This window comes from Carcharodon carcharias, chromosome 25, assembly GCF_017639515.1.
Source record: "Carcharodon carcharias isolate sCarCar2 chromosome 25, sCarCar2.pri, whole genome shotgun sequence".
Lineage (NCBI taxonomy): Eukaryota > Metazoa > Chordata > Chondrichthyes > Lamniformes > Lamnidae > Carcharodon > Carcharodon carcharias.
This window is the reverse complement of record NC_054491.1, coordinates 29,292,890-29,364,978: the sequence shown is the minus strand read 5'-3', so window position 1 is coordinate 29,364,978 and position 72,089 is coordinate 29,292,890.

The following is a 72,089-nucleotide window of genomic DNA, read 5'->3' as shown; positions in this document are numbered from 1 at the left end:
CCTCTCGCAATAAATGATAACATTCTGTTAGCTTTCCTAATTACTTGCTGTACCTGCAAACTAGCCTTTTGTGATTCATGTACTAGGACACCCAGATCCCTCTGAATCTCAGAGCTCTGCAATCACTCACCATTTAGATAATATGCTTTTTTTTTATGCTTCTGCCAAAATGGACATTTTCACATTTTCCCACATTACATTCCATTTGCTAGATGTTCACAGAGTCCTGACTGTTGTAGGGTGTTGATTACCTTTCAATGGGTCTTAATGACATCTTTGTAATCTTAATTGTAGGTTAATTGTATGCATTTATTAATTACAAGAACTATGTACATATATATATATATATAGTAAAGGGTTCAAGCTAGGAACTGTCTCCATGCTTGCTTGTACACACCGCTCTGTCCAACATGATACTGACCCCTTGGTGTGGGTCATGTGTTCTCTTAAATCACTGTGTGTGGTACTATACTGGTTCCCACATTAATCCTGTGTATGGTAGACCCTTCTACTACACCTCCCCCAAGTCCTTATCCATTGTATTTGAGTTATTCCAGTTTACTCCATGTATTTACATCGTTATTACTACCCCATCTCCCCCTTTCAAGTCTCTGAGTTCCGGAGAATCAGGCTGTTTGGAGACCTTATACCCTTCCATATCTTGTTCACACTACTGTCAGAGGAGTGGTGGGCTTTGTCATTGCAGAGAAAGTTCATTTGGAGATTGTTCTGACATCTGAATTTCTTTTCACCCTCTTTTTCCATATCCCTTGGTATCGAGCCACCTCTTTGCTGACTTGGCAGTTGTGGTGATCAGTGGTAGCTGTTCCATTCCGTTTCTTGCAGTTTGGACAAACGTTGTGCTCATCTCTCTGTCATTTTTCCCTCTTCTTCCTTCGCCGTGTGAATCATCGCGATGTCCTCTGTGATAGAAGGTGCCCATTCCTGTTATGAAGATGTGTTTTTTTTTAGTAAGCTGACCTTTGCATTTGACTGCGTGGTGTGCTGTCGGCAATGGACGGCTGCTACTTGGCTCCAGTATTGTCCACTATCATGCTGGCTGGGAGATGCAGTGTTTGCTCAGTGGTCGCAGTGTTGACCTCATCTACAGTTGTCGGAGTTGGAGGTTGAGGCTCTTCTAGTTGTTGGTTGCTTTCTTGTCTATCCTGCACTGGAGGTGTCATGGTAACCATCTGAGTGTTTGACTGGTCTGACCAATGAGTGCTTTCTGGCATCTGTAATGAAAATGGAAAAAGAGAAGACAGTTCAGATCTGAAGTCCCAGTCAGGATACTCTTTCTTGTTTCAGCTCTCGGGAACTTGCAGTTCTATGTAATTTACAACAGTGGTTGTCTTGACATTTCTCCCATTTTGGTCACATATACCACCTGCTGCAGGATTTGGCTCCACGGGTACTTGGAGGGCACCCACTGCCAGTAGCCATGAAAGTGAATGTAGTGTTCAATTTTGATGCCAGTGGCTCCTTCCTGGGCTCCACAGGTGACCTGTGAGAGATTTCATAAGCCTCAACGCACAAATGTATCCAATAGGTCGTGGATACCATCCTCGCAAAGGCACAGAATTTTGTGCATTATGCCCAGAATCAGGAAGCAAGAGTGCTGGGATTTCCACACATCTCCGGTTTTCCACAGTATCAGGGTGCAATCAACAGTACTGACATGGCGCTTAGATTTCCATGGCGACAAGCAGTCCACTACATCAACACATGGGCTTCCACTCATTGAATGTTCAGCTGGTGTGCTACCACCACAAACACATCCTACAGGCCTGCGCACGATTCCCAGGGAGCGTCCACGACTCCTACATCCTTTAGCAGGTCTCAGATCCCTGACGTCTTCCAGGATCCAGAGAGGCTGCAGGGCTGGCATCTCGGGAACAAAGGCTACCCACACAGAGGACGTGGCTGATGACGCCTGTGTGGCGGCCACAGGCTGCAGCAGAGCGACAGTTTAATGAAGCTCATGCCATAACCCAGAATTTGATGCAGCAAATGATAGGCATCTTGAAAATGATGTTCCACTGCCTCAACAGGTCTGATGAAGCACAGCAATACAGGCCCCAGAGGGTGTCGTGTATCATCATCATTTGCTGCGCATTCCAAAAGCTGACGCTGCCGAGGGGTGAGGACCTTGCTGAGCAGGAGATGGAGAGGTTCCATGTAACTTCCAATGAGGAGACCTCAAAAGGGATGCCAATGATGAGGTCTTCGAAGGTGATGATGCTGGCGATGAGGCCCTCACGCTGGCCAGACGAGGCAGGCGTACTTGGGGGGCGCTCATAGCCGCAACATCTATGGAGGATGATGACGAGCTGCAGCAAGGACAGTCCTGACATCCTCACCTTGTAACTGTGATTGTTTGACTCCTGTGAGACTGTTGGCAGCGCACATACCCTCAGCGCTCAGGCTCATGTCATGGAAACGCAGCGGAAGCCCTAATAGTCACTTGATTCCAAGAGGATGATAATGACATGCAGTGAGGGACACTCCATAGATCTTCACATAGCCTCTGTGAATTTCTGACTCATGTCTGGCCTAAGCAGCTCAGTTGTGCACTGTGATCAAGGTCGTTTCATGGAGACGCAGCTGTGAAACTTTAAATGCACCTGATCCTTTGTCAGCCTTCAGCACCTGAGCCCTTCAGGAGCACAGCATCACTGGACATAGATGCTGAGGAGATGGGGGCCAGCCCCACCTCATTGCTGCTGAGAGCACACAGAGAGAATGACGGAACTCTGTGATGACTGCCCACGACATTCTGGCAGCAGTGACAAGCACCATCGAGGTACAGGCAACACTATTGTGTCCAGTGAGTGTGAAGCCAAACCACCACTTTAGTCTGAATATTACACACTGCAAAGGGAAGAGGCCTTGGACTGAGATACCTGTCTTTATCTTGTGCAGGAACCAAGGTTTCTTATCTGAGTGACACAAACTCTGCTTATCAGAACAAGGAGCCATTGGCAAGGAGCCATTATTGGGAGTTTATTTACAATAGTGAACATTAAGTACGTGTGATTCACAGCCATGCCCAGGCTGTGCAATTACATCTTCTTAACTTTCCTAACCCTGCCACTACTTCTTGGTGCTCCCCGGACATCCCCAGCAGAGGTGGGGGCAGCCTGTTGACTGCTATGCCCTGTCTGTGATGATCTTGGTGGGCTTGCTTTAGAGGGCCAAGACCTGGAAGGCCCCGGCCTGCTTTCGGGGTCCTGCTGTGTGGCATTGGCACCCTCTTTGGCCTGTGGAGCTGGAGTCACTGGAGGAGGGGATTTGGATGTGCCACACACTCCCAGAGTCACCTTGGAGAGTGGTCCTGGGATGTGCATTTGCTGATCCCCCTCTCTGTAGGTGATCGAAGGCACCTGGCTGACTCCTTGAGGAGAAGGAGAAGGAGAAGGAGAAGCTGAAGTGAGATCAAGCTGCCCTGCACCACTCTCTCATTGACACTGTTGGAGGCCAACTCTGGTGTCAACAATGGAATTCAGCCTGTGCAGCAGTGCAGGAACAATGTCCTGGACCAAGGTCTCCAAGGTGGCCGCCATCCTACCAGTCTTGACCTCAGTGCATTGCTATGCCGGCACTATCACCTCAGGCTGAAGGCATGCGGCCTCATCAATTGTGCCCTGTAATCTGAGGAGTACAGCGGACAATCTGAGGAATGCAAATGGTGGAGGAATACCTGACATCAAGGCACTCCTTCCTGATATTGCCAAACATGCCTTTGCAGCTCCAGCAATTGAGGTGTGTCTGATCCAGAGGCTCCTCATCTGACTCTCACTCAGCAGATTTCTTGTCTCCAGTAGTCCCTCCAGTGCCAGAAACCTGGGAAGTCCCTGCTGCCGCTTGCTGTGGATCAGACAGTGTGATGTGCTCACCAGATTGTTACCCGAGGCTTCTCTAGAACTGAGTCCCACCAAGGTGTGTGTTTCTGCACTGGTAGAGGGTGTGGGTGAATGCTGTGAGAGGTCTTTAATTAGGGTGTCATCAGATATTTCTTCCGAGGTGTTTCCAGGGCTTGAGTTGAGGGTCTAGCTCATGGGGTCATGGACCCCCTTGGCTGCTTCCCAGGTGTACCTGCAAAAGCAAGAAAAGATAATTAGTGCATGGCAGGGGACTGCGGAACAGGGGAACTGACTCACAGCATGGTGGTCCTATGGATGTTGCACTTCTGGATCCTCACTTGGTTAAACACCGCCGACCTCACCATCAGCACAGGAACGATCCAGATCATCACCGGCCAGCTGGATGACTCTAATTTGAAAATTTGTGAGGACCTTGATGTCAGGCATTCCTCCACCAGTCTGCAACCTCTCCCTTTTGTTGTGTGCCAGTTTGCATGAATAGCGTGTAAAGCAGGGTGTCTGCCAGGCCAGATGAGAAAGATGCTTGGCATGTGTGGGTGGTGAGAAGTGCCATGGATGGGATGAAGATACAATCCGCAGGGCAAATGAAGATGTGTGAGAGAGTGAATGGTGATGTCTCTTGAACTGGCCGTGAATGAGATCCTTGTGTACATTTGGTGGGTTTGTGAGTGTGAGAGTCGAGAGTGATGAGAAGAGTGACTTACCCTGTCAGAACAGAAGAGATCATTCATCCTTTTTTGTCACTGGGTGGCTGACTGCTTTTGCAGGGTATTGGCAATGACCACCGCTGCCATCACCTCCCATGCTGGATTGGTGACCTTGCTGGCTGGTCTTCGCCCAGAATGGGAGTAGAGGAATTCCCAGTGGGCGTCCACTGCATCCAGTAGGCGCCCGAGGGAGGCATTGCTTAATTTGGGGGCAGCATGTTTCATCCCTTTGGCAGCCATTAATTTGCAGCAGTTTCCTATCCCTTAGAGAGAGCTAACTCTGTGCAAAGGCACCCTTGAAATGCGGCGCTCAAACTACAGAAGGCCTGAGATGACAGCAAACCAGAGGCTGGTGTGTTTCCCAGGAATGCATTATTAATGAGGCAGGATGCACTGGGAAAAGGACGATGCAGTGCGAAAACCCACCTTTCTGGCCATGGGTAAAATGTCCTTTTTTCCGTCCACTAATGCACTTTGTGCAAATCTGGGATGATTATAATTAAGACCTACCGGTCTTGGAGGGCTCCCATGGTAATGGCGCTTTAGGGTCGCAAAAGCATTGAATCCTGGTCTTTGCTGCTCTTTAAAGCCAATTTTGTGGTCGTGATTTTGCAAGTTAATTAATTAATTGTTTTTGTTTACCTTTCTGGAGCGAGCATAGGCACTAATTCTGGGACCTGGTTTCTTGGACTGACTTTTTAAACGGCAGTTTCTGACCACTGAACTATTTAAGTTTCTCAGACTTGCTTTATCTTGGAATTTAAAAGTTTTAACTCACCCCCCCTCCTCGGACAGCTGACTCTGCACTCTGGGAATTGAAGCTGGCCAAGAAATCCCATGGAGTCTTCTGGTGCATTGAGGATTTTTTAATGCCTGCCTTCAGCTTCCATGCCTTTCTTTAGAATTTTTCCCTGGCAATTTTTCTTTATGCATCTGCTTCTTGGGCTTTTTTGCAGGTCAGAATGCTTCTTCGAATTTTTCTTTTGCAGGATTTTAGTTTTGCTGTGCATTTTTTGCAAGGTTTTGAGTTTTCCCATTAGCTACCGCTATGTTATAGAGTCTTGGATACCATGGTTAGTCTTAATGAAGTCATCATTTTCTTAATTAGGTTAAATGTAGGTATTTATTAATGACAAGAACTATGTACGTACAGTAAAATGTTCCAACTTGGAGCCGTCTCCATGCTTGCTCGTACACATGGCTCTGCCCAGCACTACAGTGATCCTTAGGTGTGGGTCATGTGTTCTCTTACATCACTCTGTGGGTGGTACTGTACTCAGTCCCATTATAACCCTATATGTGCCAGACTACACTTGACAACCTTGGCCCCGGGTTTTCTCAATTATTGCTTCCCAGAGCCAGCATCCAGCTAGGTGGGTGGGCACATGGGGCTGAGGGGGTAGGGGGGTGGGGGTTTGGGGGGGGGTGGGGGTGCAGTGTGGATGTAAATGGGGTCTGCAATCACATTGAACTGTCCCTAATTTCCCCACTAATTGAGTCAAAAGGAATATTTATCTGTGGATAGACTAAGTAGAAGGAGCCTACACTGACAAGAGGTCTGAGCAGAAAAAGAGCATCCTTTTTCTTAGAAAAAGACTGTAAAGAGTGCAGTTTATGAAAGGAAGCACTGTATTAGTACAACCCTCAAAGGGTTAATACCCTGAAGGAGCGCTTTTAATGTGATTCAGATCCAATAAACCAATGCCCCTAATAGTAATTGAAATCTGCAGAATGGGGATGCTGGCAAGAAATTGCAATTTGGTAAATTCAGACAAGTTAAATACCACCTAGAAATGTTAAAATAAAATACCTTCTTCGTATGGAATAATAAGCTACTGGGATGTTTCTCAAAGCTGTAACACTTCGAAGGAATTTGGGTAATATCTTGAACCTGAGCAATTCATGAGTCATTCAGAAGTGCTGAGACATGGAATAACCCTCCTTACCCCTGACTATTCATGGTACATGCACATTCTTATGTTATCTTTTCCCCGGAGCTTTCCTTTTCAAATTCCATCAGTCACTTTAGATTTGCCACCTTTAGCCACTAATGATATTGCTCTAGAATTTTGTCATGCATCTTCCCATAGCTCAAAGGCAAAGGAGGGTTGATAAAGTGACCTTACTATGGTCAGCAGATAGGATTTGATGATTTTTCTAGGTTATAATCCTGTTCATCTGTCAATGTGTCATACTGGGTGAAATATTGGATTTTCAAAATCTGATTCCTTTGTCATTTCTTGCAAGAAGAATACAAAGAATCTGCAAGTTATGAGGAGGATGCAGAAAGTCTGCAAAGGGATATCAATGGATTAAGTGAGCGGGCAAAAAATTGGCAGATGGAGTATAATGTGGGAAAATGTGAGGTTGTTCACTTTTGGCAGGAAGAGTAGAAAAGTAAAATTTTGGCTCAGATCTCCTGATCATCGGAAACTGGATGTAGCCCCCGAGATGCGCTGCAGGACCCCTTAGAGGTGCCAACGCACTGACTCCATGGGAATTGCCCGGGAATTTTCCGATGGGCAACTCCCCTCATTCCTGGGACCCATCAAAAAAAGTTTCCAACTCTGAGTTACGAGTTGGAGACTGGATGGTTCCAACTTACTGACCTGAGTAGTCACCCAGGAAATACGAGACAGAAAAATCCTAGTCGAATCTTGGGTAACCTTACAACTAGCCCACCTGACACCCACCTTGACTCCCCTGACTAGCCCCCTGACCCTCTGACTCCTCATAATCTGACTTGACTACCCCCACCTCCCAAGTACCCCCTCCACAGCCCCCCAACTCCTCTCAAACTGATCTGGCTAACCCCCACCACCCGACTCCACCCAAGTCATGTCTCGCCGTCAGTGCCCGACTCCCCCCTGACCTGGCCTGACCTCACCATCCTACCCAGCTGCCACCCTACCCAGACGAGGTCCTCAATTTGCTACAACCGGAATGGGCCCCCAGTTTTGTTATGGTCCCGGGTGAGGAGGAATAATCTGACTCCCTCTTTATTCAGCCCCCTTGGTTGGCTGCAACGAGGTTAGTTTAAAAATGTTTTCCCCTGGGATGTATTTACTTTTTACAAAGAACCAATTTAACTGGGCTTTCTTGAGTCAAAGGAAGAATAAGTTTATTAGTTATTAAAACCTGAGGAACAATAAAAAAAAGATGCAACACACATAAACACACTGATCAGAAATGAGAACTTAAGAGTCCAAGTAAAAGTTTTTTAAAATATACTAATCAGTCCTTGGCTTGTCTGTGAAGTGGTACATTGCTACCGTTAACTTGGGTGATTTTGGCAGGTTTACAGTCTGTTGGAGACACATGTTGGCTTATCCCAGGGGAGGAATCCTGTTTTTCTCTGCAGGGTAACTGAAGAGGCTGTCTTGTTTCTTTTTCCGTGTGGTCTCTGCTGGAACACACTTGTCCCCAGCAAAAGAGGGAGAGAGAAATCACCTGTTTGGCTTTCCAGGGGTGACTGACTAATGCTTCTTCTTGTCTCTGTCACTCACATACTAGTCAGCAGCCAGCTTTTTATCCATTTTTCTTGTGTATTCCCGGAAGGAGAACTAGTCATGTCTTGCGCCTGAGTTCATTTTTCTCTCATCTCAGTTATTTTCCAAATTGTGAGATATAAGTCAACAGGAGGTGAGTTTTTGGATGACTACTGTGATGTGGGAATCAGTCTCCATTGTCTCCGCAAACACAGAAGATTAGAAGTCCAGTCTTTTGCATTTTCTATGTCTTCCTTTCAAGTATCAAATATCTGTCGAAGGGTCATGAGGACTCGAAACGTCAACTCTTTTCTTCTCCGCCGATGCTGCCGGACCTGCTGAGTTTTTCCAGGTAATTCTGTTTTTGTTTTGGATTTCCAGCATCCGCAGTTTTTTTGTTTTTATCAAATATCTCTGTTTGAAGTAAACCTTGATACTCTTCAGGTGCAACATTCCATGTTCTCTCAGGTCAGGTCTGTCAGTATAATCCACAGAGGAATTTTGCAGAATGTGGCCACTTTACATTATCAGCCATCTTTTGATCAGTCTTTACTTGTACTTCTTTTAAAATACAGGTCTTCCTTAAAAAAAAATTCAATATGCCTGTAGGTAGTTGGTAGCTGCAGTTTACAGTCGTGACACTTACCTCACACCCAATAACATTCTTTCACTAACACACTGAAAAGTTGTTTAAATACCCCAAAGCTCTTCAGTGTGTTAGTAAACACTTACCAGTATACGGCAGCTAGTGCCATAAAAAAGGAGCATGGCTTCTGTGCAGATTCCTTTCACTAATGTCTCTGAGGTTTCCTGCGCTGACTAAGCTCTGCAGGATCCTCCATTAGAAAATTGCCCAGAAAAATCGGAGGAAGGTAAGTGGGTACCTTTTTGTCTGTTCAAGATCAGAAATAGGGGCTTCAACCCTGATCAGAAGATTTGGGCCATGATTTAATTGGAGAGCGATGGCAGAACACTGCACAGAGGGATCTGGGTGTTCTTATACGTGAATTTCCACAGTCCATGTGGTGTAGGTATGCCCAGAGTGCTGTTATGGAAGGAGTTGCAGGATTTTTACCCAGTGATAGTGAAGGAACATCAATATAGTCCAAGTCAGGATGGTGTGTGGCTTGGAGGGGAACTTGCAGGTGGCGGTGTTCCTACGCATCTGCTGTCCTTGTCGGTAGAGTTTGCATTGCAAGCAATGGATAACTTCAGAGTCTGCTGTTAAAATGGAGCCCTATTCCTTTAAGACCACTAAGTTTAATTGGTAAACATACCAATACCTCAATTGATTCAAGGATAAATAAATTGGGGAAGTGCCTTACTTTCTCATAATATCCAATTGCATAACATCTAACAAGCAAACATGGACAAATGCATTAATAACATACGCAAAGTATAGTCTGTGTGAAATAATTTATATATTAAGTCTGCAAATGTCTTAAAATTTATTCCCTTCTTTCCCAACTCATTCATTCATAACAATCTTAAGACAATTCCTCTTACTTACATCTTTTTGGGGCCTGACTGATCAATTGTATTTTATATTGTTCTGTGATAAACAGGGACATCATATACTCTCTTAAGACCCCAAATTTGACCCTTATTCTCTGCTGTTGTCAGCTGATCTTTACTAAGGCAGTGTTGAAAACATTTCAAATTGTCCTTCAGGTGGGGTAGTTGGAGGGGAATAAAAGCATTTCTGCTTTTCTATGCTAGAAGAATTTGTGTGAATATCCGGTAAGGACAGGACCAGGACTGGCTTTGATGCTCCTTGTGGCTCAGTTAATGATGCTCTCAACTCTGATTCACAAGATTCCATGTTCAAGGAGCTGAACACAAACATGAAAACCGACACTACAGTGCAGTACTGAGGGAATACGGCACTACTGGAGGTGCCTTCTTTCAGATGAAGAATAAAAATAAGGTCCCATCTGCTCTGAAATGGACATAAAAGATCCCATGGCACTAATTCAAAGAAAAGCAGGGGGGTTATCCCTCAATCACTACGATTAAAACCAATTACCTGTTATTATTACACTACTGCTCATGGATGTTCCTGTGCACAAATTGGCTGCTGTGTTTCCTACACTACCACAGTGACTACACTTCAGAAGGTACCTCATTGGCTGTAAAGAATGGTCATGAAAAGCACTACATAAATACAAGTCTTTGGCCGGGATTTTACATGCCCGCTGGCATCGGGCATGTTTGGTGGCGTGAGCGGACAATATGGCGCGATCGGTTTCACAACAGCGTGAAACCAGTTCGCGATTGGCCGCTTAGCCCACCAATGGCAGGCCGCGTTGTCCACCATTGGACATCGGGAATCTCATTGTTATACATAAATATATCATTATTAGACCAGCCCACCAGAATATACCACCCCCCCCACCCCCCCAAAATGGGTAATCCGCCTAGGTTGGCGGGAAAGCACGCCGATGTGTTTCACAACAGCACATAAGTGACAAGCACCTGATGAGCTGCACTTTGCTCGGGACTTCAAGGTTTGTTTGTCTACCTTGCTTCAGTCAGGACTCAGTCATCAGTGCCAGGCTTCACAGGCAGCACCACATCACTTTTAGGGGGGCTCACGGCAGGTCCCTACCTACCAGATCAGTTGTATGTGATATATGGGCGGCTTTTCAATGGCTGCCGGGCTAGGGCTTACTTGATGAAGCGGGAAAAGTGGCCTCAGGCAAGGGAAGAAGCTGCAAGGCAAGGGCTGCACTGGGCAAGGAAACTATCCGAGGGTATATTTGGGGGCACCTGTTGATTTGTGCAAGTGGCCTCAAGATGGGGAAGACTGAGGGCTGAGGAGGCAGTGGCCATATGGACATGTGAGGATGTGTGTGCAAGAATGGGTGCTGATGTCCCTTGAGCTGGCAGTGAGTGAGATGCCAGTGAATGGGTTTGAGTATGTGAGCTTTGAGTAATGAGGTGTTTGCCATACCCTGGCTGAACGGATGAGATCATTCATCCTTCATCCGCATTGGTCGGACAACCTTTTCTGTGCAGCATTGGCACTGATCACCACTGCCACTACCTCCCAAGCCTGGTTGGTCACGCCATTGCCCAGAGCGGTGGTAGAGGACATCGCGGTAGCCCTCCAAGGCGTGAAAAAGGCATTCCAGTGATGCATCACTAAACCTGGGGACTGCAGTCTTTTTGCATTTCATGGACATCTTCCTTGCAGTATCTGTGGGCTAGAAGTGCTGGGATGTGTACACATGGCTAGACTTTAAATATGGTGCCCAGCGTAATGAAGCGGCGAGATGATGACCTGGCGGGCGAATGAGAACCCGCCCACCAACGTGTTTCCCTAATGGTTTGGGACACTACAGTGTGAAAAGCCGCCATTGCGGCCGGTGGGTAAGATGTTGTTTTACCCGCCCACTACCGCACTTAGTGCAAACCTGGGACAATTCCGCCCTTTCTTTCTTACACATGAAAGAAGGCTGATTGAAGGCTGTACAGTACAAGGGAGCTGTATAACTACAAGTGGCAAAACTAACTTATTGAAAGGGTATGGAATACTTTCACAATATTATATGCGTGATACGTGCATATAAATGTGTGTGTGTGTACAGTACATATGATAGATAAATGTATACATCATGCACATTTTTTAAAGCAAGCATTCGCAATTGTGATGCAGCTGGAGGGCGGATTGACTAAGACAGAGCTTAGTGTTTAAACTGTGGATATGCTGCCCTCCAGTGTATCAGTGCTATAGTTACCAGACCTCACAACTGCTTAAATTTTTAACTCTGCTTGAGACATTGACATTCATACAATTGTTTAATTTCTTTGGGACATTTGAATTTTTCTGAGTTAGCATGCTGAAATATATATGGTAAATCTTTGTGCAGACATGACATGAAATATAATCTAGCTCAAGCTTCTGCATGTTTTTGCTCAAAGCTATTTTTCCAGAACGCTTCTTTCATTTGCTGATATATTTTGGCACAGGATTTTTTTTTACAATTATTACATGGGATATAACCATATTTTTAAAAAGAGAATGCTGGAAATGCTCAGCAGATCAGGCAGAATCTGTGAAGAGAGGAACAGATTTAACGTTTTGGGTTGATGAACTTGTTCGAAACTGGCTGAGGTTAAGAGATGTAACAAAGCTTTAAGCAATTACTGAGGCAAGGAGAGGGATTGGCAGGGGGTTGCAGTGAGGTAGGGGAAGACCAAAAGACAAGGTCTGAGATGGGATGGTAAGCAGGAGTTATTAAATGTCAAGAACGGGACAAGTATGAGTGTAAATAGGAACAACAGAACCAGGTTTAGCAGAAGCCATTTTCCAAACATATGAATTGGGATCAGGAATAGGCCATTTGGACCCTTGATCCTGCTCTGCCATTTGATAAGATCATGACTGATCTAACTGTGGCCTCAAATTTTCTGTCTCCCCCTCTATCCTATGACTCCCTTGTCTGTGAAGACTTTATTTAACTCAGCCTTAAACATATTTAATGACCCTGTCTGCCCTGCTCTCTGGGAAGAGAATTCCACAGACTAATGACCCCCTGAGAGAAAAAATTTCTTCTCATCTCCATCTTAAATGGGAGACCCCTTATTTTTAATCTGTGTCCCCTTGCTTCTAGTCTCTCCCAGAAGAGGAAACATCCTTTCAGCACCCACCCTGTCAATTCCCCTCAGGATATTGTATCTTTCAATTAGATCACTTTTCATTCTTCTAGGCCAGGATTTTTAGGATGGTGTGGTTGTTTCATCGTGTGTATGGGGTCTGGATGTGGTTCCTCAGGGTTTATCTATTTTCCCTAAGTAAGCTACTCAAGACTGTAGTTTCTTAAAACCATTCTTATTTATTTACAGCTCTATGTGCATCTTAGATTGAGCATGAGGATGGACTTCTCCTCCATTCAGATCTCTGTTACATAGTCACGTGTCATTACATCATAGTTACGTCATCAGGTACTTCTGACGTTAGCCCTTTACTCACCTGAGGAGTTGATGGCCAACACATCGCTGCTGATACTAGCAGCCCCACAGCCATTTAACATTCCAAAGAGAGTTAATTGGCTGAAGGTGGGACTTCTGCCCCTCAACCGGTAGAAATTCCCACCTCCGAGACCTGTCAGCTAAGCTAATAGGCAGGCAGTACTCTAGTCCCAGCAGCACTTGAAGCTGCAGTGGACAGGACTGGTACTACAAGCAGTCCCCAGGGTGTAAGCCCTGGAAGTCCAGGACCAGATAAGTTTAAGGGTCTCAGGGTAGGGAGTGGAGGTAAGACCTGGGGTTGCAGGTGGGGGGGGTGGTTGTCATTGTGGATTGGAAGGCAGGGGAGGTGGGGGTGTTGGTGGTGAGGCCGGTGGGGGAGAGCAACCACAGAGGCCAAACCTTATGGAGGAAGTGGTGGTGGGGTGGGGTGGGGTTGGTTGCTACTGCCCAGCATTGACAGGTGGCTTTTGATGGAGGTGCCCCCCCCGCCCTTTCCTTTCCTGCCAGAGGCCTGAGGCATGAATACGGTCACTCTCTGGGCTATGCTCCTTCCCCGAACACCCCCTGCCAGCCGGAAAATTGAGGCTGGGTCGGAAACGGCCCTTATTTGGTCACTAATTGGCCGTTTAAGGGCCTCAATTGGGGTAAGGATGGGCAGGCCAGCCTAGGCCTCACATGCCCCAGCATAAAATTGTGGCACAGTCAGGAGGGGTGGAAACCCAATGGAAAGGTCATCCGAAGAATTTTACAGACTCCCACCACCTGAAAACCTTCTGGTGGAGCAACGTAAAATTCTGCCCTTAACGGATACAAGCCCAACCTGTCCTACCTTTCCTCGAAAGACAGCCCCTTAATTCCAGGAATCACTTAAATAAACCTTCTTTGCACTGCTTTTGAGCACAGTATTAACGCTGCCTTCCTGCAATTGTATAGTGCCTTGGTGAGATCACATCTGAAGTATTCCATATCGTTTTGGTCTCCTTGCCTAAGGAAGGATATAATTGCCATAGAGGGAGTGCAGCCTGATTCCTGGGATGGCAGGTTCGAGGAGGGATTGAGGATACCGGGCCTATATTCTGTAGCATTAGAAGAATGAAAGGCGATCTAATTGAAACATACAAACTTCTTACAGGTCTCGACAGGTAGATGAAGGAAGGATGTTTCTCCTGGCTGGGGAGTCTAGAACTGGGGGACACAGTCTCAGAATAAGAGGTAGGCCATTTAGTACGGAGATGAGGAGGAATTAGTTCACTCAGAGGGTTGTAAATCTTTGGAATTCTTTACCCCAGAGGCCTGTGGAGGCTCAGTTGTTATGTTCAAGACAGGATAATGCAGACAAAATTGCATTGAGGTAGAAGATTAGCCATGATCTAATTGAATGGTAGAGTAGGCCTGATAGGCCAAATGGCCTACTCCTGCTCCTATTTCCTCTGTTCCTATACTCCTATGCAACTATATCCTTTCTTAAATTCAGGGACTAAAACTGAACATTACTCCAGATGTATTCTCACAACTATAGCAAAACTTCCTTTCTTTTTATATTTCATTCCCTTGCAATAACAACAGCATTCTACTTGCCTTCCTAATCACTTGCTGTACCTGCATATTAACTTTTTGCGATTCATGTACCGGGACACCAATTCCCTCTGTACCACAGAGTTGTGCAATCTCTCCCCATTTAAGTAATATGCTGCTTTTCTATTCTTCCTGCCAAAGTGGACAAGTTCAAATTTTCCCACATTATATTCCATCTGCCAAACCTTTGCCCATTCTTAATCTATCTATGTTCTTTTGCAGACTCCTTATGTTCTTCACAATGTTATCTCCTACCTATCTTTGTGTCATCAGCAAATTTAGCAACCATACATTCGGTCCTTTCATCCAAGTCATTGATAGAGATTATAATTGTCAAGACCCAGCACTGATTCATGTGGCATTCCACTGGTTGCACCTTGCCAACCTGAAAATGACTCATTTGTCCCTATTCTTTGTTTCCTGTTGGCTTTGTTAATATGTTACCCTCTACACCATGAGCTCATATTTTGCTTAGTAACCTTTAATGTGACATATTGTCAAATGCCTTTTGGAAATCCAAGTGCACCACACCTAGAGGTTCCCCCTTTGTCCACATTGCTTGTTACTTACTCAAAGAACTCTGTAATAAGTTAGTCAAACACATTTTCCATTTCAAAAAAACCATGTTGACTCTGCCAAATTGCATTAAGATTTTTCAAGTGCCCTGCTATACCTCTTTAATATTAGATTCTAGCATGTTCCCTGTGAGAGATGTTAGGTTAACTGGCCTGTCCTTTCCTGCTTTCCATCCCCTCCCCCTTCTTGAATAGAGGAGTTACATTTATTACTTTCCAATCCGATGGAACCTATCCAGAATATAGGGAATCTTGGAAAATTAAAGCCAATGCATCTACTATCTCAGTAGTCACTTCTAAGACCATAGGGTGAAATGTATCAGGACCTGGGGACCTGTCAGTCTTTAAACCTAATCATTTTCTCAGTACCTTTTCCCTGGTGATTGTAATTATTTTAAATTCCTCCTTCCCTTCACCTCTTGATTTACAATTACTTCTGTGATGTCATTTGTAATTTTTACAGTGAAGACAGACACAAAATATCTGTTCAATGCCTCTGCGATTTCCTTTTTTCCCATTATTAATTCCCCAGACTCATTCTTAGAGGACCAATTCACTCACTCTAGTTACTCTTTTCCCCTTTAAAGTACGTGTAGAAACTCTTACTGCCTGTGTTTTTTAAAAAAAATTCTAGCTAGGTTTCTCTCTTACCCGAATTCCCCCCTCCTTATTTTCTTAGTCATTCTTTGCTGGCTTTTATATTCTGTCCAATATTCTGGCCTGCAATTAATCTTTGTGGAACTATACACTTTTTCTTTCAATTTGATATTATCTTTAACTTCTTTAGTTAACAATGAATGATGCATCCTTTTCCTAGAGTCTTTTGGTCCTTCTATTTTAATAAGGAACATTTCCTCCAATATGATAATCAGCATTGACATTACTTTAGTTTCCTGTTGGATCCTGAGCTGAACTACAAACTCTACATTGGCTCATCACCAAGACCACCTACTTCCTCCATAATATTGCCTGTCCTTGCTTAGAACATAAGGACATAAGGAGTAGGAGTAGGTTATTTGACCCTTCGACATTTTCCCCATCATTCAATAAGATTATTGCTGATCTTCTCCCTCAACTCCACCTTTCTGTACTACCCCAAAACCCCTGTTCCCTTAGTGTCCAAAAATCTGTCGATCTCTGATTGAACATGCTCAATGACTAATGTTCTATAGTTGTCTGGTAGAGAATTCCAAAGAATCACAGCCATGTTTCTGCTTCTGTGTCATTCCCAAGTTTACTAAAATCCTTAACTATGCCTTTCTTCAGCACTTCCAACCTTAGTACTCAACAATGGCCTGCTGAGCTCTACTTCACATAAGCCCCAGTTCAACTCAAAAAGCAATGTCCATCTTATTATTCCATAGTAAGTCCTGCTCTTCTGTGCCCCTGTCATTGACAACCTCCTCGAATGCCCTCATCACCTCATCTGCTGATTTGAATATCCTCATCCATGCTTAGTAAACACTCCATGGCCATACTGCCCCTCCTTTTGCAATTTCTCCAGTGCTAACTCCCAGCTCATATCTTTCTATATTCTGATCTTTAATGTATCATACTCTTTACCTCATGAGTGGCCTTAAGTGATTTCTCTTCTGCACTCTGGAATTCCTTTCCTAAACCTCTCTATTTCCCTCACTTTCAAAATTCTCCTAAAACCCTCTCCAACCACATCTTTGGTCAATTAGCTTGATCCTCCTGCTTGTTTGGTGTTGGCTACTCCCTTTTGAAGAACAGCTTGGGAGATATTGCTACTGTACCTTGCTCGTCCTGCTTTCTACCCTTAATGTCACCAATTATCACATTCCTTAGATAATATCACCACCTTCAACACCTCTTTGTTCTTTTGTCTGTGACATCTTTTGGTTATCTCCACCTATCACTGACCCTCTATCCAGCTCTATTGTCCCACCGCCCCCCCTTAAACCAGCTTATATTTCACCTCTTCTATTTTTCCTTAGTTCTGTTGAAGAGTCATACGGACTCGAAACGTTAACTGCTGAGTTTTTCCAGTTATTTTTGTTTTTGTTTTGGATTTCCAGCATCCACAGTTTTTTGCTTTTATCTGAGATATTGCTACTTATTGGTTTTGATGAAATAGTATTGAGTTATCAACAGCAGATATCAAAAGAACCCCCAATTCTAATCTAATACATGCTGCAGCAGCTGGCAGCTGTACTTAAATAAGTTAATTAAACAATGTAATCCTGCTAAAACTGTTGAATAAATTGAAACTCAAAAAACATAGGCATGGTAGGCAAATGGGACATGGGATGAGTTAGGATACAGGTGACAAGATAAAAACAAAAAAACTGCGGATGCTGGAAATCCAAAACAAAAACAGAATTACCTGGAAAAACTCAGCTGGTCTGGCAGCATCGGCGGAGAAGAAAAGAGTTGACATTTCGAGTCCTCATGACCCTTCAACAGACTCGAAACATCAACTCTTTTCTTCTCCGCTGATGCTGCCAGACCCGCTGAGTTTTTCCAGGTAATTCTGTTTTTGTTACAGGTGACAAGAGTTTGGGATGAAATTCAGTTTGCAAACAGTGCAAGGTGGGCGACCAGCCAGGAAACTGAAAAGATGATTATGTTGATTGAGTAAGGCAGTAAGCGCCTGGGGTCAATTGAGAGAACCATATTAACATATTCTGCCTCATGTAATTATTTAAGGACAGACAAAGTTAAAGGATTTTTTGCAACTTAATCATTATCTGCATTGTCTTACCACTCATTTAAACAAATATAAAAATGTTCTGCAACCAATGTATGGAGCAGGTTTTCACCAAGTAATTAACATTTGCTCATTTGACAGAACTTTGCATCTGCCTTCTTAACGTATTGTCAGCAAATAAGGGATTCTTTGAAACAAGATGCATTGCACATATTAATTGAAAGTATATCAAAGGAGTGTACTTTGAGAATGAAAGCTATAACAGATGGTGTTTTTGACAGAAAAAGATCAGAGGCAGAGAAAGAGAAGAGACAACAGCACAATCAAATGATTAGAAGCTTCTTGATAGGGAAGACATGGTCGTTAAGAAAGAGTTCAAACTTAAGGACAGTGCTGAACAGAGAGAGGCAAGTCACTCAGTGCATCACATGTATGTAAGGGTTAGGATCTTGAGAGCAGAAGGAACATTATTTCTGAAGAGAACATTCATTAGGAAAGAAAGCCGAAATACTGCAGCAGCCAAGATTCATCATCTAGACATCCTAGAGGCAGATCTGAGTTTCCCAGAGGGAAGCAGAGCCACCACTGAGGAGAACAAGGGTTGCATAAGCTCTAGAAATCTCATCAGCAATGAACTGAACTAACTAGACTTTTAATATATCGATTATCCTAACCATTTAAAGCTTTTAACTTGTCAGAGGTCTTAATCTAAATTAACCTTGTTGAGCTAATCTTATAGTAAGTAAACCTCAGCTGGTGCTCAGTTATTTTATGACTCTGAATGATCTTTATCATCTCCAATATTAATTCTGTCAGTCAGTAACATCTGTTGAAAGATATTGAGTACACTTACTGTTATTTATTATTGACTGCTAATTGTTAACAATGAAATGTCAATTAATGATATCATACTGAGACTTCCTGTTTGAAGATTATGACAACATGAGGTAAACTCATGCATTCAGTAATTTTTATTATCCTAGCAAATGGTTGGTATTATGAATATCCCTGTAATTAGAATTACTTGCCCTAAAATGGTTCAAGGAAGCCAATTTTAGGCATCTTGTACTTCCCTAGATGTGGAGAGAAAATTCCCAGATGGTTCTTTGAAGAATTAAAGTACAGGAATTCAACTCAATCATGGAATCATTCAGTCCTCTGGTTAATTCCTCACAAGGTTTATTGGTTTCCAATCTTCGCGATCTTGCATTTCTCTCTATTTCCCTCTTCAAACAGAACAAATTCACATTGCAGAGGAAGCTGGGAAAACCATGGCTGCAACAGTAAGAGCAGACATTCAGTAGCCAAGACATGACAATCACACAAGACAATCAAACAGGAGAGACAGAAGGAAAAAAGAATATTCTGCTCAACTCATATCTATTTAATTTTTCCAATTTTATTTCTTGATTTTGGGATCAAAATTTGCATGGCATAAAGTAATGTAAGTCATATCAGTCAATAATACCATGACAAATTGATACCCTGACAGTGTATCACCCATTAGTGCACTATCTTGTCATGACCTGTTAAGATTCTGTTCATTTCATCTGGATTTTCAGGCACTTTAATCTAAAAAAAACAAGAACTTGCATTCATATCATGACTTTCATGACCACAGAACATTCCAAAGAATTTTATAGCCAAGGTACTTCTGAAGTAAAGTTGCTGTTGTAATGTATAGATAATATTTCTGATTTGAATATCAAATACTCCTCATGATGCATGAGACGTTGTGTGGTGCTGAGTAAACAGTTTTTCAAATATTAATGACTCAGTGAACGGGTGGTGGATTGTGTCAGTGTCTTTCCGCCCATGGAGATTAAGTGCAATACCAGACTAAACAGCTGGGAATGTAATGTCTGACAGTTTTAAAGGTGTTTTATGAAATATATGAGCTGAGTTATGAATTGGCAGAACATGGATTTGCATTTACGTTGCTCCTTTAAAATATCACAACATTCCAATGTTTACACTAAGCTTTCAAATCCATGCTGGAATGGGGGTAAGGGAGGTGAACAAAAGTGCAAAGAAGCAGGTTTTCGGAATATTTTTGGATGCAAGAAAAGATGTAAGAAAACAAATTGTGTGCAAGATGACTGAAAGTTTTGCACAAATGTTAGACATTGAGGAGTTTGGGTGGGTGGGGAGGTTCTCTAGGAATGAACGCTGGAAGAGTAAAGGTAAAGAGAGGGTCAAAAAGACTGCAGGAGCCTCCAAAAGGGAGGAAGGTCTCAATAGTTAACCCATGCTACTTGTGATCTGAAAGTAGTCACGGTTTCCACTAGACGATGGAAAGCGTGTTCAAATTTCCAGTGGTAACATAGCTTTCACCCAAAAAAAGAACGATGATAGCAGCAGGTTCGAATTTGAAAAAGTATCGAATGAATGTATTTCATACAATAGGTGGTAATGAGCTAGTGGCTGCAATTCAGCCTCGAGGTTCAAACACATTTATTGCGATGCAAACAGAACTCATCAATAACCAGTATCTCTTTATTTGCATCAATTCATCAAATATCAAATAGCTCTGAATCAGTAATAATTCATAAAGCTTCAGTTAGGACTGCCACAGTTATGAGTGGTTTCAGTCAGCTTTATCAAAAACCTATCTTGAACAGATTAGAATTCAGACACGCTCCTGTAAGTTCTGTTTGTGCATATTGAATAAAATACACACCTCGACAGAAAGTTCATTGTAACTCTAGCAGGTATACTTCAGGAACTTTCTGTAACCCTACAAACATCAGTAGGGTCAGTGCCAGAGATTCTCAGCACACTTAAGCTGAGATGCAATCCTTGCGGATTTATGGTTCAATTTCAGTGCCAAACTACATCAGACCATCATAAGCCGTTGGAGCTATTTTTTTTCATTGATTTCATGAGCCAAACAATGCATTGTAGCGATGTTCCATGGACATCAGTATTAGATGTCTTTGATAAAGGTGGACATTTCTCACGGTACTTCAAAGGTTGATCCTTACTCAACAAATTTGTGACTACATTATGATTGTTGAACCTCTGTGGAGAATATTAATGGAATTTACTGCCCTCCCCTGGGGTGCATTTGGGAACAGGGAGCCATTTGATTGGGCAGAAGAGTGGTGGTGAGGACCCCACAACCTTCCCACCTCCATCCCAATTAAGTCCAAAGCGTGAAGGCTCACGTTCGGCCTGCAGTGCCCAATTAAGGGCATCATCCTGTCACTGCTGGGGTTACAGGAGGGGTTCCAGGTGTGGGATGGAGGGGGTCCTGAATTCAAAGGCACACTGTGCCTGATTGAGGCACCCAGCAAAGGGATGGGCCCACTGAGAACCACTACCACCTCACCCTTGCTGCCAACTGCAACCCCACAACCCGAATTTCACCATCCCCCACCGGTGGCCTGGGTCCATCAGCGATCTTTGGCCTCTGGTGGGTGGGTTACCAGCAGCTGTCGCTCCCTCAGTGGCGCTGCTGAGCTGGCTGCTATTGGGAGGTCGGGATTTCTGCCCCCAGGGTCCTTGATCCCAGGGAACATCCGCTGCTGCCCACTTCAGTGCCTGATTGGCACTTAATTTGGTTGGCCTTCCTGAAAGGAGATGACACGGGGCTCTCACTGGATCTCCAGCCAGCTTGTGGGACCCTCATCACCTCCATTAGATACCACCCAATGCATCAGTACCACAAGGAACACTGCCCATGATGTCCAAAATGACAGTTATCATCAGCAAACAAAAACAGAAACAAAATGAAATTAATCTGTGACAGTGACATTGTATAATATTATTTACCATGTCGTGTACCACAAGAACACAAGAATTAGGAGCAGGAGTAGGCCATTCAGCCCCTGGAGAAGTTATAAAGCTGTGATCTCATTTTTAAGGGTTCAGATCATTTTAGAAATCATGTCAGCAGGGTTCTCTTAAAGGCTTATTGAGTAAATACTATATAATGTGCCATGCCATCCAGGAATGTGCCAGATTCTATCCATGGACTGTAGAGAGCAAGCTGAGTTGAGACAGTGGCTGATGGCACCATAGTTAGCCTCAGCATCTCAGAGCTATTCAGAAGAACGGGGAGGAAATCAGCAAGAATTCCTGCTCTTGAGTCTAATTTAGTGACCATTGCAAGAAAACACAAGTTGGTATGTCAAACCGGCCAGTTCAGAGTCAACTGTGATACCTCCTTTAGCGGAATAATCTGCCATTATTTCTTCTCTAGGCTCACGTGAAGAATGGCTCATTGGACAAGTAATTAGAGAGCTGCTGGCGCCCCCTTAGAACTGTATCCTAACAAGAAGTCTTTGCCTCAGGAGTGGAAGAGTGAAGAAAATACCACTTATACTGCATATACTGTAGCTAAAAATTGCTCCAATGTACTTATTTAATTGAAGTGAAAGGGAGAGACTTTTAACTGTAATTAAGAGACCAGTTAAGTTTGATGGGAAATTTGAACCACTGAATGGTGCTTCTGATTGTCTTGAAGGCAGCCCAAAATTGTAAACACTTGCATGTTAGGCCCTCTATGAGTTTCCTCAATTACTTCTCTTTTTCTTATTAGGACAGGACATCAGATAAGTTATTTACTTCTCTTGCATGAAATCTATTTATCTCAGTAGACTGATGGGTCTACTAGCAGTCAGCCCAGCATTTTGCAAATTGCCCGTTGCTTGGGCCTCAGCTTTCGAAATTGATGTGAAATTGACTCCCAGGTCCATTAGAAAGTGACTATTGTTTCAATGGATCATGATATTTATCTAAATGGCCAGAATTTTTCTATGTTGATGGCTTTCACATTTGAATGCAAATCAAATTACAGGCCGGCAGCATACTTCCATAATCCGCTCAAGTCTCACACAGTGAGAACTACAGGGAAGTTGTCTGTGTGCAAATCAGTGCTTCAAGGGTTTTCTTTCTCACATTGTGATTTCACTTTGGTGAGATGTAGCATTTGAAAGGGAAAGTGCTGACATGGTAGATACAATTTGAGAGCAAGATTTGATTATTCCAGCTTTGATTAAAGTAAAGATATGCATTAGTTAGTGTTACAAAGAAACTGCAGTAAACTCCATGCCACTAAGCAAGATTGTTGTACAACATTAAGCACTAGATGTCTCTTAATGATTCCAGTGTATTTGTTCCGAGGCAGAGTGTTGATTTATGTGGTATTGGCAAGACCGAGACCTCTCTGTGCTTTGAAGGACATAACCAAGGAGGTAAGATATTAAGGTGATTGAGACAAGTTTGGTCTTTTACAGGTTGTTTTTATAATCCATTAGTTCTTCTGCTTAGAAATTCTGGTTGTTTTAAGTTCTAGTGGCACTGCATACTGAGCAGAAGCAAATGAAATGCTTCTGGCCTTATTGATAGTGAGTCACATTTAAGTTATAGGCCTCAATGTCATCGTGCACTACAGGGAGCAGTCCTGCTGACATGTTCCTGCTTTGCTGCTGTTTTCTGGCATCCTGTATCCACATAGAATGTTTAGAATTGTTATAAATTCATGAAGAAATCCAAAGAGCGGATGTGCAAAACACTTGGGGAGCAATGAAGGAGAACTGAGGAATATCATCTTTAACAGTCTATGTTGTGCACAAACGTATTGATGCAGATACAGCTCATGGCTCTGTTGTAGGCCGTATTTCACTAAAAGCACCTCTTCATTCCTGCCTCAGAATGTTCCATTGGAAACAATGGGAAGGCTAAAAATTCAGTCCACTGATCCAGGATAGAAAGTGAATGTTTGGCTTTGGATAAGGAAAAGCCTCAATTTGTGCCCCATGATTAAACGAACTGCCTGTTCAAGGCTCACACGTGATGAATGGGCACTTGGTGTGTAGCCAGTGGAAGGCCAAATTAGCCATGCAATCACACACTTGAATGAGCTAGTGCCAACAGAAAAAGAGGGACAAATATTGACAGGAAATGTAATTCAAAGAATAAAGGGTAGCGTGGTCAATCGCTCACATAATCTGAGATGCAATACACCTTTAAGAGAATGTGAGCAGATTGACCTCAAGTATGTATATTTTATAAGAATAAAAATGCTGTGATACCAATCATTTCTCATGGATATGTACACAGATGAATATCTTTTCTTCTTCACTCTCCTCTTGTCTCTGCGCCTCTTCCCCATTCCCCTTTCTTTCTCCCTTAGATCCATTTACTCCCCTCCTCACCTCTCCATCTTTCCCCTTCATTGCTCCACCCTTCATTGACATGGTGCAGTCCAATATTAATTTGAAATTGAGATGAAAATGTTGTCAACTGTTCATCATTAACATGTACTGATTTTCAGACTGCTGCAATGTGCAGTGACACCTCCTCTTGACACAAAAATAAAACTGAGCAAAACTGTTTTTTTCAGTGATTGGGTTTTTTTGAGAGGCTTGGCTTTCAGGAGCCTGGAGTTTTTGAGTGGCTAGGTTTTGAAGGCTCCATAGCAACATTTTTATGGAAATGATATTAGCTCTGGGTTCAAGTGAATATCTGAAGGTTAAGAAGCAGCAGTGATGTCCTACCCATTCAACATCCTCCCTACCTCCAGTGCAACATTTGCAGCAGTTGCCTTATTCCCCAGTGCAACACTTGCCAACAACCTCCATATCCCCCAGTGCAATATTTGAAACATCCTCCATATCTCCCAGTGCAACAGTTAAAACATCCTCCATATCTCCCAGTGCAACAGTTGAAACATCCTCCATATCTCCCAGTGCAACAGTTGAAACATCCTCCCATATCCCCAGTGCAACAGTTGAAACATCCTCCATATCCCCTAGTGCAACATTTGTAGCATTCAACCCGTCCCTTCCCTTGGTAGAACATCTGTTCGTTATCACTTTTTCTACAGTGTTGCAATAATTATCCAGGGCACTGGGTATAATTTGTGGATAAACAATTGAAATGCTCCATTTTACTTAGGGACTCAGATCTCAAATACTAAAAAGGACAGCAGCAAAGGAAATGAGACCAAATGCCATATTTTCCTTGCTGTTTTGAAGCATTATCCAGCACACTTATAGGCTTTTTGTATGCAATGATATTGGCCCAGATTTTGCTGGAGTTGAGCATCTCATGTCATGCTCTGCCAGTTACACTTCTTCGCTCATCCTTCAGCGCAAAAATTATTCGCGCTACAATTTGCTGGAAAAGCAAGCTCATAAGGACAATGGGCGTCTGGGTCCACGATGTGACAAGTTTTTTTCCTGAAGCAATGAGATGCAAAGATTAAGAAAGAAACAGAGGAATGGCATTAAGATGATGAGTTAGAAAATGCTATTTTCGCCTGGCTAATGGCAGAGTGCAGGGTATCTCTGCCTTGCCACAAGTTGCTGGATGATTTACATATTAACTGGGGTGAGCAGCTTTAAAATGGACATTATTTTTGGCAGTGATATTCTTGCCTATAAATATACCAATACATGTGTATAATGTTGGGGCACTACTAATTTCAAACTAAACTTTGCTGTTCTTGATAATCAAATTTCTTTTGGAGATTTAATTAATCAAATGGAAAGTTATTTCTCTGGAAGAAGGCAGTATTTAAAAAAAACATATTGCATAAGAAGTGAACTTTGTTTTTCGCACTAAGTATCTGAACTGTTTATAAATTGATGCTCCTCTTTAAGAAAAAGTGAAACTGAAGAACATAATGAAAATAATGAAAGCTGTTCATAAATTTCCAGTCCTCCAGACTACTTTTCAGAAGCCTAGCCAACTACTTGCTCTGATTATTCAGGCACCAGTCCCTTACTGATAAATGAAGGAGCTGTTTCTCCTGGAAAATTAATAAGCTCAATTCAGCTGGCCTTCGATGCGCATTTGAAAGTGAAACACAAATCAAGAATTCATATTGACAACAGGCAGAATGGCAGGACTTTTCTGGCAGCCTAGAAAGAGGAGCATCACTATATGGACTCATTAGTGTAATTGTGCCAAGATGTGGATGGGTTTCTCACTGCAGTGCCTTTTTCAGTTGAAAGTGTGAAAATCCTTTGGAGCGCTGACTTTGTGTGACATGAAGAATCTTTCTTCACCACCCCGTTATCTTCTATGCATGAATCTGCAAAATTAATCAATTCTGATATTGTGGGTACCAAACTTGCATCTGAAAAACACAATGAGCCACAGGACGCAGCTGAATTGTGCTCATTTCAGAGTGAAAACAATACTGTTCATGTGGTAAAAAGGCAGCCTATGCAATAAGACATGACTAATTTAGACCCTGGGAAAAAGGAACAACTAACCTAAATAGATTTGATGTGCTTCAAGTATTATATTCCTTCCAACACTTCATACATTAATTTTCTTATGAGGATACAACAAATCTGAGATCCTTGATTGCTGCAGCTGAAGGACTATGCTACAAAAAAGGTGTGAAATAGATAATGCATATTCTCTTGCCAAGTATTTTGAAAATTACAAGGATTGCAATTAATAAATCTGAATTTTCTTACATTACTTCTATCTGACCTTACCTTCTGCATGTTCCCCTCAATTGGACTCAACATAATGACCATTGTCAGTGCCCCTTGAAATAAACCAGTTTGTGTTTTCCTCCTCAGTTTCTTTCCTTATTGACTGAGAAAAGGACTGTTTTGCAGTAGTAGCTTGGTTGAGAATCCACTCATTGAGGGGGTCAGTGGGGTCAGCCATTGGTCATAGTGTTGCTTCAAGAAAGATTGAGAATAGTGTTGGTGCAATGACACACTCTTTTCAAGCAACTTAGAAAGGATCTCATGACGAGTATCATTTTTTTATGATCTGCCAAATAGAAGTTCTGCAGCCAAGATTTCCGCTGACTAGGTGAGGGGCCAGAGGAAGTGTTTGATTGCAACGATGGATCTGCAACAATGAGATTATTGCTTGTTATTCATAGACATAGGCCAGGATTTTACAGCCCCTCCTGCTCAGCGGGATATTACGGTCCCTCCTGCCCAGCTGGATATTACGGTCCCTCCTGCCCAACGGGATATTACGGTCCCTCCTGCCCAGTGGGATATTACGGTCCCTCCTGCCCAGCTGGATATTACGGTCCCTCCTGCCCAGTGGGATATTACGGTCCCTCCTGCCCAGCGGGATATTACGGTCCCTCCTGCCCAGCGGGATATTATGGTCCCTCCTGCTCAGCGGGATATTACGGTCCCTCCTGCCCAGCAGGATATTACGGTCTCTCCTGCCCAGCGGGATATTACGGTCCCTCCTGCCCTGTGGGATATTACGGTCCTTCTGCCCTGTGGGATATTACAGTCCCTCCTGCCCAGCGGGATATTACGGTCCCTCCTGCCCAGCGGTATATTACGGTCCCTCCTGCCCAGCGGGATATTACGGTCTCTTCTGCCCAGCGGGATATTACGGTCCCTTCTGCCCTGTGGGATATTACGGTCCCTTCTGCCCTGTGGGATATTACGGTACAGCCAAACTGAATGGAGATTTAAGTGGCTTGCCGCATTCACCGAGGGGAGACATGCCACGGCAGGGCTGTAAAATCCTGGCCATAATGCAGAAATACTCTCAATTCTCAGAAGTTATTTGCTCCTCTTCATTTTTTATTTGCTGTGACAGTCGTGTTGTTTTGAAATGATTGCAGTGCTGCCTTCACAATTGGACTAAAATCTCTCACCATCTGGACCATTTCTTCTGTTTCTGTCCAATGTGGGTTTTTTTTTGTTTGATTTTGAACTTAGTTTCTCCTTTTTTTTGTTACACTGGTCATTAATGGATAGTTCAAAGTGAGTGAACCCGCCCCTGGGATTTGGTTACACGGCGGGATCAGGATGCTAATCTTTTCCTCTCAGAAGTTTTCTTCCTCTGAGTCAAACTCTTCCCCCATCTGACTCCATCTACAGCATTACCCCAGTCTTTTTCCTCACCCCATTTTGGCAAATTCTCAGCTTAAAAAAATGTATATAATCTTCGATAAAACAGAAAAGTTTTGTTGCAAGAGCCTATTTGAAATAAAACAGAAAATATTTGGAACGTAAGACAGATCAGTTGGCAGCTGACAGAGGTAAGACAAGCTAATGTTTAAAGTGGGGCAATTGGCCATAATGTCAGCTTTCCAGATAAGAACAGACCCTGTTATGCATTTCCAGCACTTTGGGCTTTAATTTCCCATTTCCAGCATTTACCATTTTTCTTTTTGTCAACGATTAGAGGAAAGATTAAACATTACAGGCAATGTTGTTGAGATGCATCATAGGCAGGAGAATAGATGCTTGTAAAATGGTTTCAAAGCTGTTAAAGGTATAGTACTTTACCCTCGAGCATATATCATGGCTTTATTGCTATGTTTCAGACTGCTTTTCACAATATCTATTTTAAAAAGCACGATTTATGCACGGTTAACTGGTGCCTTTTGTGTTGCCATGATGCACACTTTCGTACTGTTCTCGTCGCATCTCTGCCTTATTGAACAATCTAAACATAGATCACATTACTGATGTGCTGATCCCCTTATGTCTGTGCATAGAGATCAAACACACACAATTCTCAGGGGAAACTGCTCTATTAACAAGGTTAGAGATGGTTCTCAGAGGCTAGAGAAATAGACCCATGGATGAGTACAGCACAGGAAACCATTCTGATCATCGAGTCTACACCAGCTCTTTCAAAAAATAACCCAGTTAGTCCCACTCCATTGCTGTTTCCCCAGATACCTGTAATTTTTCCTGTTTCATGAATTTACCCTCTTGAAAGCTGCTATTAAATCTGTATCCATCACCCTATCAGCAGTGGCACCATCCATGAGAAATAAAAGCTTCCCTGGTCCATGAAGTGAACAAAACTGAAAGATTCTATAATGAGGAATGTTGCCAGTTGATGTTCTTCGCTTTTTCTGTCTCAACTTTTTTAAAACAAATTCTTTTGAAGATCTTGGATTTCTTTATTCCGTTTCTTCTTGCTCTTTCGTATGGCTTCAGGAGCAGAAGATATCGTCACAGTTTTATTGTCAAGTTCCCTAACCAGTCCAATGTCCTGCTGGAGAGCAAGTGTGATTCACTTTCGAACTCAAGCCGGGGTCCAGGTGTTATTATGTGCTCCATAGTTTGGTCAGGGTTTCCACAGTCATAGCCAGGCGAGGTTTTGAGGTGCCACTTGTACATCAGGTGGTCACATTGGCCATGACCAGTCTGTATTTTATTATAGGCTGCCCCCATGCTCCATTGGAGATTGTAGCCTGGCTGTTGAGATGTTGGCTGGGATTTTCTGTGCCCACTGGCGTCAGGCATGTTTGGTGGCGTGAGCGGGCGATATGACACGATCGTTTTCACGATAGCGTGAAACCAGTTCGTAATCGTCCGCTCAACCCGCCAACGGCGGGCCGCATTCTCTGCCATTGGACATTGGGAACCTCATTGCAATGCAGCATATCATTATCAGTCCCGCCCACTGGAATCGTCCCCCCTCCCCCATTGGATCATCCGCCCACGTCAGTGGGAAAACATGCCGACGTGTTTCACAACAGCACATATGCAACGTGCATCTGGCGGGCTGCACGCCACTCAGGACTTCAAGGTTTGTTTGCCTACCTTGCTTTGGTCAGCACTCACAGTCATCAGTGCCAGGCTTCACAGACAGCTCCACATCACATTTAGGGGGGCTCACGGGCAGGTATCTACCTACCAGATCAGCCATATGTGGGTGGCTTTTCAATGGCTGCAGGGTTAGGTTTTGCTTGAGGAAGGGGAAGAAGTGGCCTCAAGCAAGGGAAGGGGCTGCAGGACGAGGGCGGAACTGGGGAAGGAGGGTATCTCAGGATGTATGTGGAGCACATGTTGATCTGTGCAAGTGGCCTTAAGATGTTGAGGGCTGAGGAGGCAATCTCCAGAGGAGATGAGGCCAGATGGACCTGTGAGAGTGAGTGTGTGAGAGTGAGTGGTGATGTCCCTTGAGCGGGCAGTGAGTGAGATGCCAGCGAATGTGTGATGGGCTTGAGTGTGTGAGTTTAGAGAGCTGAGATGGTTGCCAAACCCTGGCTGCACGGATGAGATCATTCATCCTCTATCTGCATCGGATGGCCAACCTCTTCTGTGCAGCATTGGCACTGATCACCACAGCCATCACTTACCAAGCCTGGTTGGTCACACCGCTGCCCATCCTGTGGCCAGAATGGGGGTAGAGGACATCACGGCAGGCATCCACGGCATCCAAAAGATGTTCCAGTGATGCATCACTAAACCTGGCGGCTGCAGTCTTCTTGCCTTTCGTGGACATCTTCCCTGCAGTAGCTGTGGGCTGGAAGCATTGGAATGTGGGCGTGTGGCTGGACTTTAAATATTACTCCCAGCTTGATGAAGCCGCAAGGTGATGGTCTCACAGGCAAATGAATGCCCACCCGCCATTGAAACGGCGTGTTTCCCGGCAATGCAGAGATAATGTGGCAGGTTGGGATGATATGGCATTAAATCCCACCATTGTGGCCAGTGGGAAAAACATCATTTAGCTGCCCACTTAGTGCAAATCTGGGACAATTCTGCCCATTGGGTTGGAGACAATATATTTATTTGGGAGGGTGTTTTCTGCCCAAGCTTTTATCCAGGTTTCATCAGTATGTGCTATGGAGTTTAATTTATATCCTGAGGGCATTTCATAGAGCCATGTGACGAGTTGGAGGATCTTGAGGGTCTCTATGGATGGGGAGGGTCCAGGTTGCTGCTGATGCCACTTATTTCTTTGCATGTTGCTGCATCCTGTTGAGTGGAGGATCTTTTTGAGAGGACTGGTGACCATTGAACTGGAGTCAATCTCAGAACTCCAGCTCAATCACTTCCACTTGACCATTAAGAACAGAGAGCAAGCATCCCAAGTTAACTCAGCCACTGATTTGCTCTCCCTAACTGAAAGATCACAAGGCAACCATTTGGCACCTTCCCTGAAGTGTAGATATACATTGGCATCAGAGGTACTCTACATAGTGCAACATCTTGAGAGATCAATGCATGTCAGCGAACTATGTAAAATTGTTATCCTAGAATCTTGAAACCAAAATTATTTGGTTAGTTATGCCCAGACTCTAACTGAGCAGCAATAGAATCTGCGGCCTAGCTTGCCTGACTCTCTCATTGGATATCTTTTTAGGTTCTGCAGCACAGGTTCTGTCACAGCTTCTGTACTGCCTGGCTCAGAATGGGAATGGTGCTGGGCGGGAATCAAACTTGCATTGCCCAGTTGCACTGCACTGCCCTTGAAATTGAAAGTGTAAAACTATCTTCAGTATTATACCATACAGGTTAAAGTGATAGATGACACAATAGGGAGCAGTGGTATCAGGAATTGACTGGCTTCCTTGAAAAGCTGCAGGATTCTTTGGGATGGTCATGATAAAATGGGCCATCAATAAGACACATTTTGGAACCATTTCCCGGGATGGGGGTGGGGCGCTCCCTACTTCACCAAATTTCTAAAATAGGCAGTCTTCCCCTTAATGGGACATAGACATATCAGGACATCAGGAAAATTTAAGTTGGCTATGATGGCATAGTGGTATTGTTGCTGGACTAGCAAATTACCCAGGGCAGTGCTCTGGGGACCCAGGTTCAAATCCCATCATGGCAGATGGTGGAATTTGAATTCAATAAAAATCTGGAATTAAAAGTCTGATGATGACCATGAAACCATCGTTGTAAAAATCCATGGTTCACTAATGTGATATCTGTTGTTTTTACCTGGTCTGACCTACATGTGACTCTAGACCCACAGCAATGTGGTTGACTCTTAGATGGCCTAGCAAGCCATTCAGTTGTAACAAACTACTACAAGAAAGGAAAGAAATTGGATGGACCACCTGGCATCGACCTAGGCACTGGAAATGACAATGGCACTCTCAGCCCTGTTGACATACTAACATATGGGGGCGAGAAAAGGGGGAGAGCTGTCTCACAGACTAGTCTAGCAACAGCCGGACATTGTCAACCTCATGGAATCATACTTTACAGATAATGCCCCAGACACCACCATCACCATCCCTGGGTATGTCCTGGTTTACAGTCGGGAGGGAGTTGCCCTCAGAGTCTTAAACATTGACTCCAGACCCCATGAAGTCTCATGACATCAGGTCAAACACAGGCTGATTACCACGTACCGCCCTCCCTCAGCTGATGAATCAGTGTTCCACCATGTGTTGAATGTACTCTGGGTACCAAGAGTGGCTCACTAGCACCACTACTGACCAATCTGGCCGAGTCCTAAAAGACATAGTTGCTAGACTGGGCCTGAGGCAAACATATTTGACCTCATTCTCACCAACCTACCTGTGACCACCGCACAGTCGTTGTGGAGATTCACATTGAGGATACCATCATGTTGTGTGGCACTACCATCGTGCCAAATGGGATAGATTTCAAACAGGTCTAGCAAATCAAGACTGAGCAGAACTGTTCTCGAACACAATCTGTAACCTCATGGCCCGGCATATCCCCCACTCTACCATTACCATCAAGCCAGGGGAATCAACCCTAGTTCAATGAAGAGTGCAAGCGGGCATGTCAGGAGCAGCACCAGGACTATCTAAAAATGATGTGTGAACCTGGTGAAGCTATAACACTTGCATGCCAAACAGCATAAGCAGCAAGTGATAGACAAGGCTAAGTGATCCCACAAGCAATGGATCAGATCTAAGCTCTGTAGTCCTGCCACATCCAGTTGTGAATGCAGGTGGACAACTGAACAACTTACTAGAGGAGGATGCTCCACAAATATCCCCATCCTCAATGATGGAGGAGCCCAGCATATCAGTGCAAAAGATAAGGCTGAAGCATTTGCTACAACCTTCAGCCAGAAGTGATGAGTGGATGATCCAGAGGTCCCCAGCATCACAGATGCCAGTCTTCAGCCAATTCGACTCACTCCACGTGATATTAAAAAATAGCTGAAGGCGGAGGATACTGCAAAGGCTAGGGGCCCTGATAATATTCCAGCGATAGTACTGAGGATTTATGCTCCAGAAATTGCCGCGCCTCGAGCCAAGCGACTCCAGTACAGCTACAACACTGGCATCTACCCGGCTATGTGGAAAATTGTCTTGTATGTCCTGTGCTTAAAAAACAGGACAAATGCAACCCAGTCAGTTGCCGCCCCATCAGCCTACTCTCTATCATCAGTAAAGTAATGGAAGGGATCATCAATAGTGCTATCAAGCAGCACTTGCTTAGCAATAACCTGCTCACTGACACCGAGTTTGGGTTCTGCCAGGGCCACTCAGCTCCTGACCTCATTACAGCCATGGTTCAAACATGGACAAAAGAGCTGAACCCCTGAGGTGAGGTGAAAGTGACTTCCCTTGACATTAAGGCAGCATTTGACAGAATGTGCCATCAAGGAGCCCTAGCAAAACTGGAGTCAGTGGGGATCAGGGGGAAAAGTTGGTTGAAGTCATACCTAGCACAAAGGAAGATAGTTGTGGTTGTTGGAGGTCAGTCAACTCAGCTCTAGGACATCACTGCAGGTGTTCCTCAGGGTAGTGTCCTCGGCCCAACCATCTTCAGCTGCTTCATCAATAACCTCCCTTCCATCATAAGGTCATAAGTGGGGATGTTCGCTGATAATTGCACAATGTTCACCACCATTTGCAACTCCTCAGATACTGAAGCAGTCCATGTCCAGATGCAGCAAGACTTGGACAATATTCAGGCTTGGGCTGACAAGTAACATTCACGCCACATAAGTGTCAGGCAACGACCATCTCCAACAGTGGAGAATCCAACCATCGCCCCCTGATGTTCAATGGCATTACCATCACTGAATCCCCCACTATCAACATCCTTGTGGTTACCATTGACCAGAAACTGAACAGGACTCACCATATAAATACTGTGGCTACAAGAGCAGTTCATAAGCTAGGAATCATGTGACCTTCTGACTCCCCAAAGCCTGTCCACCATGTACAAGGCATGAGTCAGAAGTGTGATGGAATACCCCCCACTTGCCAGGATGAGTGCAGCTCCCACAATACTCAATAAGCTTGACACCATCCAGGGCAAAGCAGCCCGCTTGATTGACACTACATCAACAAACGTTCATTCCACCCAGTACAGTCGCACAGTAGCAGCAGTGTGTACCATCTACAAGTTGCACTGCAGGAACTCACCAAGCCTCCTTAGACTACACCTTCTAAACACGTGACCGCTACCATCTAGAAGGGCAAGGGTAGAAGATACATGGGAACACCACCACCTGCAAGTTCCCTCTAAGCCACTCACCATCCTGAGTTGAAAATATTTCACCATTCCTTCACTGCTGCTATGACAAAATCCTGGACCTCCCGCCCTAACAGCATTATGGGTACACCAACACCACCTGGACTGTAGTGCTTCAAGAAGGCAGCTCACCACCACCTTCTCAAGGGCAATTAGCGGTGGGCAATAAATGCTTGCCTAGCCAGCGATGCCCACATCCCATGAATGATTTTTTTTAAAAATCTGCATATTGTTTAAGTCTTTCCACATGTGGGCACGGACTGCTTCATTGTCTCAAGTGGAACTGAACAGTGTGCAATGGTCATCGAACATTCCCATTCCTGACCTCATGGTGAAGGGAAGGTCACAGGTGAAGCCCATTTGGTCCTGAGGATCTCCTGCAGTGATGCCCTGGGGCTGTTATCCTCCAACACTATAATCATCTTCTGTGGTAGCTATGATTGCAGGCATTGGAGAGATTTCCCTGATCCCCATTGATTCCAGTGTTGCTAGGGCTCCTTGTTGCCACACTCGGTCAAATGCAGCCTTGATGTCAAGGACAGTCACTCTCGCCTTACCTCTGGAATTTAGCATATTTGTCAGTGAGTTCCTGGAGCCGAGATGAATGCTTTATTCATCATGCCTTTATTGTGGAGAAGTTTGATAAATGTTGATTACTTATATTGCTGGAGCTAAAAAAGGAAAAAGTAAAATGACTTTAATTATTTTGATGAATTAATTGCTGGACTCCTCATTAGCTGATTCATACATTCATGAAATGCAGGATCAGAATGAATCCTTTACATCCTTCTAGTGTAGGTATAATAATGACATTATAGGTATTATAATAGTGTATTATAATAATGACATTCTTGCTACAAAAGGACTGAGTGATCTGGCTGGGCATTGCAACAGCACATTTCCTGACAAGTTGATGAAGTCATTGTGGAGCTAATTATAAAGGCAGAATGTTCCCAGTGCTGGGTTGGCAGGGCTGGGGGTTGGGGGCCCGAGAAAATAGTGGGAAGCCACGTCAGTCAATGACTCTACAATGCACTCCTGTTGCCGGTAAGGTTTTTGGTGTGTGTTGGGGGTGGGGGGTGTGCTGTCCTTACTTAGGATCGGCTGCCCACTTAAAGTCAGCCAATCTGAATATTTAATTAAAGTCAATAATTAGGGGCCAGTTAGAGTGATCACAGGTATTTTGATGGTAGCAGTGTGTCACCCCGCCACATGGTGAGCTTAATAGAAGTAGCCTCCCTACAACAGTCCAGGAACCATCCCCCAAAGGATTGAGCCACCTGCAGCAAAGGCCGCAACTCCCACTGGAAAGCTTTCCCCTTTGATTGGAGAGGGACCTGCCTGTTTGTTCCCTCTTTAAAAAATGCATTAGTCGTCCCCCCTTCCAAGTGTGCTTCCATTTTAAAGTGTCCTCATATTCTCTTGGATGCCTCAGTAGTGCTCACATTTCTCAGTGAGGCTGTTGAGGCTTTAGAACTGTCTACCCTGTGATTGGGCTGACCACATCAGGACCCTGTCTGTCATCCTCAATGAGACAGCGAGCTTGGAGGCAGCCAATTTGGAGGCTGCCCCTGGGAATATAGCTCCCCCAGCCTGGATCCCAACAAGCATGAGTTTGGGACTCCATTTGGTCCTGATGTCAGGGCCCCAAAGCTTGCAAGAAAAATCTGCCCCAGATCTTTGCATTTCATTGAAAATATAAATGTGCCAACTCACCAAAGATGCAGTTTGCTTTTTGTGATTCATTCACCAGGGGGAAAAAAATATTAGTATTCAATTATAGCGTAGATAACAGTTTGAAGCCAGAAACTATATAAATGGTATGGGTTATAGGGCTGCAGTTTTTGGGATGAGATCAAGAACAGAGTCAGCAGGACCCAAGAATTACAAAGCTGGCTGGATAGCAAGTCGGTTTGCCAATCCCACTCGTGAAGCTGGCTGAAGCAGGTTCAGGGCCTGGGAAGGCTGCCCATTGCCAGGAGATACGAGCTCATTAAAAGTATCATTGAGCGAGGATTAAAAAGGCCAACTGAAATTTTTCAGTTGGCCTCCAGTCTCCCTATGCAATAAGGTGGAGGGTATCTACCTGGAACCAAGCACCCAGCAACAGGCAATGGTGCCAGGCCTTCAGGCTGCTGATCAGCCACCATGCCAGCCTGAGTCAGGAATGGGGGGGAGGGAGGGGGGGTGGAGGGGGGTCAACGAAAGACTTCCCTTAGAGGACTGCAAGTCAGCCAAAGGCTTCCCTGTAGAGGGCAACTTTTTGCTGAAGTGCCCTCTCAGTTGTTTACCTCATACTGCAGCTAGTTGCTCCTCTGAAGCTTGAAGACATCTTAATGGCACTCCAGCTTTTGAGATTCTGCCTGACACCCTTAATTGGACAGGGAACAAGTCCCCATACAATTTATGTTTGGCACCTAGGTCAATATTCCAACTCAGTGGCCATTTCCTTCTGTGGGCAGATTTGGTACCTGGACATGGTCCGGGTGAAAGTCCTGCACATAGCGTCAGCTCAGAATGCACTGTGGTCAGCAAAAACAGAAGTGTAATTCCACATCAAGATTTGTAATGGGTGTCAGGGGCAAGTCTTAGATTTGGTTAACAGGGAATTAGTGACACAATCCATGCCAGTAAAAAGGCCTTGGGTGGGGGTGAAAAGTACATCTCCCCCTATCCCCCCAACTTATTCACCAATAAAAGACATTGGAATTCCACTCGCCAGTGCTGGTTAGATTTTAGTGGTAGCAGGAAGCCAGTAGATCACTTGGACTTCTGATATTTAAAAAGTTAAAAATGACATTTAAGAATGTCAGCACTAATTCAGAACTCCTGCAAAATGTCATTTCTACATTTCTTCACAAAACTTACGTTCCACTGGTGAAATATTTGGCCCTGAGCAATGCTGTACATGCAATATTTTCAGGATTTAAATCTGGCTTTAAGTCTGACAAGTTTCTGGTGTCGGCTCAGCTGAAGCCAATTCAAATTCTGAACCATGGTTAGTTTTCTTAGCCAGTGTTTGTAAATGAAATATGAACAGTATTCTTCACTTTAAATACCCCTTTTTCCCTCTGCTTGGAATCGATGACCTTTTCAGTTTTCTTTTTGTAGCAGGATGACATTGCTGTCAGGCTTTTGTCAAGGCACCGAAGGACATCTCTGGTTGTATAATAGCTGCTAGTTGCTGTGATGACCAATTGTATATTTATAAGTGACTGAGTTGCTTTTTATACACAAAACAAAAACCTTGCACAAATGGGCACACTGTAAAGAAAATCATTAATGGCTCATTTTTACCCTCCTTTCAGATGTGTTGTGTAATTTTCTTCGACAGGCTGTCTCCTGACTGCTATTGCTGCTTAGGGCTTGCTCACAGCAGCTGTGCATCCCAGTATCCAGAACAAGGGCCTGTCTGTAACCCTGATGTTACTAATGTAGGAGAGGAGAAACATACATTTATATTAATTTTAACTCAGGCTGCAATGAGAGTCTGACACTGCAATGAGCGATGCCATGGTGTGCCAATCTCAAGGGCATCATTAAGTGAGACTTGTGATCTCAACCTGATCCTAGAGGGTGGTTATCTTACTTGATAGAACTGGGCACTGCCAAAATCAGTGGACATTCAGACAGGGGATCGAACTATGAAATGACCCTTTTCATGTGAAGCTGCACTTTTTTATCTTTGGTGCAGTCCAGGAATCAAGTGAGACTCAAATCATTTTACTTTCTTTGACTAGTTCTATTATTTTGTCCATAATTTCAGGCAGAACTCAAAAGAATCCATGGTGCAAATACTTCTCCAAATCACTGAATGTTTGAAAGGAGAAAATATAAGGGTTGGGGAGTATGCTTCATTTTATTAAATGGCAGAAGTATCTTAATTCAGCCACATTATGAAAGGGTGCAGATGCTAATTTTAGTGCTTGAAGGAAAGTGTTTGCAAACATGAATACATTTTTGGTGTTGAAGGCACCCTTGGAGTTACCTGAGCAATATCTAATACCTCTGACAGCTTTGGTTGTGAACTTGTGCAGAAAGACTGGAGAGTCTTGAAAACATTCCTCAAATCCGTCCCAGGGCCTGTGTCTATCAAGTGTGGCTTTATTCACATGATAAGGGTCATTTCATGCTTCAACTCCTCCTGTTGAATGCCCATTAATTTTGGCAATGCCCAGTTCTACCAAGTAAGATGGACACCCCTAGGTTCGTTAAGTAGGTTGAGGTCACAAATCTTACTTAATGAGGCCCTTGGGCCTTGCAAAGCAAAACATCACTAATTGCATTCAAAGCAGGTATTTGCTATTTTTGTCCTTGAGGTAGCTTTGTTGGATTGCAGATTCTCTTCTTACCTCAAGTCTCCAAACTTATTCTTTTTTTATTATTATTCATTCATTGGGGTGGGCATTGCTGGCAGGGCAAGCATTTTAGGTCCACCCCTCATTCCCTCTAGGAGGCTTGCTAGGCCATTTCAGAAGGCAAAACATTGCTGTGGGTCTGGATACACGTGGAAAACACATGCAGTTTTCCTTCCCGAAAGGGAATATTGAACAAGATGAGTTTTTGTGATAATCCAGCAGTTTCATGGTAACCACCCTACATTTTTATTCCAGATTTATTTAATGAACTGAATTCAAATTCCTGAGCTGAGATGGTGGGGTTTTAAACTTTCGGGATCATTTATCCAGGGCTCTGGATACCCAGATCAGTGATATAACCACTATGCTACTGCACCTAACAACCACCATGTCCAGTTGCCCTTGAGAAAGTGATGGTCAGCTGCCTTTCTGAACCACTGGCATCTGTGTTGTGAAGGTAGTTCCCATTGCTGTTATGTAGTGAGTTCCAAGGTTTTGACTCAGTAACGATGAAGGAATAAAGGACTATGTCCATGTTAGGATGATCTATGAATTGGAGGGGAACTTAGAGTTTGTGGTGTTTCCATGTGCCTGCTGCCCTTGTCCTTCCAGGTCTTAAGGGTTGCAGATTTGGAAGCTGCTGTCGAGGAAACCTTGTCATAACCTTCCTTTATTTTATTATTACTGCTATCCTCATCAACTCTTTGAACTCTTCTCTCTCAATCCCCTATTGTTCTAAATATTCTATCCAACAGACCAATCCTCTTCCATTTCACTGTGTTAAAATTGGACCTCCTTTGCAGTTCCCTCTCTATTGTGCAATGCAATATTGTTAAATTACAAGTAATCAGTAATTATTCATTTATGTTGCCATATCTTCTTTAATCTATCTTGATGGCAACTTCACTAGAGTTTTCTCCTTCACAAGGATTTCCGCCAGAAAATGTATAAATTCACAATAGTAGAGTCTCATAAAAAAGGATTTCTAAGCTTTCAGTTTTGCCATAAAGTCATCTCACTCCTGAACTAGGTTATCACATTTATGTTATTTTGAGGAATAATTTGGTTGATTGGATAAAAGCACAACAGATTGTGAAGCCCCTTAAGCCTATGCATTACTTGACCCCAAACATTTGAAGATAGAGAATTAATAAACGTGTAATTCACCAGTCCTTTAATGATTCACGTGTCCTTAGGTGTGCTGAAGTATTTTTGTAATATAATCCTGAAAACAGCATTGGTATCATTCCAACATGCCTGTGCATTGCTGTTGATAATTTGTTTGGCTTTATCAGCCTTCCAACAGATGCTTAATTCATTGTGCTCAGGGTCCTCCAGCCTCTGGGCATCTTCTTGGAAGCTGCCTGTGTTACCTCTTCAACGGATCTGACAGCACCAATCTTGAGTAGAGGATATCTCCCTTCACGCGCACAGGCATGCTCATCCACTCACCCTCTCGTTCACTTTACTTTACCACTCTAATATAAAATCTGGCCAAAGCACAAGAGTTAGAGTCCAGGGAGCTGGAGAATATATTCAGATGGGTTTGAGATTCAAAGTTGGGTTTGCTCATCAGGAGTTCAAGGGTACACTCCATATTGTATTACATATATTATCTCCCTTTCTGCAACATATATATACAAAAAGGCTTGTGTAGATGCGGAGAATTACTTTTGAGTGTTTGGAACAATTTTTAACTCAAATAAATATTTTAAATTAATTTATTACAATCCCTGTTGCAAAACCATAAACCAAGATAAACATATTTGTTGAATGACCCCCAAATGAAGAAATTGCCGACACAATTTCACTTTTTGTAGCTTTTATTTTAACATGACTCGGAGCCAACACAAATTTAACATGAACTTACAGGCAAATGATATTTCAAATAAAAAGGTAAATTTCACTTTAAATAGTCAATACGGTAAAGATACGTCTTACACAACCATAAGCAATCCCCTTCAACATGTATGGCATTACATAGCTACATAATTCCATACTAGGCAGTTCTTTATTCACATGGTAGGTCAGGAGTCCTATCTGACAACAGTTTTCACCACTGAGTTTCATGAACACGATTATCATCAGTAGGGAACACTTCTACAAACTCTTTCTCCCTCAAGTCATGATATAGCTTTCCAGAATTCCTTTTCAGCAGACTAACCATTAATACCTGAGCTGGGATTTTCCACTCCCGTTCGTGTAAAATATCAGGAGATGGCAAAAAACGGTTTCACTTCATCAAAAAACCGGTTTGCGATTGTCCGCTCCATTCGTCAATGGTGGTCTATGTTTCTCACTGCCACGTATCAGGAAGTTAATTTCAATACATTAGAATCTCATTATAAGCCAAGCCAAGCCAATCCCCCCATGCTAGATCAAGAGCTCACTTCAGTGTGATTGCATGCCGATGTGTTTCACAACGGTACATAAGCGACATACACCTGGCCAGCTGCACTTCACTGGGGACTTCAAGGTTTGTTTGCCACCTTGCTTCGGGCAGCACTGGAGGTCACTATCACCAGGCTTCGCAGGCAGAACCACGTCACATTTAAGGGACTCACGGGCAAATCTGTACCTACCAGACCAGCCATAAGGTGGGGCGGGTTTTCAACAGCTGCAGGGCTAGGACTTGCTTGGGGAAAGGGGACGAGTGGCCTCAGGCAAGAAAAGAGGCTAGAGGGCTGTACTGGGGAAGGGGAGTGTCCCAGGGTGTGTGTGGAGCACATGTCGATCTGTGCAAGTGGCCTCAAGATGGCAAGGGCTGAGGAGGCTGTCTCCAGAGGAGATGAGGCCAGATGGAGATGTGAGGGTGTATGTGAGAGATTGAGTGGTGATGTCCCTTGAGCTGGCAGTGATTGAGATGCCAGTGAATATGAGATGGGATGTGAGTGTGTGAGTTTAGAGTGATGAAATGGTTGCCTTACCTTGGGGCATGGATGAGATTTCATCCTCTTTCTGGATGGTCAACCTCTTCTGTGCAGCGTTGGCACTGACCACCACAGCCACCACCTCCCAAGCCAAAGTGGTGAAATTGCTGGACCTCCTGCGGCCAGAGTGAGGGTAGAGGGCACCACAGCGGGCCTCCAAAAGGCATTCCAGTGATAGGACACTGAACTCTTTTTGGCTTTCAGAGCCACGTCTTCACTGGAGCAGTCCTGGGTGATAAGCATTAAAAACTGTGTGCGCAGCTGCAGTTTCAATATGGTACTCAGAGTGAAGAAACAGTGAGGTAATAGCAAAGGATTCACCTGCCAACCATACGACATGTTTCCTATGGTGCATAATTAAACAGGCAGGAAGCAGACGATATGGCACAAAAACCCACCAAGAATGTCTTTTTCAGACCTGCCACCACACTCAGTGCAATTCAGAGAAAATTACACCTCGGATTCACTTTTGAAAAAACACTGTTCTTGAGCATTTCCAAGCTACCCACAAAAATTTCCAGGTTTTAGACTTTTTTTTTAGCCGGTTCACACATCGCCTCCAGGTGCTCATATCTCCTTTTCTGCCAAACAGAAAACTCAAGCTCTCCTGAGAGTAATTTGCTTCTTCTCCTCACAAAAATCTCTCTGTTCCTCTTTGTCTCTGCCTACTTTCTCTTTGTGTCTGCATCTGGGCCTTCGTCCTCAAGGTCCTCTGCTTATAATTCCCCTTTGTGTCTGCAGTTCTGCTTTGTTTCTGTCAGCCACACAACCTCTGGTCTTAACTTCCTTCCTGTTGGTACTGCTTCCAGGCCAAGGGTCACTGGATCACAAGGACCATGATTCCTTATTATCCAAGAAAAGTACAATTGATCCCTTTTCAAATATTCTTAAAAGCAATCAGATTCCACAGACCTTTTAAAGACATTTTCCTTACTGCACAGAAGGAAAAACCAGTTCAGACGAGTAGTCTTATTTCCCAGTTTTTACTGTTTTTATCCTTCTGGGTGTACTGCTTCAGGTTCAAAGTTCATCATAAATTTAAAAGTGATTTGAGGATGGACAGTTCACCTATCTCCCAATACCAGGATCCACTATTATGCCATCTGTTTAGGGCTGTGTGATACGCTGTAGGAAAAGCAACTGGCTGCTGATTTGTTGCACACTGTCCTGTAGTTAAATTGAGTTTCCAGGAAATGTTAGCATAAGAATAATGCAATAAGACCAGAGAGCACACTGTCTGATTGGGCCATTTACTGCGCTGCTTTTGTAGACAGTGCTTAGCCTAAAGCCCTCTCCTAACAGCAATCAGTTAATTGGGAGTAAACTAGTTGCTGAGGATTTTGAGTGCTACTTAAATGTATATCACTTGCTGCCGGAGCGTTGGAGGGAAACTTTGAAACATCCCACATGACTTTCTTGGGCAATTTGTCAAGAGTTTACCAAAACTCTATCAACATTTATTCTGGAAATTCTCTGAGGACTTCATCTAAAAAGAGAAAGTATCGTGATACTCTACACCATTGGACAGCTTATAGGGAATCACCAGGAGAAAGGCAGAGAATTTGTCATCCACATCTTGCCAGGGATCCCCCTTGACCTGCAGAGTACCACCAGCTGCTACAGGAGAGAGGGACAGGAAGGTAAGGTGAACTCTTCATCCCTGTAGCTGCAGGCTATCTCTCCTCTTGACCTTCTTCACCAGGGCCTCCAGGACCAAATCTGAGACCCTCTTAGCCTTCCCCCTCAGTGCCTGAACATCTTGAAATCAGCCATTGTGTCAGCCAGCCCAATTCACACTTTCAGTGGAAGTGAGTGAGTGCAGGTTGCATATGTATTTCTAGGAACATTGTTTCTAATCAGCACCCAAGTGCTAAACCTGCAGTTGTCAGTTTCAACACCTACAGGTATGTTTAGATCATGATAATCATTAATAATCCTGAAAATTGTGTGCTGAATACAAGAACATAAGAAATAGGAGCAGGAGTACACCATATGGCCTGTCAAGCCTGCTCCGCCATTCAATAAGGTCAAGGCTGCTCTTGGCCTTCAACTCAATTTCCCTGCCTGCTCCATATATCCCATAATTCTCTGTGTGACCAAAAAATCTCTCTCCCAGCTTTAAATGTATTCAGTGATGGAGCATCCACAACCCACTGGTGTAGCAAATTCCAAAGTTTCACAACACTTTGAGCAAAGTAATTTGTCCTCATCTCGTCCTAAATGATTTCCCGCTTATCCTGAGACTGTGACCCTATGTTTTAGACTCCCCAACGGCAGAAACAATCTCTCAGTGTCCGCTTATCAGGCCCCCTCAGAGTTTTGTAAGTTTAAATGAGATTTAAAACTTTTGAACCAGCAGTTCTTATGAGGGTAGTGAATATCTGGGATTCTCTACCTCAGAGAGTTGCGGAGGCTAGATCACTGAAAGTATTCAAAGAGGTAGATAGATTTTTGAAATATCGGGGAGTTGAGGGCTATGAAGAGCTGGCATGAAAGAAGAGTTGAGGCCTGGGGCAGATCAGCCATGATGTTATTGAATGGCAGGGTAAGTTTGAAGGGCCAAATGGCCTACTCCTGCTCCAATTTCTTATGCTATAGCACAGTACCTGTTTAGTGCCTTTGGTCAAAATCACCCCCATTGTAGAAGTGCAAGTTATTTTCTGGATTCTATAATGAATAGCAGTAATATACTAAAACTGAGGACTAATTGCAATAAAAAGAATAACATCTTTCTGTAACTGACTTCCCTACAAAAAATGCTGCTCCCAATTAAATATACTTTATGCCTGCATTAAATATTTTACTGCATGTCTGGCTTGTTTCTATACATTGTAGAATTTTTGATTGATGTTTAGCACTATCATCATTAAGTAGAGCATATTAATGTCAAGTGGGAATGCTTTAAACATGGTGACATAATTTGCTTTCCTTTTGTATGTAGTAAGGGATATGATTACTTGGGAACAAAACACTTCAGATTTCAAAATCCAGCACTCCTGAGTTAGGGCATTTACATGCAATGTGCAACTCCCTCTTCCGTGATTTTACAATGTGACTGCTCCAACATCAACACAGGACCCTCTCCTACCAATAATAGTTGCTCAATTCCACAGTAATTCTACTGTGCCCTCTTAAGAGTATGTTAGCCAAATTAAAGGCAACTTGGGCTTGTAGGCTCATGACCTCTGAGGTTTGACTGAATCTACCGAAACTCCCTCACGTGTTAAATGGGAGAGGTTTCTTTTCAGCTAACATAAAATTTCACAAGAAAAATAAACTTACGTTTTTTCAGTTCTCACACTCATGGGACAAGATCTGCTTTTTCAAGATTAGTGAATCTGTGCCTCTACCTTATTTTCCAAGGACTGGGAGGCCTCCCTATTCCTCTTCCTATGAGGGATGGGAGAATCCAAAGTAGAGAGCATATCCAGAAAAATTACACAGAAGCAGAAATGATCACCTTCGCAATTACTCCCTTTGGGGATATTTCAGGCAAATCATCCCTGATAATGGAAGAAAATGTCACATTGAAACAGATAAAAGTAATCCCTTAGAGACTGAGTGACTTTTATTTTTATGAGGTCATTTGGAGGAAACAATGCAGTGAAACTGAAGCTGTGGCAAAGACTTTATGAACCTCTTTCACCTCCTGCTTCTCAATAGGTTAAAACATTTTAATAAGCAGATATGTTGAGTGGATGCCCTGCTGGTGGTGGCAGGTATAAAGTATAGCCTGGGTAAAGAAAAAGAGCAGACTATATCTTACAATGAATGAAGCTCCCCACATAATCCCCTGGGTCTAGCTAGACATCCTTCCCTATGAAGGTTGCAATATGTTGGAGCCTTGGAGATTCATTCAGTTTTGTGCTTTTCAATTCACCTTCTGAAGCTTTCTCTTCTCTGTTGGCATCTCTGGCTCCTGACTGTATAGCTCCGAGGGCAAATTTATTAATCTGCTTTGGTGACATTCTGTGGCTTGGAAACTAATAAAGTATTGCAGAGTGCCCTTTCTAGACTGTTGCTAGTCTTTATTCATCAGGAAGCAGTGACTGCATGAGAATGGCTTTGTTCTCCTGTCTGAAACAACACGACTCAGGTGAAGTGTGTGCGTTACTGTTGTTTCAAAAGACATTGGCACTATATTCTGAGAAGTTTTGCATGCAGTTCCCTCGATAGGATCAAGATGTAGTAGTCATTATGGGGTAGAAATTTGTCTCAGCAGGTGGCACAAAAATGGGTGATATTGGAGCAGTCGCTCATTATATGCATTTAATTCTGTTGACAGTGATGGAACTCAAAATCAGGCAGTGGCCATAATATGTGGCCAATCCGATATCATCTATTTTGTGCCGTTGCCTGAGACAAATTTCAACCGCTATACAACTTGCTGCAGCTTCTGCAAGGGTGTGGATTTTGGTTATGCCTATACGTTACTTCATGTAACTTTTATTTCAAATCTTTGCCATAAAGCACAGCACAAGGCAATTTTGTCACTTTAAAGATTTTCTTATGCAACACTTCAAACGATACATTTATAGAGCTATCTTTATGGAAGCTGTCCATATTGTTGATATAATAGGTTCAGTGATACTCCAAGACTTTTGACTCATTGCTACACCTTGCAAGGTCTTGATATTCAGCAGTGCGGTCACTTTCCAATAATAATTTGAACTTGCTTTATGATTAAATAGAAAATCTGCATAATACAGCTGAATGCAGCGTTCAATCTTTTCAATTAGAAGCAAAATCCTTGGATAAGATAATCACCCTATGGTAGTATAATTAGGATGGTGAGTTACAGAAAAGCTTCTCCTGATGTTTGATACAAAGTAAGTACCAAGTAAGGCAGCCCAGCAGTGGCAAGTTCCCTTCCCTGAAGAGCACTAATGAACCTGTTCGCTTTTACAGCAATTTGCTAGCTTTCAGTGTTATTTTCTGGTTCCAGCCCACACATGATCAGATTTGTTGGAAGTCAGATTCACAGCTTGCCGTAGTGAGGGTGAACCATTGACCTCTGGGCTGCTAATTTGGTACAACATATATTACACTGCTATAACCCAACAAAATGAATGAGTTCATTTCTCTATTAAAATTATAAACATAAGGGTTTTATAGGAGTGTTAAACGTTATGCACTACTGTTCATATAATGCAATTTGAAGGTCATTAGTACTTTTCAGCTTCATAATAAATGGATTCTATTGTTTGCACATGAATGTTTTCTATCCCATTCCCAAATTCGTGGGCCCATTGTGAAACCTGCATGTAGAGTGTTGCTCATCAATTTTCAACCCTCAGTTTATTTTGAGTCATGCCACGTTGATGTCATCTACATCAAGAAGCAAGGGCAAAGACATGCTTTTGGTCATGTTTTCTGTACCAAACTAAAATCAAGGTCAAACCCAGAAGAGCTGAGGCCAAAATTTGATCCTCGCACACCCAGGACCTATTGATATTTTGAACACTGACATTATTTTCAATTAGCCTTTTGTAATCAGTCTGCCTGTATAAAAAAAATCATTGTGATGGAAAACAAAGGTTAAGAATCTTCCCTGTGGTCTTTCCACTTTCCTTTGGCTCACAACAGCAACTCAAATAAAAACAAACTAGCCAGGCTGTCAAGTCCCTTCCCCTCGTCGGGTTCCATTACTCACAGCAGCTGTATCACTGCTTATTGTCTATCTTTTATAATTAAACTTTACCAGACTTTTAGCTCCACTTTTACAATTTATCTCACCAGTCTTAAACTTAATAAAAGTTAGATTGATGTGTCGGTGGAAGTCTCCTGAGGACTGTCACTCTGTGTTTGTAGAAGGAAGAGTCTGACAGTAATGTACCAGCTGAGTGACTGAAGAGATTCGATCAGATTCGATCATATCATTCTTAATCACCCTTGAAGCCCAGCACAAAAAAACGCACAGATGATGATTAACTCTTTGGTTCCTGGAGGAACTATTTCTGTGCACAAGTTTTGTGTGGTGTGCTTTGCTTTTGTCTCATTGTTCTGTTTCTTTTGATCCCATCTTTCTGATTTGAAGTGCCATGCCCAAAAGGCATGTCTGGCGTGCAAGGTGCTGTATACCTGAGCTACTTTAGTGATGAAAGTCTGCTACAAACGTTACAGTCATAACCCTTTTGGACTTTCAGAGAAGTGATTTTATAGTGCCAGTGTTGCAATAATGGGGAGTACAGGATACTTTGCCAGGTATAGAGTTGACACCGAGGAATGGTTCCATAAAACTAACATTCCAGAATTGCTATATTGAGTGATAATCATTTAAGAGCAAGCCTAAGGAAACAACTGAGAAGTCGAATTTGCTCTCATTAAACCGCCTCCCAAACTGACTCGAGCAACAATCTGCCCAAATCATGCCCCTTGGTGAGAAAAAGAGGTTCTGCACAAGTAGTTCAGTGCATTTATACTTTACATGCAGTTTCCAAAGAAATGTATAATACAGACTCTTAATTTCCTTCCAGTTAAGCTACCGACTGTGGCAGTGTTAAGGAAGGGGTAGAGGTCAGGCACTCCCTCTTGACAGGAAGCTCAGGGGTTGGGGGAAACAAGAACTCAGTAGAGGAGACAGTCAAAGCCAGCAACTCTAGTGAGTGTCCTAACAGTTGTCTCAAGTGCATCATTGACAGACACCAAAAAAATTGGTTCTCTGGGCAGTTTCATACAGAGAATGGAGTGTATACAGGAGAGTTTAAAACAGCAAATAGAAACAAAATATAATACAGGAAAACGTTTCAAACAGTTGCAAAAAATTCTATAAAAATATTAAAGGCATGCACTGTCTTTATGAACAATTTTCGGCATCATTTTTATATATGGCAGTGATATGATGTATTTTAATATTTTTTTCTGTAATTGCATTGTGTGTAAATAACAAAGGTATTGTCCTTAAACTACCTCATGTTCAAACTTAAGTTACTGAAAGGCAAGTCTAAATATTACACCATGATTTTTTTCCTGCTTCTAGTCAAAAGTGAAATATGATGGCCTAGCTGGTGAACAAAGATGCTTTTATATTTAAATCTTTCTCAAGTGGTTGCATTTCACAACCTGAAATTTTTGTCTCTCAAAATTCACAACACTAATACTCCTTCATTAGAATTCAGCTCTTTGATTTAAAACTATTTGAGGCAAGCAGACCTAATCTGCTTTTCAGTGTTGGCAGCTATCAACATTTTTGATTTCTCTGAGATGTGGACCACACTGACAAGATTGTAGTTATTGCCCATCACTGGTTGCAGTGAGAAGTAGTTGCGATTCTTCTCAAACCACTGCAATCTTTGTCAAGATGGTGCTCCCCTGAGGTTCTTAGATCAGGAATTTCAGGATTTTGTCTTGTGCCAATAAAGCAACAATGACAACGTCTGCTACAGAATGACATGAGATTTGAGGGAAACTTGGAACGGTTGGTGCTCCCATGCCATTGCTGCTCTTGTTCTTTTTCAGTGGCAGAGTGGGGCTGGGAGGTGCTACTGAAGTAAATTTGAAGTGTTACCTTAGTGCGTCCTGTAGGTAATACATACTATCGCCAAAGTGTACAATGGTGAAGGGAGTGCCAGTCAAGTAGACTTGGATCATGTTGACTTGCTTTAGTGTTGGTAGACTCACTCCCATCCAGGTAAGTGGTGAGAATTCCATCACGTTCCTGAATTGGGCCTTGTAAATGATAAAGTGGTCAGGTGATGAACCAGTCATGATAGACCACCTCACCTCTATTCTGCTTTTGTAGCCATGATATTAACATGATGGGTCCAATTAAGATTCTGGTCATTGTTGACCAGAAGATGTTGAATGTGAGGAAATGGGTTTATTATTCATGTTCTCAGTGAGTCCAAGCATGGATGTAGTTCATGGCCATATTGCAGGTTGGTATGATTTGCTTCAATTCAAGGTTATAATTGAGCTGAAAACTGTAGAATCATCAGCAAAGAGTCAAACTCCTGATGATGAAGAAAGTTGGAATTTATTGATTGACAAATGCAATAACTATGAAACAATTTATCCTGATGATTTAGTTATGCTTTAATGGTAAAGTAGTGCTTAGTTAATTAAATTATTACTCAATTAATAGTGTTATGAATGTGAGTTGTATATGACAGCTATGCCTTAAAACTGTCTCCTTTAATTTAAGGTAAGACAGAATATCCTGGAAAGGGGGATGGTTCACTGAAATATGCCCAGAGACAGGCCCATATGGTTTGGTTGGCATGGGTGAAGAGGCCCAGGTCAAAACCCATTGAAACTTAAGTACCAACTTTCACACCTTAGCACAAAGGAGGGTCAGTTGGTCTTTCTGGACACACACTGTCAGACTCCAAGAGACCTGGGGAAAGAGACCAAAAACAGCTGCTGCTACACTAAGCAGAGGGAAAAACTGTTTTTGTGTTAACCATCAAGCAGAAGGCTGGTGAGAATGGATTCCATGTTTGAAGAGATGAGACATAGAGATTTAAAGACCAAGGAGTCACCAAAGGGTGCCCTCCTGCTGGAAGTCAGTTTAATGATACTCAGGGGATTGAATGAAAGAACTTTCAAGGGGGCATGGAAAGACTCACCTGGTGTGGCAGTGAGAATAAAATCTGTTGAATAGCTGGGAGGAATTTAGGACCTTATCTGTCAGACTACATGTCTGCTGAGAGCATGGTGTAATGTATAAACACAGCTTGGATTTTTTGGCTATATTTATTAGTTAATAGGGGAAGTATATTTTTGTAGTTTGGTGTACTAGTTGCTTACTAAGTAAGTAACATTTAGTCAATGTTGATTTGAGTTTGTTTGTTACAGTAAAAGTCTTAAAATGCAAGATCTTGTGTGATTATTCCCATTGGTCGCTGGGAAACTTATATTTTTTAAAGTTATTGGTCTCTACAGGGATCCTAACAACAGTGACACCACAATAAGCATAAAAAACTGCATGTGATGTGTGACTAAATTTGTTACAAACACAATAATCTTTGTATCCATGAATAGGGAATTTCTTCAATTAGTAATTCTGTGGATCTTCCCTTTCCATTTTTAGCAATCAAAAATTTGAGTCCTTTAAAGAGCTTATCCAGCTGTCAGGAATTGCTTCCTAAGTTACCGTCAGCTCAATTATGTCAGTGAGTCATCAAATTCTACCCCCCTTCATCCTTTGTCACAATACTGTATTCCTCATTCAAATTTTCATTAATATTCATTAGCCAACCATAGGGCGAAAGGTGTTCCTCATATACTATTCATTCCTCTGTAAAACAAGAATTGAGAGTTTTTGCCTTGGGCTTTATGAATATCAAACAGCTCTACCTTCCAAATTCTTGCAAAGTTTGTAACAACACATTCATCGGAGGTTTGTCACATAATCTAATCAGAGGCCTGTTTAAAAAAAAAGATTCATAAGGACTCAATGTTTCCATGTGGTAAGTGTATGTCAGTCATTATAACTATAACTTTTTTTTCTGACTGTGAATTGGAGGGTTGAGAGTAATGAGTAGGATGAAGAGAAGGGAACTTGGTGCCTATTAATGTGAAGAATGTCAATCTTAGCGAATGAAAATTTTCTTCTTACTTTCACTTATTGTCAGCTTCAAGCATTCCCCGATCAGGGATAGCACAGGCTAGAGATGGAATTAACATTTCTTTGCACCATTTGTGTGAAGGTCCTTCACCCCAGGTTCAGAACACCAATTATAGCATTAGAGCAATAATTCCATTTTCAAAACCAACCACAAATCTCACCTCTGTGTAAGAGTAACACACAGTGCTAGATTAGGGGAAGAGGATTTATTCTCTACAGGATGTGCAAAAAAGCATAATAAACAACTGCCTTCAATTTAGAAATTTTCCAAATGAGTACAATATTGTACGTGGAAATATGCACACACATGCAAATAATATAGAAAAGGAGAATTGAAAGAAAATTAAGAGTTTTATATAGATTACATAATCTATACAGCGATCTTAATTCCCTCTGTGGTAATGCTTCTTTTAACCTTGTGTTAATCAAACTCCACCATTTGAATGTTGCTTAGATCTACAGGGAGGCTGTCAAAGTACATTTCTCACACTCCTGGATGGAGTGAAAAGAAAATCTCCTCATTTGATAGGTGATACTTCTGCTATCTCAAAACTTTCTCCATTTATCTTCATCACATAGGTCAGCTTCTCCAAGTTTGTGTATTTGTGTAAAGTGCATCATGACATTTCAGTAGTGCAATGGGCACTTTATCAATGGAATTCTTAATGTTATTCCCTTTGACTTAATAAACAATTTTTTATACAACGTTCCTCTTGTACTTTCTAAGAGGTAAATATGCCTCTTATTTGTTTTTGCTCATCCTGAACTCTTATATGGTTGAAGTGAAGACTGTTCACATCATTTCCCATTTTAATGCATTCTTTTCTCAAATGAGAGTTCTCACCTTAAGCAGCCTCTCTTTCTCCTACAGTCTACGAGTGTTGAAAACTATGATGAGTGTGAAAGTCCTACTGCACGGCCATAACTTGGGTAGAAATTCCACTTAATTAATTTTAATTTATTCTTTCATGGAATGTGGGCATCACTGGAAAGGCCAGCATTTGTTGCTCATCCCTAACAGCTCTTAAACTGAATAGCTTGCTAGGCCATTTCAGGGGACAGTGAAGAGTCAGCCACATTGTTGTAGGTCTGGAGTCACATATTGGGCAGACCAGGTAAGGATGGCAGAATTTCTTCACTAAAGGACATGATTAAACTAGATGGGCTTTTTACAACAATTGATGATAGTTATCATGGTCACCATCATTGAGACTAGTTTTCAATTCCAGATTTTTATTAACTGAATCTCAATTCCACTGGCTGCCTTGGTGGGACTTGAACCCATGTCCCAAGAACATTAGCCTGGGCCCCTGGATTACTAGAACATTATCACTACACCATTGTCCACCAAAGTTAGTGCAATGCAGCAGGAGAAGCCCCAGGAGTACTAAGTTTTAGCATCACTAAATATAAACTTTGTTCTCCCTCATATTTTCTCGATCCTTTTCAATGTTGGTGTTGTCAAAATCTTATTGGCCATTGTCTTTCACTGTGGTTTCCCAGTCACATAGCCCTTCATAATCAATGAAACGTCAGCTTTTCTTTTACTTCATTAGCCTTAATTTTGAATTTAATGCATTTATTATAACAAGTAACAATTGAATCAAACACCATAATTTCATCACCTGATTTATTTCATGTTCTCTTTCACTTCTTTCAACTTATATGTCCTGAATTATGGATCTAGAACACTGAAGTTGGTTTTCCAATTAAAATCACACACTACACCACCATCAGTCACTTATTGCAGATAGTAATGCTTATTAACTTTTGTTTTTCTCTGGTGAATTATGTGCTCACAATATTACCAATGCCAGCATAAAGAAAATGAAACTCCCATCTCAGCCACCTATGTCAAGTGTTTTCAGGTTCTTTACATTACAATGTTTTGAAGGAATTATTTTACTTTTTGAAGTAATAGAAAAATTGTATATTTGTCCATTGCTAGCAGTTATCTGAATCTTGCAAAGGTTATTACTTTTCATCTCACATGACATGCTTTTGCATACGTTAGATACAGAGTATTCACTGGCCTTACCTCTGGACATCCTGATGCACTAATGTATTTTCTGTTATCTGCACCAGCGCTGGGTGAGATTGTCAATTTAGTGCCAAATTGGAGGAGGTTTTCTGAACAAAGAAAAGTACAGCACAGGAACAGGCCCTTCGGCCCTCCAAGTCTGCGCCGATCATATTGCCCATCAACTAAAACATTTTGCACTTCCGTGGTCCGTATCCCTCTATTCCCATCTTATTCATGTATTTGTCAAGCTGCCACTTAAACATCACTATCGTACCTGCTTCCACCACCTCCTCTGGCAGCGAATTCCAGGCACTCACTACCGTCTACATAAAAAACTTGCCCCGCACATCTCCTCTATAGTTTTCTCCTCTCACCTTAAATTTATGTCATCTAGTAATTGACTCTTCCACCCTGGGATAAAGCTTCTGCCTTTCTACTCTGTCCATGCCACTAATAATTTTGTAAACATCTATCAAGTCGCCCCTCAATCTCCGTCGCTCTAGTGAGAACAATCCGAGTTTCTCCAACTCTCCTCATAGCTAATAACCTCCAGACCAGGCAGCATCCTGATAAACATCCTCTGCACCCTCTCCAACGTCTCCATATCCTTCTGGTAATGTGGTGACCAGAATTGCACGCTGTATATTCTGGCTGTATATTTCTGGCTGGCCAACTAGAAATAGTGTGAGGTACTATTTACATTGAATTCTTACAGTCATCAGACTTCAGTGTTGGCTTGATCTCAATCCAGGTCCAGCGTTCTCTCACAAATAGTTGAAATAAATTTCCCGCTACGTTTTCCCGACAGTCTAGTTTAGGCTCAAACACAGAAGATTCACCCCTTTACTATGCTTATGCAATATTTCCATTTTCTACAGTTGTCTTCCTTATAACCAGTTTGACAGTCCTAAAGTATAGTTAAATTTCTTTGCTAGTTAAATATTCTACCAAAATCTGACAGGAAGAACTGAGAATATATTGAAATAAAAAGGAAAATGGGTGACAGGCCGCGGGCATAGTGAGCAGTAATTATGTTTTCATTTGAACTATGTTACCCACTTCACCCTGAAAGTGTGTTGACATTTGTTTACATTGCATTAAAAGTGGTGTCGATAATTGTAGCCTAGAGATGCTTTGAACACAAAGATGAGCACTGAGTGCAGAGATACTGAGTTATTATTGTGTCACTGGAGCTGTTTAATAATGTTAAAGATGACCACTAGGAGCATAACTGTTCACTGGAGATTGAGGAGGTGTGAACCATTTTGATCTCTGACTGGATCTTTCACATTAAACACACAGTAATGTTGTGAACAAAGGATACTGAATATGCTTCTGTTTAAAACATCCCAGACATATTGGGAGTAATTTTCAATATCACTGCCTGGAGTGCATCGCCCACCTGTACTCAAGCCCACTCAAAGTCCATCCAACTGAAAAAAAAATGGAATGAAAACAATTCACATTAACAATGGCTTTGATTAACTCTAAGCTATAACTTGCATTTATCTAGCACCTATAATGCAGAAAACCTTCCAAAGCACTTCACATAAGGAGAAGAATTAAGCAGCAAGTGCATGAAACATGGCTAAACTGAGCACTAAAAGGTACAATGCCAACTTGATGTAAAGTTTTCATTCTAGTTCATATGTCTAATATATTTTTGTCATGTACTCCCCTTCCTATTTACTCTTTATGCTACATTTTTCTTATTATACTTTATTCCTGTAAACAACATGGTTTTTTGAATTTTTTGCATCACTCTCTCATTTTGTATGTGGGGAGAGTATTTTTTTTGGACCAAAAAGCTTTCTTTTCCTCTCTCTGGCTAAAATTATCCCCAGAGGCCAATTTTCCAGTCAATTGCAAGTTCTGGAAATAAAAATTGATCTGTTTCCATCACAGATGTGTGAGAACCCTGAAGGACGGCTGCTAATGAGTGTATTCACAGGTGGCGCATACGCAATCTGATATGGTCCAAACATCTAGGTCATCCTGAGGATTAAAACTGAGGAGGAGAAACACTTGTAGAAATTAGTGCCCTTTTGATAATGTCAAAATGAGAAAAAATGCTTACATAAATACTATGCTATGTAAGTTTGTAATATTTCTGGCCCCATAGGAACTGAGATATGGTGAAAATTCAGGATACTTCTCCCCACCCGCCCCACCAAAGGAACTTGCTAAGATTCAGCGGTACCACACTTGGACATAATGGGCTGGATTTTCACTGAGTCACGATGAAACGGCAGTCCTTTCAAAATGGTGGGGCAGGTCCAAATTCTGGGATCTCAGACCCCACTTGCAGGGTTTCCAATTTTCGGGAGTGCCTTTTAAGAGTGTGAGCTGGCTCAGGTTGTGAGCCTGCACCCCATAATCCCAACCTGATGGCTCCATTGTGGGGACAAGCATGCCCTGGTTCTGCGCAATTTTCATGGAGTCAGGCCAGGTTTTTAAAGAGTCGTAGTTCACGGCACCTCAGAGATGTCATAAACCATAGTCGGGAAGGGGAAGCCTTTGGAAAGATAAGTTTAAAAAGGTCCTCCTCATGCCCTCCATGCCAAGGCATGCCTCCAAACAACCACCATGGCCCCTCAAGCCCCCGTGCCAAGGTATGCCCTCCAAACAACCCACATGCCCTCTCATTCCTCCCTTGTCAAAGTATGCCCCCTACCTACTCCAAATGGCCCCTTATGCCTTCCCTTACCAAGGTATGCCTTCCAAACAACCCCTATGCCCCCCCATACCCCTATGCCAAGCTATGGAAATTACATGCCCATTCACCCATTATACACTGTAAAGGAGAAATGAACCCTATAGTGACAGTACAATGTGTAAAAAAAAGCTAAAAAAAAAAAAGGTCATTCATTGATAATTTTCTACTTTCTTTAAAAAAGCTCAGTTCTACTACAGGCCAATATAAATGTCAATGATCCAGATTCTTTAAAGTCTCAATATCAGAAACTTCTGGCTGAATTTTGCCGTCGGCGAGCAGGGGGGGGTGGGGCCCGCCGCTAACACGTAACATGATGCAGGATGACGTGGGTGGAACCCTCGACGTCACCCCGCCCCATTTAAATTTTCAGGAAGGTGGGCCCGCAGCAAAATCAGCTGTCCGCCCGCCAATTGAGGCCATTGACAGGATAATTAAAACAATTAAAGGAGCTGCCTGTCCAACCTTAAGGTTGGCGGGCAGACCAGGAGCTAGAAAAAACATGAAACCTCATCCACCAGCGGGATGAGGTTTCATGTCAGGATTTTAAAAGTTTAATAAAGTTTTAGTGTAATTTATGAACATGTCCCATCTCATGTAAGGGGATTATTTTCTATTTTTAATGTTTTTAAAACTGTTAGCGATCTCCCTGAGGCAGCACTTAGCCTCAGGAAGATGTACGCTCTTTCATGTGCATGTGCAAAAAAGCACATGCTCACTTTTGGGGAATCCCCCAACCCCCTCCGCCCACACAGGAATCACATAACGCTTCCCGGCGGACGTCACGCTGGGCGGGCCTTAATTGGCCCGCCCACGTAAAATGGCGGCGGGGCCCACTTCTTTGGCGGGGATCTGCTCCCAGTCCACCGGAGATTGGGTTGGGCCCGCCTGGAAGGCAGAAAATTCTGCCCTTCAGGTATTTGGAACCGCTTTATCTCATGCAAATAAACATGGTGAAACTTACAGCATAGATCAGAGAGCCAGAGCTGTGAATCAAGCACTGAGAGCCTAGAAATCCATTAGCCTGTTGAATCACCTGAGTCCCAGGGGATACCTTGCTTGATTGACAACTCTGGCTCTCTGATATGTGCTGTCAATTACACCATACTTATGAACCCAAGATAAAGAGGTTTCAAGTGCTTGCGCTTTCAGCAATTGGTATCTTAAAGGGCCTGGGTGATTGACACTTTTATTGGGCTGTAATGAAAAGGAGCTTCTTTTAAGGAAGTTGAAAGTTATGGATGCATGATTTTTTTTAAAGCTTTTTTTACACATCTTACTGACACAATAGTGTTCATTGGCTCTACACAGTGTATAGTGGTTGAATGGGCATGGAAGTGCTGTAGCTTGGCATGAGGGGACATGAGGAGCCATAGGGGTTGTTTGGGGTTATAAATTGGCACAGGGGGCACGAGGGGTAATAGGGAGTGGGTGGGGGCATAGCTTGACATGGGAGGCATGAGGGGCCATCAGGAGTGATGGGTCATGATCTGGCATGTATGGGGAATGGGGAGTGTGTAGGGGGTTGAGGGGAGGAGGACTTTTCTGTTTTTAATATAACTGGGATGAATTCCCGCAGCACTGAGGCAGGCCTTTCAAACCGTCCACCTCTGCACCCAGCAGCCCCCAGTGGCTGCCTCTGAACTTTTTTGGCTGGCATGTCTAGAGACTTGCACCACCATCCCTCAGCCTCACCCACCCACTCCCCCGCCACCACATTGAAAATCCCATCCTTGTGGGCACTTCCTCTCAGGATGAGAGGGCTGAGCCGTGAATTTTCCTGACTCCTGCTTGCCACCTCAGGGATGAAAATCTAGCCTCTGGCCCAGCAGCAAGGTAAGGACACAAACTGCTGATGGCAAAGTAAGTCTCATTTAGAAATCTAGGTATGATGTCTTCTTCTCTGGCCAAGCCCTATGTGGAGTTGGTGTCTCCAATCAGCCAATCACACGAAGGTATTTTCACAGCCACCCAAAAAAAAACCAACAAGCACTGAAATAAAATCACTTGTAAAAATGTTTACAAAGAGAGATTTAAAGATTGAGGCGTATACCTGTGAAGGTACAAGCTAAAATATTCTGAAAAAGACTTATTCAAAGAAATTATTTTTTTAAAAATGTACTTTAAGAATCCTACTAATTAATCATTTAACAGCACTCCGTGATTACTTCCAGTTGAACAAGGTGTAACTTTTTGTGGGGTTTCAAACAGCAATGAAAGAATAAGAAGGTTGAAATGTTTACTACAAGGTAGCCACAGGATTGGAGCCTTGAGTGACAGAGCACACCTTCAGGATTGTTGCACTAATCTCCACATCCACAACATCCTGAAGTTGCAGTCGGCATAAGCAGGGGTAATGACCGCAAATGCGGACAGTTCGCTGTCCAATCCTATTCCCCACACAATCCAATCTGTTGTTTTCAGGTCCTGTCACACCAGCCAAGTTTCTCACTGCTGTCCCTGACCCAGCAAATTGAAACATCAACAAAAGCGAAAAATTTGCCAACTATTTAATAACAAAGTTTAAAGGCAGCCCACAACATACCGCTAACTATTGGGGTAAATTAAGCTCTTCATAGAACATCAGAAAGACAATCTGGCCAGAGGGATTGCATGCTGGCAACAGAACCTGTCAGATTGTCCTTCAATTTGTATTAATGAAAGAAAAATGTCCTATTTCCTGTTCTGCCTCATCCAGATGCTTAATGGCCAAAAGATCAAAATGTACTCTGTCGTGTCCAAAAACGATTAAAAACCATGTTTATACTTAATGCATGAAATACTACAATCTCCCTTGCATAAGACAACCTCTCACGGTGCTTCCTGAGAAAGTAATGGTTGAACACAGATGAGAAAGTAGGGGGGTGCTGAAAGCACATCTTAAAAAAAAGGCTTTAAAAGAGGCTTTTGAAGAAAATGAGAGAAAGAGCAAGGTCAATTGGCTCATGGCAAATGTTTTAGAGGAGAGAGAGGCTGAAGGTTTTTCTGTGTTGGTAACAAGGGGACAAGAAACACACAGTAAGCCAGGCTCTTAAAAATAGAGTCCACATAGAATGTATCGCAACTGAGAAGGATTGAAGTGTTGCTCAGTGGGCGTTTTGTAAAGAAGTATTAACTATCAAGAGCATTCTGGGACTACTCAATGGGAACTGGAAATGTGGTCAAAATATTATGAACAGCTGAGTACTATTCATGTCTGCTATATTATAGGATCTTGGCTTCCAAGGTAACATGAAGCTGAGGGTATGGACAATCGACAAAAGGTGGAGGAATGCTTCAGAATTTTAAGAGTTATGAAATCTGATTCCCTTTTTTAAACCAGACAAAATGACTTGCAAAGAAAGAGCATGCGTTCTGGAGTTGAGAGATTGACAATGCTTGAGGGCAGCCGAAAGGAGGTAAAATAGCCAGCAACAATAATCGCTGGGTTGTTACAGGAATGTCTTCATGCAAAACAGGCTGCGAGGAATCAGTGCATATTAGGACCAGGGAGTAAAAGTGATCTGAAATTCATTTCTCTCTGATTGCACTGGGCTAAAAAATTAACAGTATTAAATTTGAGTTCTGATAAACTTAGTTGTTTTTGCTGTGGTACGGTTTGTGCACTTGTTGTTTGCTAGATTTGTGCATGAACATGTATGTAGTTCAATGTATATGTATTTTGGCAGACATGAAATGTTTACATTGCCTTTAATTATAAGATTTTACTGTTTTGATTGCAGCTATGAATTGGTTTCTTCTCACGTCACATAAGTACCTCAACGATTTTTTATTTTACTTACAATGTTCTTCTGTTACTTTGCCTCTGCTTAAACACAATTAGTCCTGCTAGTTACTGCCCAGTGGGCACCAACAGCAGTCCTGTATCTGACCACATTGGACATTGGAAATCAGGTTTGCTTAGTTAATAGCATGACCCCCTCTGAGTCAGATGCATATTCTTTGGAGCACAGAATTTGAGCACATAATCAAGACTGACACTCAGTGCAGTTCTCAGGGAATATTTTTTATCAGAGATGAGATGTTAAATCTGTCTGCCTGTGGACATTGAATAGTGCCTTGGGCTCCTTAAAGAACAGCAGTGAGTTCTCCTGGTGTTCTGGACAATATTCCTCCCCCAACCAATATTGCCAAAAAAAATCAACTTGTCATTCACCTACCTCACTGTTGCTTACAACATCTTCATGCATGCAAATGGATGCTTTATTTGGCTGTATAACTGTATAAGTTTCACTTCAAACCAATTCACTGTATGTGACATTGCTGACTTGGTGACATTTTTGAGACATGATAAAATGCTATATGAATGCAAGTCTTCTCTTAAACCCGGATATTATGATAAATGTCTACCTTAGATTACTGAAATTTTACATGTACTCTTCATTTTCTTCCCTATTATTAATATCTGGAGGTCTTGAGGCACAGTGGGTAGCATCTCTGCCTCTGAGCCGGAAGCTCCAGGTTCAAGATCTGCCCAGGATTTGATGACGAAGCAAGGTACATTCATAATGTGGCCAAGCAGGTTGCGTATCAACTGTAAGTCCTTCCAACATGCGCCAATGGCAGGCAGTAAGAGTGGGAGAGATTCCTGGTCAGCAATGTGATGGAAAGAAAATTGGAGCTTCCATCATCACTATTCATAGCTCTGGGCTACAAAATGCATGTAAACCAACAGGTATGTTGCCACAGCAACTCAGACTCCTTGGGGGTCTAGTTGGCTGGGTGGCCGGTGTGGATCAGATCAGTGCCAACAGCACTGTGTTCAATCCCCTGGTGTGCTTTTGAACGCAGGGAACCTCTCAGGGAACACCCCTCCCCCCCCGCCGCCCTCACCGCCCGCACAGGGAGCGCTCAGCCTTTCCGGGCGAGCATCACGCTGAGCGAGCCTTAATTGACCTACCCACGTAAAATGTCAGTGCGTCCCTGATCGGGGGCACTGGTCAGGTTCGCGACTGCCCCCCCTACAACTCCCTCCGATGAGCGGAAATTTCTAGCCTAAGTTTATTTACAATATACTCAGCAGCAACTACACGTGTGTTTTCAACTCCAACTATGTCTCTACGCTGACTGCTGAGCTGGCCCGAGCTACTATCCTCTTGGTTACTACAGATCATGTGATCGTGCCTAACAAGTATTATTCTTAAAGGTTCATTACATACTAAATAAAACCATAATCACTACACTCTCTAATTATAGTTCAGAGGGGCTATACATTTTATTGATTGCTTCATTAGAACGTATAAAAAGATAAAACTTAAGATCTCAGCCTATATGAAAGGGAGGGCTGTGAATGACAGCCAATATGGAACAGCCAGTATAACAAATCACCATGGTGACAACTGCTGATGAAAATACTCAAACATTTGTCCACAATGGGTGGAGCTCAGGTCTTTTATTTTTTAAAAAAGAGTTAACTTTGCCATTTGTAATATGAAATAGGATGGCTCAATCTGAAATCACCAAACCTAAATCCCAAATGGTTTACTGCTTATTTCTCAAACAGTCGAAAATTGATTAATAGCCTGGAATATTTTGCAAATTCGGATGAATTTCAAGCACTGTGTTTGAATTGTTCTGAAGTACAGTTTAACCTGTAACTGAAGTACGCTGTGCACAAAATGTAGGCACACCAACGTTTATTTTCTCTCTTTTGTGTTCCCTTGCATCTTCCCTAACACCTCCCTTGAATTTTCTTCTCTGGAGCCTCTCTCATGCATTTTTCCTCGCAGCCAGGCTGAGACCGCAAATCTGCCACGTGGGAAATCGTTGATTTGAATTTTACTGCCCTTAACAGCCTGTGAAAAATTGTGCTGGAGGATCAGAGTACTGCTGGATCATTATTTTTAATGTACAGCTTCCCCATGTCTCCTACTTCAAGTCCATGCTGTTCCACAACATCTTTGCTTCATGGGGAATCAGCAGCATCTGCAGATTTATCGCCAGCAACCCCGCTGAGCTGAAGCAAGATTCACTGGGGCTAAAATAGCTCTTTTCAGTTGGACTACCAATGTCACAGAGTGAAGAGTCATGGCTCCTGCCCAAATCCACCCCTCAACACTGAGTTCTGAAGTTCAGGAAAAGTGCTAAGCAGAGGAAATTTGCTCCTGATGCATGGCAATGGGTTCACTGAGGCCCCTGCCCATTCTGCAGCAGGTTATGGCGGATACTTCAGGAACAGTGTCAGAAATTTAGGGATGGGCTCCTGCTAAGCGAATAATCCTAGCTATGAATGAATATTCAGACATTCAAAGAAATTATGAATAAATCCTTTGTTTTTTTTACCTGATTTAAAAATGGGCAATTCTCTTCCTTTATTACATATAAGAAAAGCTATTTTCTAAAAAAAAAAGCCAAGTATTAGTAATGGAGAGGAATGTGTAATTATTTTCTTCACAAAGCAATTGTAACATGGAGAGTAAATCGTTCTCAGTTCACGGTTACAGTTATAATCTATTGCAACTGCAAAGTTGTTTTTGGCACTAATAATATTTGCCAGAATTTTTCACAGAAGCAGAGTCAGAGACCACTTTCACTAGCCAGGAAGCCATGACTGGATTTTATGGTCGTCATACTTGTTAATTGCCTGAGGTCGTGGCTTCTGTCACCATTTGGGAGGTCAGTCAGAGGGCTGGCAGCTGTCCAGTCCTAGCAGTCCCAGGAAGAGTGGCCATTGGTGGCAGTGCAGTTGTCTCCCAATAGAAGCCATGGAGGAAGCCAGACTGAAAGTTAAGGCAGCTTCACCGAGACTTATCAAGCAGGCCCCCGGCGTGGCGGGTTGGGGGCTGCAATCAGGAGGCCAGGCAAAAGGAGAACAAGTGGGGTTGCAATTGCCATTGAGGGGTCTCCGTTAGGCAGGTTGGCATCCCCCGCCATTTAGAAGATAGCGGCAGCAGGAGGAAGCCCTTAAAGGCTCATTAATTGACCCTTTAAGAGCCTCAATTGGCAGATCACTTCCTCTGCCACTGGTAAAATTCCAGCAGAGTCAGGTTGGTGATGAATGCAGACCATCTCTACCAAGCTGCTCAATTTTACGCCTCTCCCCTCCGCACCTGCCGGCCTGCTTCCGAGATGGGGGAGAGTAAAATTTTAGCCATTGAGTTACCTATTGATTTGTATCAATGTAAGTAATGGAGGATTGTCAAAACTTAGTACTGGAATGTTTGAATTATCAGGTTACTTGAATTGAACAATTTTCAATCAAGCAGAGTAGATTGTAGATTGTCTCTGTTCAAACCGACAATCAGCAATTCTTGGATGAGCCTGTAGGGGGGAGGCACATATCATGATGGTGAGGAGCTGAGGAGGCTAACCCACTGTGACCTGATCCTCATAAGCAATGTGTTTCTAGTGAATGAAACAACCAAAGAAATGCAACCTTAGGAGCCTCCTGCTAGCATTAAATTGAAACCTTGATTTATAGGGTGTCAGGAGAGTGAAGGAAGTGCCAGTAACGGACTGATTTGCACTGAACGCTGTGTCTACTCAACCATGGCAACAAGTTGGATTGATGAGAAGGAGCTGCAGAGATTTAAGGAGGAGTGGAAAATGACACGATCGTCACTTTATTAATGTGCCATTTTCTTTTTCCTCTCAGCCATCCCCATATGCAGTCCTGTCACTGCTGCCTTCTTTCTCACTTATGACAAGAGGTTATTCATGAAATGCATAATTTTTTTTCAAAATTGAGAAATCTAGGTGAAAGGGCAGCTGGCAGGTTGCAGAGTCACAGGGCAGGTGAGATACATCAAGAACTGATGGTTAGACAAGTGCTGAATCTGCGGCTGGAAGATTGAGGTAAACAGCTCCAAGATTTGAGTGATGGAAAAGAAGGGATTGCAAAGGAAAACATTCTATGTTCATGAAAACAATGTGCCGGTCTTGGCAAGTTGATTATTTTTTTAAAATCTTCTATTGTACGGTTTCTCCGTTGAGTATACCCACACAACACTTTGGATAGGTGAATGGCAGAGTAAATGTTCATATGCTCCATTCTAATAAAGCATAATAATGACCTCCAAAAAGTGCAGCTGAACTACAGCACTTCAATTTCCTGTGCCAGCTATTCTGTGGCCTTTCCAACTGGAGTTACCACTTCAATGCCAAATTTCTGAGCAACACTTGAGTATGGGAGTAGGAACTGTAATGCTACTGGCCAAAAGCCATGTTGTTGAAAACCTTCTGATAAAGAAAGCAATGCAATTAGCATAGAGGGAATAAAATTTGACAAACAGAAGCACAACAATCCACTTAGTTGCCTCAATTTATGTGAAGAGATTGTGTTGGAATTTTTTTTTGCTGATATGGTAATGTGTGTGGTACACTGATTATTGGAATGTGAATGCCTTTAACTTTGACCCTGTGTATGGCTGTTGTCAGTGTCCATTTGAGTCGGGTTGAAATTTCAGCATAGTACATTAGCGTGTGTAAGGAGGCATGCATTTCTATTTGATTTTATATGTTTTAATATTTTTCTGAATTGTGTTCAAATAGCAAGTCATTATTAGGGTGCATTCACTTTTGAAGTAAATATACCTGCAGCTTTGCTTTGAAAAATGGAATCCATTAAATCACAATGTTCAGCTCAGTAACTCTTCAGAGTGAGATTTCCTTAAAGGAATAGGGACTGGATAAGTGAAAAATTTGGAACTCAGAAACGTACAAGATAACATGGGAGGAAAAGCTTTGTGTGTACAACAGCTTCTTGCATTTTAGTCTCTACTCATCTCTGAGCTGATGTGAACTCAATGTCAGGAATTTACCCACTGGCATGGGCTACTGCACATGGCGATAAATCCTATTGTCCCCACTTTTCTCCACCAGCCAATCCTTGCCACCTCTTTTCCATGAAGGAGAACTGGCTACAAAGAGGTGTGTGTGAATTATGACACAGTGGATGGTAAAGGCTGAGTTGTTCAAATCCCAGAGGGAAACTTGAAACAACTGTCATAACCCATTTTTGCAATTTGTATGTTTTGAGATGCAGGCTTTGAATTCAGTGGTAATAAGACCATCAAGCCTCAAGAGATTTTTATAAAACTAAATTAAACAGTTAGTAAAACAAGAAAGACTGTAAACACATACATACGATTACAAAATTACTACTATAATAACTACAAAAATGCCCTAATTAATCTGTCTTTCAATTACACTCCCGTTAAGGCAACAATAAATCTCATAGATTTAAACAGACACCTGGCAAAGCATACCCTGGATAGTTGCATTCAAAATGAGTTTCTTTCAGCTGTGGATCCTTGTAGACAGCAGCTTGAGGCTTATAAGCTGGAGGCTTCTCACACTTGTTGGAACTTAAAATGCCTCTACCTTACACACAATCTCCTTTCTCCTTTATACATATTTTTTATCCTTGTATGTAAATTTTCCATTGTATCACTTGTTTTTAACTTTACCTCTTCTAACAATAACATCCTTTCATCCCACCAATTTTATTAGTAAGCTGAAAAAATATAGACACATTGCTTGGCATCTTTTAGCTAGGTGCAAGATTTCACCCACAGTCTTGAATGGTTTCTTTTAACAAATGCAAATTTACACCTTACCTTCTACCCTCCTTATGTTTAACTATTTAACATCTCAAAATTACTATACCTCAAAGTACCCAAGCTAGCTGGCTTTAGTCAAATTAAGACACACATAGACACAGACCCCACTAGAATTCTAATTTTAAAAATTATTTCCACTAACTATATAGACATTTAATATCTCTTAGTGACAGTGTGATTGAACTGATCTCATGCAGTCAAAGCTGAAACATCCAGAATGGCGAGAATCTATCTTTCACTAATTCAGCTTGCTTGTAGCACCAGGGTTAGAAATACCCTCAAGCTATTTCCTCTGAAGATAGTATCCTACAACATACAAGGAAGTCATTTGCCCATTATGCCTGTGTTCGATATTTGAAAGAGCTATCCAATTAGTCCTGATTTTTTTTCCTTTTCAATTATATACCAAAACCCCCTTTGAAAGCTGCTGTTGAATCTGCATTCACTAGCCTTTTAGGCATTGCCTTCCAGATCACAATAACTCACTATAAAAACACATTTCTCCTCATCTCCCCACAGGTTCTTTTAATTATCTTAAATCTTTCTCCTCTGGTGACCAACCTTCCTACAAGAGGAAATCATTCTCCTTATTTATTCTAGCGAAACTCTTGATATCCTCAATATTTACAATTTAGATAACATAGATGGCCAACTTTTAAAAAAGAAATCAGAACAAGCAAAATGGATAGCTAATTGATAAGAAAGAAGATAATAGGACTATTGATTCTTTAAACCCCTGACATAAAAAAGTCTTGCATTTATGTAGCACCTTTCATATCTTAGAATATCACAAAGTGCTTTACAGCCAATGAAATACTTCAGAAGTATAGTCACTGTTGTAATGTAGGAAACACGACAGTCAATTTGTGCACTTTAAATGCTTAAACAGTCTAATGCTCAGATGACTGAAGGCAGCCTGCTTTCCAACTGCCAACATGAATCATTTGATGATAGAAATCCGAAATGTCAAGATAGATTCATAACGGCATTCAGAAACTGTGACAACTTATCTAAAGAGGCAGGGTGTGAATTTGGGTCCCTGTTTCAATGGGCAGTGAAAGCTCTTTTGTGGAATTTGACCTACAATTCTCAAGCACAGCCACAAGGTGGCAGGAAGTGTGTATCTATTGCATAGATTTAAAGAGATCCAAAGGAAAAGAGCAGCCAAAGTTCCTTGTAAGAATTATGGTGCCAATTATAAAAAACACCTCCTTTTATTTATTCACCTTTCAGCCTGAATTTCTTCTAGAATATCTCTCCATTACGTGTTATGTGTAACCATTCCAATTGGACATTACGTTGCAGAATTGGGGTAAAATGAGCTTGAATCAAAGTAACTTAAACTCTCCCAAAACAGACCCACGTTAATAGAGATTGATCTGTTGTGGGTTAGTCTCAAATTAGAGTTACTATCTAAACTAATCTCATCTTGATAAAATTATTTCATTTCATAATGGATAGTGATAAATGACAACTTTCAGTACTGGAGCCACACAGCTTGAACTGAATTGATGTTGGGTTGTGTTTCATTATGTTACAGGGGAAGAGCAAAACGTGTGTGTAAATCAATATGCATCAACGTGCTAGCCGATCTGTAATGGTGCCTTTCCCACATGAGAGGGCACGTGTATGCAGGCCAACAGGAATGCTCCACCCACTCCCAGCAGAGACAGAAATGCAGTAGTGTTTCTCTCTGCTTTTCTTCAACATCTTTAGGGTGCCTCAGCCATCCCAGTCGGAATCTTCCCTGCTCAGCCTCTCTGTCACCCATTCCCAATCCAATGGTTCTCGTCCTCACTTTTCTAACGCTTGGTCAAAAGTGTGTCCCATGCTGCCTCACAAAAGCGTCTATTGCTCTTCTTTTATTCTCTCCCCATTCCCTATGCCAAAGTGAAATCAGTGAAACTGAGAATTTGATCAGCGAAGGCAGGCTTCTGCAAAGGTATTCATTGCTATTCCCTGCCCACACTCCTCTCTCACACCCTTTTTCCATTGCTTTTTGTTTCCCAATTGTCTGACCATTCATTTTTGTTTTCTTTTGCTTTTCTTTTTACCAGTCCATCTTCTGTAACCTAGCCAGTGGAGGGTGTGGCTGGAGGCCAGGGTGTTCAGCAACTCATCATTGTATAGCTTAAAGGTTGTGGGGGAGTGGCAGTGGAACAGAGTTTATAGGAATGCTGGTGAATTTCTGCTTGGAACCGTGATTAACTATATTTTTAGGGCTGTCTGGGGGCCCAGTGAGGAATTGCTATGGTCGCTGCATCTCAGAGAAAATTTATTTTACCTATTATGATTAAAGAAAAGTTTCAAATGGTATGATCGGTAGAGAATAGCAAAACCAACCAATGAGAAAAACACAACAGACCCACAAATGCAGTGCTCACAACATTTGAAAAGCGAGACAAGGAATTTAGCTCTCAAGATACATTTGGTCAGTCTGCCATTCTGAGACAGGAAGTAAATTTTCAGGTGCTTGCACATGAACATATGAACTAGGAGCAGGCTTGCTGTGCTATTCAATAAGATCATGACTGATCTGATTGTAACCTCCTGCCTACCCCCGATAACCTTTCACCCCCTAGTTAATCAAGAAACTATCTAGCTCTGCCTTAAAGATATTCAAAGACCCTGCTTCCACCGCCTTTTGAGGAAGAGAGTTCCAAAGAATCACGACCCTCAGAGAATAATTTCTCCTCATCTCTGCCTTGAATGAGTGGCCCATTATATTTTTAAACTGTGACCCTTAGTTCTAGATCCTCTGACAAGAGGAAACACCCTCTCAACATCCACCCTCTCAAGACCCCTCAGGATCTTAAAGGTTTCAATCAAGTCATCTCTTACTCTTCTAAACTCCAGTGGATACAAGCCCAGCCTGTCCAACCTTTCCTCATAAGTGAATACGCCCAATCCTGATGTTGGTCCAGTAAACCTTCTCTGAACTGCTTCCAATGCAATTATATCTTTCCTTAAATAAGGAGGCCAGTACTGTACATAGTACTTCAGATGTGGTCTCACCAGTGCCTAGTACAACTGAAGCATAACCTTCTGTATTCAGTTCCCCTCGCAATAAACAACATTCTATTAGCTTTCCTAATTACCCACTGTACCTGCATACTAGGACACCCAGATCCCTCTGAATCTCAAAGAGCTGTGCAGTCTGTCACCACTTAAATAATGTTTCTTTTTTATTCTTTCTGCCAAAATGGACAATTTCACATTTGCCCACTTTATACTGCATTTGCCATTGACTCTGATAACCTTTGCAATCCCACTGTGCATTCCGGCTGCCAGGAATTACAGCCAGAGTCACTGGCCTATTATGGCTAAATAAATCAAGTTTGCTCTTTAGAACATGGAATTCTGACTTTAATTTTCAGTATCAAATCCCGCCTTCCAAGAAAAAACACAAATCGGTGGCCTTGATCATTGCCAGCTGTGCCTCTCACCACAGGGTGAGGTGTTGAGCGGCAACTTAAATACCAATGAATCACCCAGCAGCACAAGATTGAGAATGATGTGTTTGCGCGGATCAACAGATGAACAAGATCATCTCCACGGTTACCAATTAATTGTTGACACAGTATTTTCTCCCAGCAGGTGTAAACTCAACTCATTGTAGCAAGGAATGCAATCGCAGTGCGATGGTGCTGTTTCTGGTTGGCCTGCCAAAGCTTCAATTGTGACTATTTGTAACACTTAGCAAACTCACTTTTTGCCTTCTTGGGCACAAAGTGCTCCTGTTGGTGCTGGAAGCAGCTTTACTAGTTGGAAGTGGGTCTGATTTTCATGCCCATACCCTCTGCAGGCTGACAGTGATGCTTTTTGCTTATCAATTCTGATTATAACCGAAGCCTGATTTTTTTTTTAATGCTGTCAGCCATGGTTCACTGGTAGTTCTCTCATCCCTGAGCCAGAGGGGTGAGGGCTCAAGCCTCACTCCAGAAATTTCAGTGTAAAAATCGAGGCTGATATTTGAGTGCAGTACCTAGGAGTGCTACACTCTTGGACGTGCAATCTGCCCATTCCAAATCCCATCCCACTACTTTGAAAAGAGCTGAGGAGTTACCCCAGTGTCCTGGCTAATATTTCTCCCTCAACAGCATCACTTATCAGGTCATTGTCTCATTACTGTATATGCAACCTTGCTGTATAGTAATTTTGCTGCTGTGTTAGTGCATCACAATGGTAACCACATTTTAAAGGTACTTAATTAACTGTAAGGTACTTTGGGACATCCTGAGGTGGAGAATTGTGCTATCAAATGTTTATTTTCCTCTCAGGGCAAATAATAAGCGTAGGTAACATGCCTTGGCACTGCTGGGAGTGGGAGGAGCATTCCTATTGGTCTGCATACATGTGCCCTGTAATGTGGGAAAGGCACCATGCCAACATAACATGCCCTCCTGTCAATATTTTACTCCTCCAAATGCTTCTTGGGAGATGAGGTGGGTGGGTGGGGGAGAAACTCTTCAAAATACTTCTGAAAACTCTTACTCCAGAACGTTTAATTTAGATGGGCAAGCCATGTCTGCCACATGGATGGCTACAGAATCCCCATGAGCACGCCTTCTATGGGGAACTGTCCCAGGGCAAACGGCCTCAAGGTGGTATAAATGCTATAAGGGTGCCCTATAAAACAGCCTTACAAAGTTTAGTATTTCAGACCAGCTGTCTTGGGAAAACACTGCAGGTGACCGGTCCATGTAGAAACAAGCGCTGAAATTTGCTTCAGCATATTTCAAGGACCGCCAATGACCTACTCATAACACCCAGTGTACCCAGAGGAAGGCCAGGGATGGCACAGCTGCAGAAGCTCCCCCCAGCATCAACAACAACAATATGAACTGCCAGTTCTGTGGAGATCTGTGCCAATTCTGCATTGGACCCCTCACCATAGAAGACAATGAAATTACTTAAGAGCTTGGATAAGGAATCTACTATGACTTTGTAGCTTCTGTGGTTGCCCTGGGCCAACCTTCTTCCAACTAACCGTCTCTTTGGGATGGTAGCTCCATTTTACAAAACTACCCTCATTCATAATTAATGGAAAATGCTCAACAGTTGTCATGGATTAAGTGGTTGCTGTGCTAGCTAGCTTTATTGTTTTCAAAACTGCATCTAATATTGATGTTTAGACAGCCTTTAATGTTTTGTTTCTTTTTTGAAAAAAAAATGCTGTAAATCTATGGTAGACAGAGAGGCTGACATGTCTCCCTAAAGCTACTTTCATTGCACATCAATGGTTTCTATAAACTGCTTGTCAACATTCAGTACCTCCTGGGTTTCATCTAGGGCTGAAGGAAATGTGTAATTCAGCAATTTGCGTGAGCCTTTTCTGTTAAAGTGATTTATTTTTTTACCCAATATATAATGCCTGGTGTCTTTGATTTCTTATTCTGTTTGCCCTAGCCAAGATGATGGGCAAGCAGCAACCTAGCTGCTGCCACTTCTCCCCTGATGTTTTCCTCTAAGTAAGTTGCTGCCAGAAGTAGAACAGTCTAAGTGACTTGGCCATCTCGTTTTTTTTGTTTGTCTGCACCCTGCTTCTGTTGTCAGTCAAAGCCCAACCACAGCACATTGCCTTTGACTCTGTCGAAAGCTTGCAAGTCAGTCCTGAAATTATTGGAAAAACTTGGCAGCCAGTTCATGAGCTCCCTGCCAGCCTGGTGACTTTCCTATTGTTTGACCCAAAGTCAAAAGAACCAGAAGTGACATGAGGAGAAACTTGTTTTTGCAATGGTTGGTTAGGATTTGGAATGTGCTGCCTGATAGGATGGTGGATATGGATTCAAGTGTAACTTTCAAAAGGCAATTGGATAAATACTTGAAGGAGAATAGTTGCAAGGAAAAGACTTGCGTCGGGGTACTAACTAGATTGCTATTCTAAATTATAAAGCCAATTTAAGCTACTGAACCCCTGCACTTTACTATTAAAGAATTGATTATTTCATGATGCATTTAATTTTTTACAGGCTTTATATTGGTTAGAATTGATGTGCCTCTCATATGGCTCATGTTTTGATTGAAAGAAGCGTGAAATGCTGTGCACTGTTTGATCTCATTGAATTTTCTTCCATTGCATTGCAGAAGAACACAAAATTTCTATAACCTTTTCAACTGGGAAACAGGCAAATTCCTAAGGGATACTGGCCTTTGAAATACCAGGGGCAGCATTTTCCAGTCAGTGAGTGGGGGCAGGGCCTGCTTGCCGACGTGTAAAATGACGCTTCCCGACGTCACCCCGTGTCATTTAGATTTTCAGTTTGGCGGACGCACAGCCGACTCAGCCTATTAAAGCCATTAAAAAAGTAATTAAAATGATTAATGGACCTTCCCGTCCAACCTTAAAGTTGGCGGACAGGTAAAGAGACCAGGTGGCCTTCCGAAAAAGCATGAAACCTCATCGACGGGCGGGATGAGGTTTCATGAGGGATTTAAAATGTGCAAGAAATGTTTAAATAAAAGTAATGGATGTGTCCCAGCTCATGTGACAGTGTCACATGAGGGGACATGTCAGGGAAATTTTTTCTTACCTTTGATAAATTTTTAAAACTTCAACCAATCTCCCTGAGAATGGGGGAAAATGCTGCCCCATGAAACTTTATTGACAGTTTTATGGATTCCAAATTATTGATCTTCTTTTCAGCTCCAATGCTGGGTCAGAGAAATATAGGGGAGGATTTTTTGCTTGTCAGGCAGGTGCGCCAGGCAGGCCCAGGAACTGCCATCCACGATCGGGCTCCAACCGCAATTTCACGATGGCTGGCCAGTTAACGGCCAACCAGTGTGAGTTGCGCGCTGAAACACTCAGCACTCCTGGGGTGGCGGGAGAGGAGGGTTAGAGTGGAAGTCCGCTCTTACGTGTGGGTGCACTCAGTGAAAGCT